At 58.1% G+C, this 70174-nt stretch overlaps 1 protein-coding gene across 5 annotated transcripts; it reads right to left on the reverse strand.

The window, feature by feature from the left end:
- Positions 1-831: 831 nt before the first annotated feature.
- LOC142363556 (uncharacterized) lies at positions 832-33798 on the reverse strand. 5 transcript variants are annotated; one of them, XM_075438793.1, is made up of 15 exons: positions 33677-33798; positions 32247-32361; positions 31001-31081; positions 25054-25163; positions 24192-24382; positions 21839-21948; positions 16460-16569; positions 15597-15787; positions 13238-13347; positions 10513-10622; positions 9650-9840; positions 7194-7303; positions 4462-4573; positions 1752-1861; positions 832-1081 (listed from the first exon to the last, which is right to left on the reverse strand). In XM_075438793.1, the coding sequence occupies exons 2-15, from the start codon at positions 32263-32265 to the stop codon at positions 879-881; spliced, it is 1758 nt and encodes a 585-aa protein (XP_075294908.1). In that variant the 5' UTR covers positions 32266-32361; positions 33677-33798; the 3' UTR covers positions 832-878. The 5 variants fall into 5 exon arrangements, with proteins under 5 accessions (XP_075294908.1, XP_075294910.1, XP_075294912.1 ...); XM_075438795.1 differs by lacking the exon at positions 33677-33798 and adding an exon at positions 33328-33469; XM_075438797.1 differs by lacking the exon at positions 4462-4573.
- Between the last annotated feature and the right edge of the window lie 36376 nt (positions 33799-70174).

The following is a 70174-nucleotide window of genomic DNA, read 5'->3' on the forward strand; positions in this document are numbered from 1 at the left end:
TCGGCTCCGAGCAGACCCCGACTCGCGGCTCCGACACGGCGCCGCACCCCCGTCGCTCCTTGCCCCCGACACGGACCCCGCCCTCCCGGGGGCTTTTCCCCGGGACCCGCCGCTCCATCCAACCCCCCCCCCCATACCCCGCGCTCACCTTCTCCCTCGCTGCAGCCGCAACCCGGCTATGGCTCCGCTCCTCCTTCGGCTCGCATCGGGCCCGGCACGGCAGCACCGGGTCCTCTACCGGCAGAGGGAGGGGCCGTCGCCATCAGCCCCGCTGCCCGCACCTGGGGCTCTTCCGGCCCCGGCCCACGGCTGGAGCCCACGATGCCGTCATTGGGCAAACACAAAGACTCTCTGAAGCCCTTTGGGCACTTCAGCAAGCAGGCAGGCGTTCCTTATTGCAGCGCCGGACACACAGGGCACGGCTCCTCCCAGCGCGCAAAGCACCTGCGCCACTCGAGCGGCAGTACCGAACTTTGCTCACCGGGTGGCAGCAGCGAGCTCTTGGACACGGCGCCACCGCGCATTGGCGCCGCCCGAGCCGCAGTACCGAACTTTGCTCACCGGGTGGCAGCAGCGATCGTACCGGCCCCTCCACGGCCACCCGCGCCACGGCAGCACCGGCCCCTCCACGGCCACCCGCGCCACGGCAGCACCGGGCCCTCCACCGGCACAGGAAGGGGCCGTCGCCATCAGCCCCGCTGCCCGCACCTGGGGCTCCCCCGGCCCCGGCCCACGGATGGACCCCGGCAGGAACAGGGGGCCGTCGCCCCAGCCCCACAGCCCGTCCCCTCCTCCCCTGGCCTCTGGCGCAGCCCCTCGTCCCGTGCAAACCAAGCACAAACGCAGCCGCCAGGGCAAAAGGGACCGCAGGTCTTTACTCAGTCACGCACCCAGCCAGTCCCGGGAGCCGCTCTGCTCCGGGGCTCGGGGCCCCCGACGCTCCCTCTGCCCCTCCGACACCTCGGCACTCCTTCCCGCAGCTGCGCCCGTTGCTCCAGCGGCGAACAGTCCGTCCGTCGCCTCCCGGAGCGATGCGCTGCTCGGCAGAGGCTGCCAAAAATGAGGAGCAGGGTGCAGGCCACTACAAGAGAGGAGAAAAGTGACAGGTGGCTGGACAGCGGCGGTGGAACGAGAAAGCACCAAGCAGGGAAAGGGACGGCGAGAGAAGGACGGGGACAGGCAGTCCCACAGAGACGGAGAAAGAAGCAGCAGCAAGAGAGCAAGAGCGGCAGCAGAAAGAAGAAGAGGGAGCAGGACACAGACCGAAAATGAAGAACGGGGAGCAGGAAGGAGATGCAAAAAAAGCCCTGCAGCATGACAGAGGAAAAAAGAATAGCGGCAGGGACCTGGACAAAGAGAGATGAGGAAATAGAATAGAATAGACATGGAGAAAGCAGTAGATCTGTGACGTGCTACGGAGCCGAGAGGGAAGGCCTCGAATCAAGGGACGAGGAGGCAGACAGAGAGCACCAAAGACAGCAAAAGTATTGACAGGCTACAGAGTAGGAGGAAAGCAAAACTAGTAACCGGGAGCTGAACAGAAAGAGGGGAAGAAGGAAAAAAATGCCACGGGCTGCAGGGCAGAAAGAGGGAGGACCTAAAAGATGGGGACAAGTCAGAGACAGATGGAGAAAGAAGGTACACAAGAGCAGAAAAAAAAAATAATCGTAGCAGTGGGGGAAAGAGAGGGAGCCGGGGAGGGCCCAGGATGCAGAAGAGGGGTGACAGGGCCCCGAGGGCCCACGACTCACCACAGCTCTCACTCTCGGTGCTGCCGGGAGACTTTGACACTTCAGATGTTTCTCTCCCCTTCTCTCTTCCCCTCTTCTTCCGCAACTCCAATCGTTTGGCTCTCCTGCACCTGAGAGAAAATGCATGTGGCTGTCTTAGAGCTCATACGAGACTGAAGCCCTCAGGAACAGGACAGAGAAAAAAGAGAGAATATGATGAGTGGGAAGCAGAACACACGGATCGAGAGAGAACTTGAATCAGAGGAGTAAACAAGGCAGGAAAGAGAGATAAAGACAGGGAAGAAGCCACAAAAAAGGGCCTTTCTGGCCTCTACTCGCACCCCCCGGCCTCCTTTTTTTTCTGGCCTCTACTCTCGCCCCCAGCCTCCCACCCCTCTGCAGCCTCCCACCCCTTTCCGGCCTCCCTTTTTTTCTGGCCTCTACTCTCGCCCCCAGCCTCCCACCCCTCTGCAGCCTCCCACCCCTTTCCGGCCTCCTTTTTTTTCCCTGGCCTCTACTCTCGCCCCCGGCCTCCCCACCCCTCTGCAGCCTCCCACCCCTTTCCGGCCTCCTTTTTTTTTCCTGGCCTCTGCCCCCCCCCCCCCCCCCGCCTCCCACCCCTCGATAGCCTCCTAACTCCCTTTTTGCTGGCCTCTACTTAATTCAGCTTCCCACCCCTCTGCAACCTCCTACCTCTTTCCAGCCTCCACTCCGCCCCCCCCAGCTTCCCACCCTTTTTCAGCCTCCCACCACCGTCCCACGCAGTGCAGGACACACTGACAGAGAGAGAAAAAGGACAGGCAACAGGAAGAAACGTACTAAGAAACAAAGAAAGGGTCAGACGAAGAAGGGGGTGGGTGGTCAGGGTTGGAATCCCAACACAAACCAGCAAGGGGATAGAGGACAGACAGAGAGGAAGACAAGAACGGGCCGGGAAGCAGGAAGAGAAGGAGAGAAAGGCAAAAAGGGAGAGCCGGCTGCACAGGCAGGTACAGCAAGAAACGACCGGACAGGCAGCAGGATCGAGAAAGAGAGACAGAAAAACTGGGGACAGGAAGCAGGACAGAGGGACGGCGAGAGGAAACAAGGGCCAGGGAGCAGGACAGCGGTGGAAAAAGAGGCACTGGGGCAGCAGGACAGAAAGAGAAGGAAGAAAGGCCAGAACAAGGACGGGGAATAACAGCAAAGGGAAAGAGAAGGACAAGGAGCGGGACAGATTGTCAGAGAAAGACAGGGACAGGGAGCGGGACAAGGTGATACTGAGAGAGAAAAAGGGGACAAGGAGGCAGGACAAAGTGAAAGACAGGCACAAGTAAGAGACGGGGGAGCAGGACAGAGACGGAGGGGGAAAAGCCTCAGCTGGGCAGCAGGAGACAGAGGCGGAGAAGGGAAAAAACAGCACCGGGCTGAGGGACCCTGAGGGAGGAATTAAAAAACAAACACAGGGAGCAGGACAAAACGACAGAGAGAGAGAAAAGGGACAGAGCAGGACAGCGTTGGGGGGAGAAATGCGACCGTGACGGGCAGCGGGAGAGAGGTATGGAGAAAGAAAAAAAATACCGAGGAAGAGAGAAAGGAAACAAGGGACAGCGAGCTGCACAGGGGGATCGAGAAAGAAAGGATGGGAGAGGGAATGGCGCAGAGAGAGAAAGGCAGAAAAAACAGCAAGAGGAAGCAGGGCAAAAGGACAGCAAGAGGAAAAAGGAAAGGGACAGGGAGCTGGACAGAGATGGGAAAAAAAGCAGCGGGGACACACGAAAAGAGACAGAAAGAGAAGGGCACAAAAGGATAGATGAGGACAGCGGCAGGATGGAGACGCAGAACAAAACCTGGGACGGTCAACCTGGGTGGGCGGGGAGCGGGTCAGAGAGCCGGAGAAAGGAAAAACTCTGCTGTGGAGCAGCCGAGGGGGACGGAGAAAGAAAGACAGGGACGGGGAGCAGGGCAGAGAAACGGAGAGAGAAAATAAGCGATGGGGAGCAGGGCAGAGCACTAGGAAGAGGAAAATAAGACAAGGGAGAAGACCGAGAAGCTCAGAGAGAAAGAAGGGTCGAAAGGAAACGCCAGAGAGGTAGAGAAATCAAGAAATACAGGGACGAGGAGCCTTGCAGAGACGGGAGCACGAAAATGTAGGGCCGGTGAGCGCGAAAGAGGGAGAGAGAGACGGGGGCAGGGGGAGGAGATGAAGAAGAAAGGAGAGATAAAGATGGCAACGGAGCGCAGGGGACACAGACAGAGAGAGAAAAAGGACAGTGAACAGGAAAAAAGGGACCGAGAAACAAAGAAAGGGTCAGATCTAGACAAAGAGACCAAGAAAGGGGCGGGGGGCGTGTGTGCAGGGAAACCCCAAAACAAACCAGCAAGGGGCTAGAGAACAGAGAGGGAGAGAAAGAGAAGAAAGGGCCATGAAGCAGGACAGAGAAGGAGAGAAAGGCAAAAAGGGAGAGCAAAAAGAGAGCCGGCTGGACAGGGAGGTACAGCAAGAAACGACCGGACAGCCAGCAGGACAGAGAAATAGAGACAGGGAGCCGGCTAGAGAAATTCTGAAGGGAGAAAAAGAGGGAGAGGGAGCAGAACACACACACAGACAGAAGACGGGAGGTACAGGGAAAGGAAAACAAAAGGAAAAAGAAAAAAAAAAAAATCACAGCAGCGTGGGAGAGAGAAGGATCCAGGGGACAGCTCGGGACGCAGAAGAGGGGCGACAGGGCCCCGAGGGCCCGCCACTCACCGCAGCTCTCGCTCTCCGCGCGCTCCCGGGAGACTCTGCCGCTTCAGACGCTTCTCCGTCCTGCTCTCCTCCATTCCTCTTCCGTAACTCCGGTCGCTTGGCTGTCCCCCACCTAAGAGAAAACGTCCATGTCTCGCAGCTCTTACGAGACAAGGATCCCCAGGCACGTAGCCTCGCTTGCTCGCGCGCTACGCGCAGGAACAGCACAGAGGGAAAGAGAGAGAGACAGAGAACGACGAGCGGGCAGCAGAACTGACGGATCAAGAGAGAAACTGAATCGGAGGAATAAAGAACACTGGAGGGAGACACAAGTAGAGCGAACAAGCCAGATGGACGGGGGGCAGGAGACACACAGATCAGGCCAAAGAGGTGGAGAAAGTAAAATCGGTGACGGGCTGCAGGATGATAGAAAAGGCCACGGTTCAGCACAGAGGAGAACAACGGGACAGCAAGCTGGACAGGGGCATATAGCGAGAAACAAAGGGACAGGCAGCAGTATGGAGATACACAGACAAAGAGTTACGGGGAGGATGGAGGACAGAGAGAACAAGAGAAAAGGGACAGGGAGGGGGGCACAGATGGAGAAAGAAACATTGCAGAGAGAGAGAGGAAGAAAGCGACAGGGCAGAGGCAGAGAGGTAGAGAAAGGAAGAAAAAAGTAGCGACGAGTAAGAGGCCAGAGGGACAAGGAAAAGCCAGGAGGAAGGACAGAGTGAGAGAGAAAACAGGTGAGGGACACGACGCCAGACTGTGAAACAGAGAGCGCGACAGGGAGCAGGATGCTGGGACAGACAGCAAACGAGAGCAACAGAGAGAACGGCAGCGAGGCGGAGCACGAGAGAAAACAGGGACTGAGAGCAAGACCCAGGGGTGAAGCAATAAATAACGGGGCTGGGGAGCAGGACAGCAGAAGAGAGAGACAGAGAGGGGGACACATAGGACAAACCGCAAACTGAGAGGGAGAAGGAGAAGAGCACAGAGGGTCACAGACAAAAAGAGAGGGACGGCAGAAAGAGAAAAACAAGACGAGGCAGAAGGACTGAGGAGCAGAGAGAAAAAGGGTACAGGGAAAAGGACAGAGATGCAGAAAACAAGGAAAGCCTGGAGCACAGGGCAAAACTGACAAGGACAGGGAGCGGGACAAAGGGATGGAGGAGTTAAAAACAGCGATGGGCCGCAGCACAGAGGAAGAGAGAGAAAAAGAGCAAGAGCAGCAAGGGAAGAAGAGTGACAGAAGGGTGTTGACAGGGACACGTACAAAGCGGGCTTGGGGGACACAGACATCGGAAGGGTAGAAAGGAAAGGGAGGGATGGGGAGCAAGACAGCGTGACAGAGGGAGTGGAGTGCAAGGATACACAAAAGCAGAGGGACTGGGAAGAGGAAAGAACGTCAGGGAGAGAAAGGCGAGGCTGGCGAGCAGGAGAGAGAGAGGTGGAGAATGAAAAAACAGCCATGGTCAGAAGAACAGAAATGCAGAGAAGAAAAAATTACTTCCAGGCAGCAGGACAGAGGGACAGAGCAAGAGCAAAAATATCAAGAGGGAGAAGGACAGGTAACACACAGCAGGACGCTGCAGGAGTGAGAGGGAGGGAACACAGAGCAAAGCAGAAGAATGAAGAGAGAAAAAAAAAAACAACCCAGCAAACAGAAAGGGAACCGGACAGAACTAGGCAGCAGGGCAGAGAGACGGAGAAAGAAAAAACAGGGACAAAGGGATAGAGAGGCAAAGAGAGGGATGGGGACCAGGGACAGTGGGATACAAACAGGGAGTAGGACTCGAGATTGCAGAGAGAGAGGTCCAGGGAAGCAGGAAGAATAACAGAGAGAAAAAGGGGGGGAGGGGGGGTGGGGAGCAGGTCAGAGCGCTGGAGAAAGGAAAAACACTGCTGTGGAGCAGCAGAGGGGGACGGAGAAAGAGAGAGAGGGACGGGGAGCAGGGCAGAGAAAACGGAGAGAGAAAATAAGCGATGGGGAGCAGGGCAGAGCACTAGGAAGAGGAAAATAAGACAAGGGAGAAGAGCGAGAAGCTCAGAGAGAAAGAAGGGTCGAAAGGAAACGCCAGAGAGGTAGAGAAATCAAGAAATACAGGGACGAGGAGCCTTGCAGAGACGGAGCACGAAAATGTAGGGCCGGTGAGCGCGAAAGAGGGAGAGAGAGACGGGGGCAGGGGGAGGAGATGAAGAAGAAAGGAGAGATAAAGATGGCAACGGAGCGCAGGGGACACAGACAGAGAGAGAAACAGGACAGTGAACAGGAAAAAAGGGGACCGAGAAACAAAGAAAGGGTCAGATCTAGACAAAGAGACCAAGAAAGGGGCGGGGGGGCGTGTGTGCAGGGAAACCCCAAAACAAACCAGCAAGGGGCTAGAGAACAGAGAGGGAGAGAAAGAGAAGAAAGGGCCATGAAGCAGGACAGAGAAGGAGAGAAAGGCAAAAAGGGAGAGCAAAAAGAGAGCCGGCTGGACAGGGAGGTACAGCAAGAAACGACCGGACAGCCAGCAGGACAGAGAAATAGAGACAGGGAGCCGGCTAGAGAAATTCTGAAGGGAGAAAAAGAGGGAGAGGGAGCAGAACACACACACAGACAGAAGACGGGAGGTACAGGGAAAGGAAAACAAAAGGAAAAAGAAAAAAAAAAAAAAAAATCACAGCAGCGTGGGAGAGAGAAGGATCCAGGGGACAGCTCGGGACACAGAAGAGGGGCGACAGGGCCCCGAGGGCCCGCCACTCACCGCAGCTCTCGCTCTCCGCGCTCCCGGGAGACTCTGCCGCTTCAGACGCTTCTCCGTCCTGCTCTCCTCCATTCCTCTTCCGTAACTCCGGTCGCTTGGCTGTCCCCCACCTAAGAGAAAACGTCCATGTCTCGCAGCTCTTACGAGACAAGGCTCCCTACGCACGCAGCCACGCTCGCGCGCTCCACAACCGGACCATGCTGCTGCTGGTGACACATACAGACCCTGCGGGGCACGCTGGCGGCCTGGCCTGCTGCGGGCTACCAAGACGGAGCCTTCCTCACCCGCAGCGCCAGGCAGCTGCCAGCCAGGTGGCCTTCCATTTCTTCTTCTTCTTCAGCCTTCTCGGGACTCTCCAGCTTCAGCCGCGCCACCTCCTGTCCGCAGCCACTCAGCGCTCCGCCTCTCCCTTTTCGCCCCCACGCCGCCAGCACAGCGAGGCCCGGCACACGCAGCCCACACAAGCCCTGAGCGGGCGCAGCCAACGGCATCCCCAGGGCACGAACGGAAAAACGCGAACTCAGCGCGGCCCCTGCCACACATAAACAAGCAGCGGCGACCGCGTTCAGGGAGGCCGAGGCACGCTCCAGGGCCAGCGTGCCGCCCGCACCACGGGCCTTGGGGCAGGCCGGGCGCTCCGGGACAGGCTTCAGGGGACGTGCTGCAGCTGGGGGCGGCTGCGCGGGGCTTCGGGGCCGGGGGGAGCGCTGCCAACTTGGGGGGGGGGGTGCCCGCGCCCTTCTCCCCTTCCCTTCCGTCACCTCCCGCCTCTGGCCCCGGGGCTGCCCGCACCCGGCTCGCCTCCTGCAGCCTGCCGCAGCGGCCGGCTCCAAGCTTCCCGTCCCACCACCCTCGGGCAGCCACCACGCACCCCCGCACCCGCTGGAGGGGAGCCCGCGCCTCACCGCTGGCCTCTCTGCTCCCCCGCCGCCCCGGCACCGAACACCAGCCCGCCGCCATGCTGCTCCGCCGCACCGCGCATGCGCCACGAGCCGACGGCGCGCCGGAGGGGCCACACTCTGAGCCGAACGCCGGGCTGCAGTACCGCGTTGCGGCCAGGGGGCGGCGAGGGCGAGGGCGGCGCCAGCGGGGCCGGGGGCGGCGCCAGCGGGGGCGGGGGGCGGCGCCAGCGGGGGCGGGGGCGGCGCCAGCGGGGACGGGGGGCGGCGCCAGCGGGGCCGGGGGCGGCGCCAGCGGGGGCGGGGGCGGCGCCAGCGGGGGCGGGGGCGGCGCCAGCGGGGGCGGGGGCGGCGCCAGCGGGGGCGGGGGCGGCGCCAGCGGGGGCGGGGGCGGCGCCAGCGGGGGCGGGGGCGGCGCCAGCGGGGGCGGGGGCGGCGCCAGCGGGGGCGGGGGAGGCGCCTGCGGGGGCGGGGGAGGCGCCTGCGGGGGCGGGGGAGGCGCCTGCGGGTCGGGGGCGGCGCCCAGCGCCGGCTCCGGCTCCGAGCCGACCCCGACTCGCGGCTCCGACACGGCGCCGCACCCCCCGTCGCTCCTTGCCCCCGACACGGACCCCGCCCTCCCGGGGGCTTTTCCCCCGGGACCCGCCGCTCCATCCAACCCCCCCCCCCCCATACCCCGCGCTCACCTTCTCCCTCGCTGCAGCCGCAACCCGGCTATGGCTCCGCTCCTCCTTCGGCTCGCATCGGGCCCGGCACGGCAGCACCGGGCCCTCTACCGGCAGAGGGAGGGGCCGTCGCCATCAGCCCCGCTGCCCGCACCTGGGGCTCTTCCGGCCCCGGCCCACGGCTGGAGCCCACGATGCCGTCATTGGGCAAACACAAAGACTCTCTGAAGCCCTTTGGGCACTTCAGCAAGCAGGCAGGCGTTCCTTATTGCAGCGCCGGACACACAGGGCACGGCTCCTCCCAGCGCGCAAAGCACCTGCGCCACTCGAGCGGCAGTACCGAACTTTGCTCACCGGGTGGCAGCAGCGAGCTCTTGGACACGGCGCCACCGCGCATTGGCGCCGCCCGAGCCGCAGTACCGAACTTTGCTCACCGGGTGGCAGCAGCGAGCCCTTGGACACGGCGCCACCCGAGCCGCAGTACCGAACTTTGCTCACCGGGTGGCAGCAGCGAGCCCTTGGACACGGCGCCGCCCGAGCCGCAGTACCGAACTTTGCTCACCGGGTGGCAGCAGCGATCGTACCGGCCCCTCCACGGCCACCCGCGCCACGGCAGCACCGGCCCCTCCACGGCCACCCGCGCCACGGCAGCACCGGGCCCTCCACCGGCACAGGAAGGGGGCCGTCGCCATCAGCCCCGCTGCCCGCACCTGGGGCTCCCCCGGCCCCGGCCCACGGATGGACCCCGGCAGGAACAGGGGGCCGTCGCCCCAGCCCCACAGCCCGTCCCCTCCTCCCCTGGCCTCTGGCGCAGCCCCTCGTCCCGTGCAAACCAAGCACAAACGCAGCCGCCAGGGCAAAAGGGACCGCAGGTCTTTACTCAGTCACGCACCCAGCCAGTCCCGGGAGCCGCTCTGCTCCGGGGCTCGGGGCCCCCGACGCTCCCTCTGCCCCTCCGACACCTCGGCACTCCTTCCCGCAGCTGCGCCCGTTGATCCAGCGGCGAACAGTCCGTCCGTCGCCTCCCGGAGCGATGCGCTGCTCGGCAGAGGCTGCCAAAAATGAGGAGCAGGGTGCAGGCCACTACAAGAGAGGAGAAAAGTGACAGGTGGCTGGACAGCGGCGGTGGAACGAGAAAGCACCAAGCAGGGAAAGGGACGGCGAGAGAAGGACGGGGACAGGCAGTCCCACAGAGACGGAGAAAGAAGCAGCAGCAAGAGAGCAAGAGCGGCAGCAGAAAGAAGAAGAGGGAGCAGGACACAGACCGAAAATGAAGAACGGGGAGCAGGAAGGAGATGCAAAAAAAAAACCCTGCAGCATGACAGAGGAAAAAAGAATAGCGGCAGGGACCTGGACAAAGAGAGATGAGGAAATAGAATAGAATAGACATGGAGAAAGCAGTAGATCTGTGACGTGCTAGGGAGCCGAGAAGGAAGGCCTCGAATCAAGGGACGAGGAGGCAGACAGAGAGCACCAAAGACAGCAAAAGTATTGACAGGCTACAGAGTAGGAGGAAAGCAAAACTAGTAACCGGGAGCTGAACAGAAAGAGGGGAAGAAGGAAAAAAATGCCACGGGCTGCAGGGCAGAAAGAGGGAGGACCTAAAAGATGGGGACAAGTCAGAGACAGATGGAGAAAGAAGGTACACAAGAGCAGAAAAAAAAAATAATCGTAGCAGTGGGGGAAAGAGAGGGAGCCGGGGAGGGCCCAGGATGCAGAAGAGGGGTGACAGGGCCCCGAGGGCCCACGACTCACCGCAGCTCTCACTCTCGGTGCTGCCGGGAGACTTTGACACTTCAGATGTTTCTCTCCCCTTCTCTCTTCCCCTCTTCTTCCGCAACTCCAATCGTTTGGCTCTCCTGCACCTGAGAGAAAATGCATGTGGCTGTCTTAGAGCTCATACGAGACGTGGCTTCCTAGACAAGAAGCCTCAGGAACAGGACAGAGAAAAAGAGAGAATATGATGAGTGGGAAGCAGAACACACGGATCGAGAGAGAACTTGAATCAGAGGAGTAAACAAGGCAGGAAAGAGAGATAAAGACAGGGAAGAAGCCACAAAAAAGGGCCTTTCTGGCCTCTACTCGCACCCCCCGGCCTCCTTTTTTTTCTGGCCTCTACTCTCGCCCCCAGCCTCCCACCCCTCTGCAGCCTCCCACCCCTTTCCGGCCTCCCTTTTTTTCTGGCCTCTACTCTCGCCCCCGGCCTCCCACCCCTCTGCAGCCTCCCACCCCTTTCCGGCCTCCTTTTTTTTCCTGGCCTCTACTCTCGCCCCCGGCCTCCCACCCCTCTGCAGCCTCCCACCCCTTTCCGGCCTCCTTTTTTTTCCTGGCCTCTGCCCCCCCCCCCCCCCCCCCCGCCTCCCACCCCTCGATAGCCTCCTAACTCCCTTTTTGCTGGCCTCTACTTAATTCAGCTTCCCACCCCTCTGCAACCTCCTACCTCTTTCCAGCCTCCACTCCGCCCCCCCAGCTTCCCACCCTTTTTCAGCCTCCCACCACCGTCCCACGCAGTGCAGGACACACTGACAGAGAGAGAAAAAGGACAGGCAACAGGAAGAAACGTACTAAGAAACAAAGAAAGGGTCAGACGAAGAAGGGGGTGGGTGGTCAGGGTTGGAACCCCAACACAAACCAGCAAGGGGATAGAGGACAGACAGAGAGGAAGACAAGAACGGGCCGGGAAGCAGGAAGAGAAGGAGAGAAAGGCAAAAAGGGAGAGCCGGCTGCACAGGCAGGTACAGCAAGAAACGACCGGACAGGCAGCAGCATCGAGAAAGAGAGACAGAAAAACTGGGGACAGGAAGCAGGACAGAGGGACGGCGAGAGGAAACAAGGGCCAGGGAGCAGGACAGCGGTGGAAAAAGAGGCACTGGGGCAGTAGGACAGAAAGAGAAGGAAGAAAGGCCAGAACAAGGACGGGGAATAACAGCAAAGGGAAAGAGAAGGACAAGGAGCGGGACAGATTGTCAGAGAAAGACAGGGACAGGGAGCGGGACAAGGTGATACTGAGAGAGAAAAAGGGGACAAGGAGGCAGGACAAAGTGAAAGACAGGCACAAGTAAGAGACGGGGGAGCAGGACAGAGACGGAGGGGGAAAAGCCTCAGCTGGGCAGCAGGAGACAGAGGCGGAGAAGGGAAAAAACAGCACCGGGCTGAGGGACCCTGAGGGAGGAATTAAAAAACAAACACAGGGAGCAGGACAAAACGACAGAGAGAGAGAAAAGGGACAGAGCAGGACAGCATTGGGGGGAGAAATGCGACCGTGACGGGCAGCGGGAGAGAGGTATGGAGAAAGAAAAAAAATACCGAGGAAGAGAGAAAGGAAACAAGGGACAGCGAGCTGCACAGGGGGATCGAGAAAGAAAGGATGGGAGAGGGAATGGCGCAGAGAGAGAAAGGCAGAAAAAACAGCAAGAGGAAGCAGGGCAAAAGGACAGCAAGACGAAAAAAGGAAAGGGACAGGGAGCTGGACAGAGATGGGAAAAAAAGCAGCGGGGACACACGAAAAGAGACAGAAAGAGAAGGGCACAAAAGGATAGATGAGGACAGCGGCAGGATGGAGACGCAGAACAAAACCTGGGAAGGTCAACCTGGGTGGGCGGGGAGCGGGTCAGAGAGCCGGAGAAAGGAAAAACTCTGCTGTGGAGCAGCCGAGGGGGACGGAGAAAGAAAGACAGGGACGGGGAGCAGGGCAGAGAAACGGAGAGAGAAAATAAGCGATGGGGAGCAGGGCAGAGCACTAGGAAGAGGAAAATAAGACAAGGGACAAGACCGAGAAGCTCAGAGAGAAAGAAGGGTCGAAAGGAAACGCCAGAGAGGTAGAGAAATCAAGAAATACAGGGACGAGGAGCCTTGCAGAGACGGAGCACGAAAATGTAGGGCCGGTGAGCGCGAAAGAGGGAGAGAGAGACGGGGGCAGGGGGAGGAGATGAAGAAGAAAGGAGAGATAAAGATGGCAACGGAGCGCAGGGGACACAGACAGAGAGAGAAAAAGGACAGTGAACAGGAAAAAAGGGACCGAGAAACAAAGAAAGGGTCAGATCTAGACAAAGAGACCAAGAAAGGGGCGGGGGGCGTGTGTGCAGGGAAACCCCAAAACAAACCAGCAAGGGGCTAGAGAACAGAGAGGGAGAGAAAGAGAAGAAAGGGCCATGAAGCAGGACAGAGAAGGAGAGAAAGGCAAAAAGGGAGAGCAAAAAGAGAGCCGGCTGGACAGGGAGGTACAGTAAGAAACGACCGGACAGCCAGCAGGACAGAGAAATAGAGACAGGGAGCCGGCTAGAGAAATTCTGAAGGGAGAAAAAGAGGGAGAGGGAGCAGAACACACACACAGACAGAAGACGGGAGGTACAGGGAAAGGAAAACAAAAGGAAAAAGAAAAAAAAAAAAAAAATCACAGCAGCGTGGGAGAGAGAAGGATCCAGGGGACAGCTCGGGACGCAGAAGAGGGGCGACAGGGCCCCGAGGGCCCGCCACTCACCGCAGCTCTCGCTCTCCGCGCTCCCGGGAGACTCTGCCGCTTCAGACGCTTCTCCGTCCTGCTCTCCTCCATTCCTCTTCCGTAACTCCGGTCGCTTGGCTGTCCCCCACCTAAGAGAAAACGTCCATGTCTCGCAGCTCTTACGAGACAAGGCTCCCTACGCACGCAGCCGCACTCGCGCGCTCCACAACCGGACCATGCTGCTGGTGACACATACAGACCCTGCGGGGCACGCTGGCGGCCTGGCCTGCTGCGGGCTACCAAGACGGAGCCTTCCTCACCCGCAGCGCCAGGCAGCTGCCAGCCAGGTGGCCTTCCATTTCTTCTTCTTCTTCAGCCTTCTCGGGACTCTCCAGCTTCAGCCGCGCCACCTCCTGCCCGCAGCCACTCAGCGCTCCGCCTCTCCCTTTTCGCCCCCCACGCCGCCAGCACAGCGAGGCCCGGCACACGCAGCCCACACAAGCCTGGAGCGGGCGCAGCCAACGGCATCCCCAGGGCACGAACGGACAAACGCGTCCTCAGCGCGGCCCCTGCCACACATAAACAAGCAGCGGCGACCGCGTTCAGGGAGGCCGAGGCAGCCCGCACCACGGGCCTTGGGGGAGGCCGGGCGCTCCGGGACACAGGCTTCCGGGGACGTGAGGCAGCTGGGGGCGGCTGCGCGGGGCGAGCGGGGCCGGGGGAGCACTGCCGATTTGGGGGGGGGGGGGGGGGGGGTGCCCGCCTCCTTCTCCCCTTCCCTTCCGTCACCTCCCGCCTCTGGCCCCGGGGCTGCCCGCACCCGGCTCGCCTCCTGCAGCCTGCCGCAGCGGCCGGCTCCAAGCTTCCCGTCCCACCACCCTCGGGCAGCCACCACGCACCCCCCGCACCCGCTGGAGGGGAGCCCGCGCCTCACCGCTGGCCTCTCTGCTCCCCCGCCGCCCCGGCACCGAACACCAGCCCGCCGCCATGCTGCTCCGCCGCACCGCGCATGCGCCACGAGCCGACGGCGCGCCGGAGGGGCCACACTCTGAGCCGAACGCCGGGCTGCAGTACCGCGTTGCGGCCAGGGGGCGGCGGGGGCGGTGCCAGCGGGGGCGGGGGCGGCGCCAGCGGGGCCGGGGGCGGTGCCAGCGGGGGCGGGGGCGGCGCCAGCGGGGGCGGGGGCGGCGCCAGCGGGGGCGGGGGCGGCGCCAGCGGGGGCGGGGGCGGCGCCAGCGGGGGCGGGGGCGGCGCCAGCGGGGGCGGGGGCGGCGCCAGCGGGGGCGGCGCCCAGCGGGGGCGGGGGCGGCGCCAGCGGGGGCGGGGGCGGCGCCAGCGGGGGCGGGGGCGGCGCCAGCGGGGGCGGGGGCGGCGCCAGCGGGGGCGGGGGCGGCGCCTGCGGGGGCGGGGGCGGCGCCTGCGGGGGCGGGGCCCAGCGCCGGCTCCGGCTCCGAGCGGACCCCGACTCGCGGCTCCGACACGGCGCCGCACCCCCATCGCTCCTTGCCCCCGACACGGACCCCGCTCTCCCGGGGCTTTTCCCCGGGACCCGCCGCTCCATCCAACCCCCCCCCCCCATACCCCGCGCTCACCTTCTCCCTCGCTGCAGCCGCAACCCGGCTATGGCTCCGCTCCTCCTTCGGCTCGCATCGGGCCCGGCACGGCAGCACCGGGCCCTCTACCGGCAGAAGGAGGGGCCGTCGCCATCAGCCCCGCTGCCCGCACCTGGGGCTCTTCCGGCCCCGGCCCACGGCTGGAGCCCACGATGCCGTCATTGGGCAAACACAAAGACTCTCTGAAGCCCTTTGGGCACTTCAGCAAGCAGGCAGGCGTTCCTTATTGCAGCGCCGGACACACAGGGCACGGCTCCTCCCAGCGCGCAAAGCACCTGCGCCACTCGAGCGGCAGTACCGAACTTTGTTCACCGGGTGGCAGCAGCGAGCTCTTGGACACGGCGCCACCGCGCATTGGCGCCGCCCGAGCCGCAGTACCGAACTTTGCTCACCGGGTGGCAGCAGCGAGCCCTTGGACACGGCGCCGCCCGAGCCGCAGTACCGAACTTTGCTCACCGGGTGGCAGCAGCGATCGTACCGGCCCCTCCACGGCCACCCGCGCCACGGCAGCACCGGCCCCTCCACGGCCACCCGCGCCACGGCAGCACCGGCCCCTCCACCGGCACAGGGAGGGGCCGTCGCCATCAGCCCCGCTGCCCGCACCTGGGGCTCCCCCGGCCCCGGCCCACGGATGGACCCCGGCAGGAACAGGGGGCCGTCGCCCCAGCCCCACAGCCCGTCCCCTTCTCCCCTGGCCTCTGGCGCAGCCCCTCGTCCCGTGCAAACCAAGCACAAACGCAGCCGCCAGGGCAAAAGGGACCGCAGGTCTTTACTCAGTCACGCACCCAGCCAGTCCCGGGAGCCGCTCTGCTCCGGGGCTCGGGGCCCCCGACGCTCCCTCTGCCCCTCCGACACCTCGGCACTCCTTCCCGCAGCTGCGCCCGTTGATCCAGCGGCGAACAGTCCGTCCGTCGCCTCCCGGAGCGACGCGCTGCTCGGCAGAGGCTGCCAAAAATGAGGAGCAGGGTGCAGGCCACTACAAGAGAGGAGAAAAGTGACAGGTGGCTGGACAGCGGCGGTGGAACGAGAAAGCACCAAGCAGGGAAAGGGACGGCGAGAGAAGGACGGGGACAGGCAGTCCCACAGAGACGGAGAAAGAAGCAGCAGCAAGAGAGCAAGAGCGGCAGCAGAAAGAAGAAGAGGGAGCAGGACACAGACCGAAAATGAAGAACGGGGAGCAGGAAGGAGATGCAAAAAAAAAACCCTGCAGCATGACAGAGGAAAAAAGAATAGCGGCAGGGACCTGGACAAAGAGAGATGAGGAAATAGAATAGAATAGACATGGAGAAAGCAGTAGATCTGTGACGTGCTACGGAGCCGAGAAGGAAGGCCTCGAATCAAGGGACGAGGAGGCAGACAGAGAGCACCAAAGACAGCAAAAGTACTGACAGGCTACAGAGTAGGAGGAAAGCAAAACTAGTAACCGGGAGCTGAACAGAAAGAGGGGAAGAAGGAAAAAAATGCCACGGGCTGCAGGGCAGAAAGAGGGAGGACCTAAAAGATGGGGACAAGTCAGAGACAGATGGAGAAAGAAGGTACACAAGAGCAGAAAAAAAAAATAATCGTAGCAGTGGGGGAAAGAGAGGGAGCCGGGGAGGGCCCAGGATGCAGAAGAGGGGTGACAGGGCCCCGAGGGCCCACGACTCACCTCAGCTCTCACTCTCGGTGCTGCCGGGAGACTTTGACACTTCAGATGTTTCTCTCCCCTTCTCTCTTCCCCTCTTCTTCCGCAACTCCAATCGTTTGGCTCTCCTGCACCTGAGAGAAAATGCATGTGGCTGTCTTAGAGCTCATACGAGACGTGGCTTCCTAGACAAGAAGCCTCAGGAACAGGACAGAGAAAAAGAGAGAATATGATGAGTGGGAAGCAGAACACACGGATCGAGAGAGAACTTGAATCAGAGGAGTAAACAAGGCAGGAAAGAGAGATAAAGACAGGGAAGAAGCCACAAAAAAGGGCCTTTCTGGCCTCTACTCGCACCCCCCGGCCTCCTTTTTTTTCTGGCCTCTACTCTCGCCCCCAGCCTCCCACCCCTCTGCAGCCTCCCACCCCTTTCCGGCCTCCCTTTTTTTCTGGCCTCTACTCTCGCCCCCGGCCTCCCACCCCTCTGCAGCCTCCCACCCCTTTCCGGCCTCCTTTTTTTTCCTGGCCTCTACTCCCCCCTCCTCGCCCCCCCCCCCCCGCCTCCCACCCCTCGATAGCCTCCTAACTCCCTTTTTGCTGGCCTCTACTTAATTCAGCTTCCCACCCCTCTGCAACCTCCTACCTCTTTCCAGCCTCCACTCCGCCCCCCCAGCTTCCCACCCTTTTTCAGCCTCCCACCACCGTCCCACGCAGTGCAGGACACACTGACAGAGAGAGAAAAAGGACAGGCAACAGGAAGAAACGTACTAAGAAACAAAGAAAGGGTCAGACGAAGAAGGGGGTGGGTGGTCAGGGTTGGAACCCCAACACAAACCAGCAAGGGGATAGAGGACAGACAGAGAGGAAGACAAGAACGGGCCGGGAAGCAGGAAGAGAAGGAGAGAAAGGCAAAAAGGGAGAGCCGGCTGCACAGGCAGGTACAGCAAGAAACGACCGGACAGGCAGCAGGATCGAGAAAGAGAGACAGAAAAACTGGGGACAGGAAGCAGGACAGAGGGACGGCGAGAGGAAACAAGGGCCAGGGAGCAGGACAGCGGTGGAAAAAGAGGCACTGGGGCAGCAGGACAGAAAGAGAAGGAAGAAAGGCCAGAACAAGGACGGGGAATAACAGCAAAGGGAAAGAGAAGGACAAGGAGCGGGACAGATTGTCAGAGAAAGACAGGGACAGGGAGCGGGACAAGGTGATACTGAGAGAGAAAAAGGGGACAAGGAGGCAGGACAAAGTGAAAGACAGGCACAAGTAAGAGACGGGGGAGCAGGACAGAGACGGAGGGGGAAAAGCCTCAGCTGGGCAGCAGGAGACAGAGGCGGAGAAGGGAAAAAACAGCACCGGGCTGAGGGACCCTGAGGGAGGAATTAAAAAACAAACACAGGGAGCAGGACAAAACGACAGAGAGAGAGAAAAGGGACAGAGCAGGACAGCGTTGGGGGGAGAAATGCGACCGTGACGGGCAGCGGGAGAGAGGTATGGAGAAAGAAAAAAAATACCGAGGAAGAGAGAAAGGAAACAAGGGACAGCGAGCTGCACAGGGGGATCGAGAAAGAAAGGATGGGAGAGGGAATGGCGCAGAGAGAGAAAGGCAGAAAAAACAGCAAGAGGAAGCAGGGCAAAAGGACAGCAAGAGGAAAAAGGAAAGGGACAGGGAGCTGGACAGAGATGGGAAAAAAAGCAGCGGGGACACACGAAAAGAGACAGAAAGAGAAGGGCACAAAAGGATAGATGAGGACAGCGGCAGGATGGAGACGCAGAACAAAACCTGGGACGGTCAACCTGGGTGGGCGGGGAGCGGGTCAGAGAGCCGGAGAAAGGAAAAACTCTGCTGTGGAGCAGCCGAGGGGGACGGAGAAAGAGAGAGAGGGACGGGGAGCAGGGCAGAGAAACGGAGAGAGAAAATAAGCGATGGGGAGCAGGGCAGAGCACTAGGAAGAGGAAAATAAGACAAGGGACAAGACCGAGAAGCTCAGAGAGAAAGAAGGGTCGAAAGGAAACGCCAGAGAGGTAGAGAAATCAAGAAATACAGGGACGAGGAGCCTTGCAGAGACGGAGCACGAAAATGTAGGGCCGGTGAGCGCGAAAGAGGGAGAGAGAGACGGGGGCAGGGGGAGGAGATGAAGAAGAAAGGAGAGATAAAGATGGCAACGGAGCGCAGGGGACACAGACAGAGAGAGAAAAAGGACAGTGAACAGGAAAAAAGGGACCGAGAAACAAAGAAAGGGTCAGATCTAGACAAAGAGACCAAGAAAGGGGCGGGGGGCGTGTGTGCAGGGAAACCCCAAAACAAACCAGCAAGGGGCTAGAGAACAGAGAGGGAGAGAAAGAGAAGAAAGGGCCATGAAGCAGGACAGAGAAGGAGAGAAAGGCAAAAAGGGAGAGCAAAAAGAGAGCCGGCTGGACAGGGAGGTACAGTAAGAAACGACCGGACAGCCAGCAGGACAGAGAAATAGAGACAGGGAGCCGGCTAGAGAAATTCTGAAGGGAGAAAAAGAGGGAGAGGGAGCAGAACACACACACAGACAGAAGACGGGAGGTACAGGGAAAGGAAAACAAAAGGAAAAAGAAAAAAAAAAAAAAATCACAGCAGCGTGGGAGAGAGAAGGATCCAGGGGAGGGCCCGGGACGCAGAAGAGGGGCGACAGGGCCCCGAGGGCCCGCCACTCACCGCGGCTCTCGCTCTCCGCGCTCCCGGGAGACTCTGCCGCTTCAGACGCTTCTCTGTCCTGCTCTCTTCCATTCCTCTTCCGTAACTCCGGTCACTTGGCTGTCCCCCACCTAAGACAAAACGTCCATGTCTCGCAGCTCTTACGAGACAAGGATCCCCAGGCACGTAGCCTCGCTTGCTCGCGCGCTACGCGCAGGAACAGCACAGAGGGAAAGAGAGAGAGACAGAGAACGACGAGCGGGCAGCAGAACTGATGGATCAAGAGAGAAACTGAATCGGAGGAATAAAGAACACTGGAGGGAGACACAAGTAGAGCGAACAAGCCAGATGGACGGGGGCAGGAGACACACAGATCAGGCCAAAGAGGTGGAGAAAGTAAAATCGGTGACGGGCTGCAGGATGATAGAAAAGGCCACGGTTCAGCACAGAGGAGAACAACGGGACAGCAAGCTGGACAGGGGCATATAGCGAGAAACAAAGGGACAGGCAGCAGTATGGAGATACACAGACAAAGAGTTACGGGGAGGATGGAGGACAGAGAGAACAAGAGAAAAGGGACAGGGAGGGGGGCACAGATGGAGAAAGAAACATTGCAGAGAGAGAGAGGAAGAAAGCGACAGGGCAGAGGCAGAGAGGTAGAGAAAGGAAGAAAAAAGTAGCGACGAGTAAGAGGCCAGAGGGACAAGGAAAAGCCAGGAGGAAGGACAGAGTGAGAGAGAAAACAGGTGAGGGACACGACGCCAGACTGTGAAACAGAGAGCGCGACAGGGAGCAGGATGCTGGGACAGACAGCAAACGAGAGCAACAGAGAGAACGGCAGCGAGGCGGAGCACGAGAGAAAACAGGGACTGAGAGCAAGACCCAGGGGTGAAGCAATAAATAACGGGGCTGGGGAGCAGGACAGCAGAAGAGAGAGACAGAGAGGGGGACACATAGGACAACCGCAAACTGAGAGGGAGAAGGAGAAGAGCACAGAGGGTCACAGACAAAAAGAGAGGGACGGCAGAAAGAGAAAAACAAGACGAGGCAGAAGGACTGAGGAGCAGAGAGAAAAAGGGTACAGGGAAAAGGACAGAGATGCAGAAAACAAGGAAAGCCTGGAGCACAGGGCAAAACTGACAAGGACAGGGAGCGGGACAAAGGGATGGAGGAGTTAAAAACAGCGATGGGCCGCAGCACAGAGGAAGAGAGAGAAAAAGAGCAAGAGCAGCAAGGGAAGAAGAGTGACAGAAGGGTGTTGACAGGGACACGTACAAAGCGGGCTTGGGGGACACAGACATCGGAAGGGTAGAAAGGAAAGGGAGGGATGGGGAGCAAGACAGCGTGACAGAGGGAGTGGAGTGCAAGGATACACAAAAGCAGAGGGACTGGGAAGAGGAAAGAACGTCAGGGAGAGAAAGGCGAGGCTGGCGAGCAGGAGAGAGAGAGGTGGAGAATGAAAAAACAGCCATGGTCACAAGAACAGAAATGCAGAGAAGAAAAAATTACTTCCAGGCAGCAGGACAGAGGGACAGAGCAAGAGCAAAAATATCAAGAGGGAGAAGGACAGGTAACACACAGCAGGACGCTGCAGGAGTGAGAGGGAGGGAACACAGAGCAAAGCAGAAGAATGAAGAGAGAAAAAAAAAAACAACCCAGCAAACAGAAAGGGAACCGGACAGAACTAGGCAGCAGGGCAGAGAGACGGAGAAAGAAAAAACAGGGACAAAGGGATAGAGAGGCAAAGAGAGGGATGGGGACCAGGACAGTGGGATACAAACAGGGAGTAGGACTCGAGATTGCAGAGAGAGGTGTCCAGGGAAGCAGGAAGAATGACAGAGAGAAAAAGGGGGGAGGGGGGTGGGGAGCAGGTCAGAGCGCTGGAGAAAGGAAAAACACTGCTGTGGAGCAGCAGAGGGGGACGGAGAAAGAGAGAGAGGGACGGGGAGCAGGGCAGAGAAACGGAGAGAGAAAATAAGTGATGGGGAGCAGGGCAGAGCACTAGGAAGAGGAAAATAAGACAAGGGAGAAGACCGAGAAGCTCAGAGAGAAAGAAGGGTCGAAAGGAAACGCCAGAGAGGTAGAGAAATCAAGAAATACAGGGACGAGGAGCCTTGCAGAGACGGAGCACGAAAATGTAGGGCCGGTGAGCGTGAAAGAGGGAGAGAGAGACGGGGGCAGGGGGAGGAGATGAAGAAGAAAGGAGAGATAAAGATGGCAACGGAGCGCAGGGGACACAGACAGAGAGAGAAAAAGGACAGTGAACAGGAAAAAAGGGACCGAGAAACAAAGAAAGGGTCAGATCTAGACAAAGAGACCAAGAAAGGGGCGGGGGGCGTGTGTGCAGGGAAACCCCAAAACAAACCAGCAAGGGGCTAGAGAACAGAGAGGGAGAGAAAGAGAAGAAAGGGCCATGAAGCAGGACAGAGAAGGAGAGAAAGGCAAAAAGGGAGAGCAAAAAGAGAGCCGGCTGGACAGGGAGGTACAGCAAGAAACGACCGGACAGCCAGCAGGACAGACAAATAGAGACAGGGAGCCGGCTAGAGAAATTCTGAAGGGAGAAAAAGAGGGAGAGGGAGCAGAACACACACACAGACAGAAGACGGGAGGTACAGGGAAAGGAAAACAAAAGGAAAAAGAAAAAAAAAAAAAAAAATCACAGCAGCGTGGGAGAGAGAAGGATCCAGGGGACAGCTCGGGACGCAGAAGAGGGGCGACAGGGCCCCGAGGGCCCGCCACTCACCGCAGCTCTCGCTCTCCGCGCTCCCGGGAGACTCTGCCGCTTCAGACGCTTCTCTGTCCTGCTCTGCTCCATTCCTCTTCCGTAACTCCGGTCGCTTGGCTGTCCCCCACCTAAGAGAAAACGTCCATGTCTCGCAGCTCTTACGAGACAAGGCTCCCTACGCACGCAGCCACGCTCGCGCGCTCCACAACCGGACCATGCTGCTGCTGGTGACACATACAGACCCTGCGGGGCACGCTGGCGGCCTGGCCTGCTGCGGGCTACCAAGACGGAGCCTTCCTCACCCGCAGCGCCAGGCAGCTACCAGCCAGGTGGCCTTCCATTTCTTCTTCTTCTTCAGCCTTCTCGGGACTCTCCAGCTTCAGCCGCGCCACCTCCTGTCCGCAGCCACTCAGCGCTCCGCCTCTCCCTTTTCGCCCCCACGCCGCCAGCACAGCGAGGCCCGGCACACGCAGCCCACACAAGCCCTGAGCGGGCGCAGCCAACGGCATCCCCAGGGCACGAACGGAAAAACGCGAACTCAGCGCGGCCCCTGCCACACATAAACAAGCAGCGACGACCGCGTTCAGGGAGGCCGAGGCACGCTCCAGGGCCAGCGTGCCGCCCGCACCACGGGCCTTGGGGCAGGCCGGGCGCTCCGGGACAGGCTTCAGGGGACGTGCTGCAGCTGGGGGCGGCTGCGCGGGGCGAGCGGGGCCGGGGGAGCGCTGCCAACTTGGGGGGGGGGGTGCCCGCGCCCTTCTCCCCTTCCCTTCCGTCACCTCCCGCCTCTGGCCCCGGGGCTGCCCGCACCCGGCTCGCCTCCTGCAGCCTGCCGCAGCGGCCGGCTCCAAGCTTCCCGTCCCACCACCCTCGGGCAGCCACCACGCACCCCCGCACCCGCTGGAGGGGAGCCCGCGCCTCACCGCTGGCCTCTCTGCTCCCCCGCCGCCCCGGCACCGAACACCAGCCCGCCGCCATGCTGCTCCGCCGCACCGCGCATGCGCCACGAGCCGACGGCGCGCCGGAGGGGCCACACTCTGAGCCGAACGCCGGGCTGCAGTACCGCGTTGCGGCCAGGGGGAGGCGAGGGCGAGGGCGGCGCCAGCGGGGGCGGGGGCGGCGCCAGCGGGGGCGGGGGCGGCGCCAGCGGGGCCGGGGGCGGCGCCAGCGGGGGCGGGGGCGGCGCCAGCGGGGCCGGGGGCGGCGCCAGCGGGGCCGGGGGCGGCGCCAGCGGGGGCGGCGCCAGCGGGGGCGGGGGCGGTGCCAGCGGAGGCGGGGGAGGCGCCTGCGGGGGCGGGGGCGGTGCCTGCGGGTCGGGGGCGGCGCCCAGCGCCGGCTCCGGCTCCGAGCAGACCCCGACTCGCGGCTCCGACACGGCGCCGCACCCCCGTCGCTCCTTGCCCCCGACACGGACCCCGCCCTCCCGGGGGCTTTTCCCCGGGACCCGCCGCTCCATCCAACCCCCCCCCCATACCCCGCGCTCACCTTCTCCCTCGCTGCAGCCGCAACCCGGCTATGGCTCCGCTCCTCCTTCGGCTCGCATCGGGCCCGGCACGGCAGCACCGGGCCCTCTACCGGCAGAGGGAGGGGCCGTCGCCATCAGCCCCGCTGCCCGCACCTGGGGCTCTTCCGGCCCCGGCCCACGGCTGGAGCCCACGATGCCGTCATTGGGCAAACACAAAGACTCTCTGAAGCCCTTTGGGCACTTCAGCAAGCAGGCAGGCGTTCCTTATTGCAGCGCCGGACACACAGGGCACGGCTCCTCCCAGCGCGCAAAGCACCTGCGCCACTCGAGCGGCAGTACCGAACTTTGCTCACCGGGTGGCAGCAGCGAGCTCTTGGACACGGCGCCACCGCGCATTGGCGCCGCCCGAGCCGCAGTACCGAACTTTGCTCACCGGGTGGCAGCAGCGAGCCCTTGGACACGGCGCCACCCGAGCCGCAGTACCGAACTTTGCTCACCGGGTGGCAGCAGCGAGCCCTTGGACACGGCGCCACCGCGCATTGGCGCCGCCCGAGCCGCAGTACCGAACTTTGCTCACCGGGTGGCAGCAGCGATCGTACCGGCCCCTCCACGGCCACCCGCGCCACGGCAGCACCGGCCCCTCCACGGCCACCCGCGCCACGGCAGCACCGGGCCCTCCACCGGCACAGGAAGGGGCCGTCGCCATCAGCCCCGCTGCCCGCACCTGGGGCTCCCCCGGCCCCGGCCCACGGATGGAGCCCGGCAGGAACAGGGGGCCGTCGCCCCAGCCCCACAGCCCGTCCCCTCCTCCCCTGGCCTCTGGCGCAGCCCCTCGTCCCGTGCAAACCAAGCACAAACGCAGCCGCCAGGGCAAAAGGGACCGCAGGTCTTTACTCAGTCACGCACCCAGCCAGTCCCGGGAGCCGCTCTGCTCCGGGGCTCGGGGCCCCCGACGCTCCCTCTGCCCCTCCGACACCTCGGCACTCCTTCCCGCAGCTGCGCCCGTTGATCCAGCGGCGAACAGTCCGTCCGTCGCCTCCCGGAGCGACGCGCTGCTCGGCAGAGGCTGCCAAAAATGAGGAGCAGGGTGCAGGCCACTACAAGAGAGGAGAAAAGTGACAGGTGGCTGGACAGCGGCGGTGGAACGAGAAAGCACGAAGCAGGGAAAGGGACGGCGAGAGAAGGACGGGGACAGGCAGTCCCACAGAGACGGAGAAAGAAGCAGCAGCAAGAGAGCAAGAGCGGCAGCAGAAAGAAGAAGAGGGAGCAGGACACAGACCGAAAATGAAGAACGGGGAGCAGGAAGGAGATGCAAAAAAAAACCCTGCAGCATGACAGAGGAAAAAAGAATAGCGGCAGGGACCTGGACAAAGAGAGATGAGGAAATAGAATAGAATAGACATGGAGAAAGCAGTAGATCTGTGACGTGCTACGGAGCCGAGAAGGAAGGCCTCGAATCAAGGGACGAGGAGGCAGACAGAGAGCACCAAAGACAGCAAAAGTATTGACAGGCTACAGAGTAGGAGGAAAGCAAAACTAGTAACCGGGAGCTGAACAGAAAGAGGGGAAGAAGGAAAAAAATGCCACGGGCTGCAGGGCAGAAAGAGGGAGGACCTAAAAGATGGGGACAAGTCAGAGACAGATGGAGAAAGAAGGTACACAAGAGCAGAAAAAAAAAATAATCGTAGCAGTGGGGGAAAGAGAGGGAGCCGGGGAGGGCCCAGGATGCAGAAGAGGGGTGACAGGGCCCCGAGGGCCCACGACTCACCGCAGCTCTCACTCTCGGTGCTGCCGGGAGACTTTGACACTTCAGATGTTTCTCTCCCCTTCTCTCTTCCCCTCTTCTTCCGCAACTCCAATCGTTTGGCTCTCCTGCACCTGAGAGAAAATGCATGTGGCTGTCTTAGAGCTCATACGAGACGTGGCTTCCTAGACAAGAAGCCTCAGGAACAGGACAGAGAAAAAGAGAGAATATGATGAGTGGGAAGCAGAACACACGGATCGAGAGAGAACTTGAATCAGAGGAGTAAACAAGGCAGGAAAGAGAGATAAAGACAGGGAAGAAGCCACAAAAAAGGGCCTTTCTGGCCTCTACTCGCACCCCCCGGCCTCCTGTTTTTTCTGGCCTCTACTCTCGCCCCCAGCCTCCCACCCCTCTGCAGCCTCCCACCCCTTTCCGGCCTCCTTTTTTTTCCTGGCCTCTACTCTCGCCCCCAGCCTCCCACCCCTCTGCAGCCTCCCACCCCTTTCCGGCCTCCTTTTTTTTCCTGGCCTCTGCCCCCCCGCCCCCCCTCCTCCCACCCCTCGATAGCCTCCTAACTCCCTTTTTGCTGGCCTCTACTTAATTCAGCTTCCCACCCCTCTGCAACCTCCTACCTCTTTCCAGCCTCCACTCCGCCCCCCCAGCTTCCCACCCTTTTTCAGCCTCCCACCACCGTCCCACGCAGTGCAGGACACACTGACAGAGAGAGAAAAAGGACAGGCAACAGGAAGAAACGTACTAAGAAACAAAGAAAGGGTCAGACGAAGAAGGGGGTGGGTGGTCAGGGTTGGAATCCCAACACAAACCAGCAAGGGGATAGAGGACAGACAGAGAGGAAGACAAGAACGGGCCGGGAAGCAGGAAGAGAAGGAGAGAAAGGCAAAAAGGGAGAGCCGGCTGCACAGGCAGGTACAGCAAGAAACGACCAGACAGGCAGCAGGATCGAGAAAGAGAGACAGAAAAACTGGGGACAGGAAGCAGGACAGAGGGACGGCGAGAGGAAACAAGGGCCAGGGAGCAGGACAGCGGTGGAAAAAGAGGCACTGGGGCAGCAGGACAGAAAGAGAAGGAAGAAAGGCCAGAACAAGGACGGGGAATAACAGCAAAGGGAAAGAGAAGGACAAGGAGCGGGACAGATTGTCAGAGAAAGACAGGGACAGGGAGCGGGACAAGGTGATACTGAGAGAGAAAAAGGGGACAAGGAGGCAGGACAAAGTGAAAGACAGGCACAAGTAAGAGACGGGGGAGCAGGACAGAGACGGAGGGGGAAAAGCCTCAGCTGGGCAGCAGGAGACAGAGGCGGAGAAGGGAAAAAACAGCACCGGGCTGAGGGACCCTGAGGGAGGAATTAAAAAACAAACACAGGGAGCAGGACAAAACGACAGAGAGAGAGAAAAGGGACAGAGCAGGACAGCGTTGGGGGGAGAAATGCGACCGTGACGGGCAGCGGGAGAGAGGTATGGAGAAAGAAAAAAATGTGTATATTTTTGACTTATATAGACTGCATGGAAGCAGTATGAGGTATGCACTTTCGGTGGAATTACCCCCCGTGCATCCAGCGCTACAATAAAGCACGCCTGCCTGTTAACACTACAGTGGTGTTACAAGGTTTTATGCCCGGATTTTCGGTGGCAGTTTCTGGCGACCCAGGTGGGACCCTGCTTGTGAATACCGACGGATCCGCGGGATCACGGGACCTCCAGCCGGCATCGAGGGATTCTCGAGGAGAACCTCTGATGCCCGGACCGAAGGATTCCAAGTAAGTCCCCTGGAATTTAATTAAGGCATTCTTTTAACAAGTAATGGAGCTCCTGGTAGGAGGTGGGTTAGAGTCCCGCTGAAGCCTGCTCCTAAGGCGCAGCGAAAGCCACGCAGGGTTGGGCTAAAAAAGGTACCTCGGCTGGAAAGTCTCTGCTCGGTGAAAGCCGGTGGAGCGGGGTCCAAGGGGGGAGTCTTCAGCAGGGGGGGGTTGAAGTCTCCAAGGTTGGGATCTCCGGCACAGGGCTGGGATCCCAGAGGGAGCTCCCGCAAGGGTTGGGGTCCCTCTGACCAGTGCCTGTGAGAGTGCACAACCAGAACCACTGGTCGTTTGGGAGATGGGCACATTTCCGAGCAAAAAGCCCATCCCACGGGGTACGCCTTTGGGATGTATTCTGAAACACTGGAAGGATCTGGGGGGTGATCCTTTGACTCGGAAGCAATTAATTGAGTACTGCAATCATCGGTGGCCGATGCATACTCTGGATGGTGGAGAGAGATGGCCAGAGAATGGGACACTGCGTTATAACACCATCTTGCAATTAATGTTGTTTTGTAAAAGGGAAGGTAGATGGGAAGAGATGACATATGTAGATCTGTTTTCCTCGTTGAGAAATCATTCGGAATGGCAAAGGCAGTGTGGGAATACATCCACACCATTCTATGGTGATGGCTTTACAGAAGGGAAAATGTGAAAAGGGATGTTGTGCTGCTTGTAGTGTTGGCAAGAAATGTTTGAAACATGGGTCCGAGGAGGATGATGTTGAATTGATGGTCGTACCTCGCCAGAGATGGGCAGGTGATCAGGAGGATCGAGAGTTGGAGGCTGACAGTCCTTCTGCTTCTCCTGTGGCGGGGGGGGCAGGAGGATTCAGCCCAGTTTCAGGAAGGACACGGGGAAGGATGAGGGGGGGGTGACTGAACCGGCTCCCCTCCAAGCCCCTCTCCGAGAAGCAGTAGGGAATAGTGGTCCAGTAATAGTGAAAGTTCCGTTTCCAATAACTGATTTAAGGTCATGGAAAGAAATTGCAGGCACATATCGGGAGGACCCTGAAAGGGTAGCGAAGGTTATTGAATCAATAATTAGAACCCAAGACCCTGACTGGAAAGATTTGCAAGTGATATTGGACAATTTGCTCGATGATACTGAAAAGAAAATGGTATTGAATGCTGCTAGAAAACAGGTAGAGGGAGCGTGTGCTCACGGGGATTTACAGGGAACAGTGGATCAGAATTTTCCATCCTCAGATCCTGAATGGGACCCAGGGGAATGTTAACTAGGTATCAAAGGTGGATTTTATTTGGTGTTAAGCACACGATGCCAAAAGCAATAAATTGGTCAAAAATCGATGAGGTGAGACAAGAGCTAAATGAGTCCCCTTCAGCCCTTATGGAGAGACTGAAGGAGACTGCCCGAAAATATACTAATCTGGACCCAGAAAAGCCAGAAGAAGCAACACAATTGGCCTCCATATTTACGGGTTAATCGGCCCCCGATATTAGAGAGAAGCTCCAGAAATCAGAAGGACCCGAATCTAGAGATTTGGGTAAGATGCTTGAAATAGCCTGGACTGGGTATAATAACAGAGAAAAAGAAAAACAAGTGAGACAAGTGCGGAGGGATGGAAAATTATTAGCAGCCTTAACTGAAAGTAACAGGATAGGTAGGGGAAGAGGACAGGGAACAAATATTGGAGAAAGAGGGAAGGTGAATCTCCGACTGGCACGAGATCAGTGTGCTATTTGTAAGGAACGCGGGCACTGGAAAAGGGAATGCCCTAAAGCTGGAGAATTAGATCCGACTCTCCGTGCAATCAACCTGATGACTCTGGATGAGGAATCATGAAGAGGACCGGAGGAGCCAACCCTAGCTGAACCCCTGGTTACACTGAAGCTAGGGAATGAGGAAACAGAAATTTTAGGAGATACAGGGGCCACTTATTCGGTATTGAACACATGTAAAGGGAAATGCAGTCGTAAATCACTAGATGTCGTTGGTGCGACAGGGCAAGAATAAAATTGGCCTTTTTAGAGCCATTGAAATTTAGGTTGGGAAAACAGTGGGTAACTCAACAGTTTCTATATATATATGCCTGAATGTCCGTTGCCTTTGTTAGGACGAGATTTATTAAGTAAATTAGAGGCACAAATAACCTTTAAAAATGGGGAAATTGAATTATTGATACCAGAATCAAAAGCTGTAGAGGCGAGAGTGTTTATGTTACAGGAATCTTTTAAGGAGGAGCAAATTCCAGAAGAGGTGGAAAACGCAGCAATCCCCGTGGTTTGGGCAAATGAAGTGCCGGGACGGTCCAAATTGGCGGAACCGGTAAAAGTGACCTTGAAACCTGGATCCAAGCTGGTAAGACAAAAACAATATCCTATGAAGTGGGAGGCTCGAAAAGGACTGGAGGGGTTAATCATGAAATTTTTGGAATATGGACTTTTGGTAGAATGCGAGTCAGAATAGAACACTCCTAGATCACCAGTAAGGAAATCTGGAGGAAAAGAATATCGACTAGTCGAGGATTTAAGAGCTATAAATCAGATAGTTCAAGATATACACCCAGTAGCAGCCAATCCCTATACTTTACTGACATCTCTGAAAGAGGAACATAACTGGTTTACTGTACTAGATTTAAAGGATGCCTTCTTTGCTTTTGAATGGGAGAGCCCTGCTACAGGACGAAAGATGCAACGAAAGATGACACGGACTGTACTTCCACAAGGATTCAAAAATAGCCCCACAATATTTGGGAATCAGTTGGCAAAAGAATTAGAAATATGGAAGAAACAGAACCAGGAAAAGGGAACACTGTTGCAATACTTGGATGATATTCTGATAGCAGCAGAAAGCAAGGAAAAATGTTTTGAAATTACTGTCAGTTTATTGAATTTTCTGGGCCAAGGGGGGTACAGAGTTTCCAGAAATAAGGCCCAGATAGGAAAAGAAGCAGTGATTTATTTGGGATTTGAAATATCCCAAGGGCAAAGACAATTAGGCAGTGAGAGAAAAGAAGCCATTTGTCGCAATCAAGTGGGAAAATTGAAAGAATGAACCAAACAGTAAAAAGACAAATAAGTAAGATTTGTCAAGAAGTATCTTTAAAATGGCCACAAGCCCTACCATTAGCACTCCTGAGAATCAGAATCCAGCCAAGGTCTAAAGGTGGTGTAAGTCCATACAAAATCTTGTATGTCAGACCTGATCAAACTCCTCGAATCCCGGGGAATATGGGAACAGCAGGGGAAACAGATTTAAAAATGTATTTGATTTCTTTAGGAAGAACCCTCGAAGCACTCCGAAAATACGTTGTGCTGACCAGATCGCTTGCTTTGGATACGCCTGTGCATCAATATCCACCAGGTGATTTCGTGTGCATAAGGACTTGGAGCTCTGAACCACTGCAGGAGAAGTGGAAGGGACCTTCCCAGGGACTGTTAACAACTTACACTGTGGTCAAAGTAGGAGTGGAACCGTGGATACACTACACTCGACAGAAGAAGGCACCTTCATGGAGAATCATCAATAGAGATCCAGAGACTGCAAAACTGATCCTAAAATATGTCTAAAAAGAGTGGTTGTCACTGTCGAATATGGGGGAAATGGATCTTGATTTGGAAACTGATGATGATGGGAACATTGTCTAAAATATCAGCAGTGAAAACAAGGAGTGCTGATCCGCTGTCAACAGAAGCGGAGCAATTGATACAGCTCCCAAGGGGAACTCCTGATGATCGGATTGATAAAAGAGTTCGCTCATTTGCAGAACGTAACCCGAATAACTGCATGCCTTCCAGTCCCCAGAGCAGTAGGGGAATCGGTTCCATGGGGAATTCTGACAACAAATCTGAGCAGCGAAACGTCCAACAATAACGGTACTCATTGTGAGCAACTTCCCGTTGTTGAGTGGCAGGAACAAACAGATTACGTTAGAAAGCAATGGAAAGCCCCTGGGAGTAGAGCAAATTGTGAGAAGTTACTGAATTATGTTTTTGTCCAAATAGTCTTCCCCAATGTAGGTTGGTGTGCTTATGATGAGCCGGTTAAGAAAAATGTTAGTCGAATAATCATGGAATGGAAATGCAGGAAGTCTAACCAAACTAAACAAGAGATGGCTCTGTGGGATTCAGTATGGTCAACGGCCATCTCACCTCAATTTCAGTACATGGCCAATGCCCCCTGGTGTTTTACCTGGGACGGGATGATTTTTGCAGCTTTCCCATCGGTCAACGACAAAGGAAGCACTTCCCAAGAAAAGGAAATTATCGTGCCCTGGTGGAATTGTAAAAAGATACATAGTTGTAGTACAGTTAGTGAAGCAGTCCAAAGCGTTCCACCTCTGGCAGCTGCATTAAAATAGGGATGCTGGTGTAGAGGACTTAAAAATAATTTACAATTGACTGATACATATAAGCCAAAAAGAGGAACAATATTCAGTTGTAGAAAATCTACAATTCCAAGTCCGGGACATTTAGTTTGGGCAATGAGTGACAGAACCTGGTCCACTCATCTACCGGTGGATGGGAAGGTAAAACAAATTACTTTGGGAATGCCGACATCATGTCCCATTTGGAAAAAGACTCCCTTTAACGGAAACTCTGAGAATCTGAAATTATTACGAGTAAAGAGATCAGAAGTTAAGAAAGACAAAAATTGCAATGAACCATCAACAGGGGTAAGAATTGGATGGTATTTGGAATCCTTATTGACTCCCTTATCAATTTATAGCAATAGGCCCTGGGTATACAAACTAATTGGTCAGGCAGAAAAATTAGCAAACGTGACAAGGAAAGGATTCAAACAGTTAAACCTGCAGTTACAAGCAACTTCAAGAATGACCTTGCAAAACAGAATGGCCTTAGACATGCTCCTGTTAAAGGACCATGGGGTATGCGGATAGCTAAAAGATAGGGTAGACCACTGCTGTATACATATCCCCAGTGTTACTCAGGATGTTGAACACGACTTAAATTTATTAGAACAGATAGAAAAAGAAACTCAGGAGATCCAACCATAAACACGAACAGTGCTGCTGTGTTCCTGGTACAGCCCGACCCACCTGGGCAGTAGGACGGAGGGTCTGTTCTCTAGGTCACCATTAATGCAAACCATAGTAAGTCACTGTGTTTTTGTCAAGGGAACTGATGGAGTGGGACACAGCTGCAGCAGGCACGTGAGGAATCCACTCACACAGCAACTCCCTGCAACACATGCAAGATGCCACCACAAGCACCAGACAGGACGCTGTCTTTACCACGACAGCAAGGGGAAACCCTCCACCCTCGCAAGTGAATTCACCTTGGGAAGGCAGAGAGCAAGGAACCAAGGAGACTGCCCTTCAGGAACGCAATAAGCCTTGGACGGAACAGGCTGATCTAAGAACAGAGACGAATTTTTGCCTTCAGAATACTCTTTCCTTGCAACTTGAGTCTCTTACCATCAAGCCTGAAAGTCATCCAAGAACGGGACCCTGCGGCGTATCGCTGAGAAGCTGACTTGGTGACCAGTCTGCTCTCGTCTCCTCATCTCAGCTGCAAGCTCGTCAGAAGATGCTGCAAGAGACAAGCAGCACCATGACGTTACGATACAGAAGAAAACCCAAGCAGCGAGACTCATTTCCCGGCTGCCAGACACCAGAGCGCAGCGAGTTCTGCGAACGGGTACTCAGCAGTACGCAAGCCAACGCACTTTAGATGAGACCCTACAAGACTTCCACGAGCATCAGGGCAGGGCGGCTCTCCGAAAGCCAGTCCCCTCCTCCTCCCACCAGCAGCCGGTGTGCAACAGCAACAGGCACCCACACCACCAGCACAGGCGCATTTGTGACGCTGCTGCCAGAAGCACACTCCACACCGCCTTTCCAGTCCAGCTCTGCACAGCGGGGCAGTGCCAGAACGAAGTCTGCTCGGGCAGCCGCTGCTTGGCCCGGGTGCGATGGCCACGGCCACGGCCATTGCCCAAGCCAGGACCCTGCTCCCCACGCCCACCACCGCTCGGCTGCAGCTCCCCAACCACAGAGCCCTCGGCTGGGTTCTGCCCCCCAGACCCCTCAGCTCTCGGTTAGGAACCTTCTGACCTGCCCCTGCGTCAGCACCAAGGCCATGCCCAGCTCTGCGTTTCCTCACCCGAGGGCCTGGGGCAGACACGGACGGCCACGACACGACTGTCACGATCGCTGCTGGGTGCAAACAGGCGGCACCTCGGGCTGACCAGACTCTGGCTCCCGCGCTCAGCCGCGGAACCGCGGGCACCCCGGGCTCCAAGCGCCCGGCCAGACGCCCCGGCTCCCCGGCCCGCAGCGCGCCCGCAGCCGGGGCAGGGCCGGGCTGCCCGCCGCCCGCTCCCCGCACGGAAGCGGCTTCCCCTCCCCCTCGCCGGCGCCTCGGCCCCCGCCGCCCCCCCGACACCGCTAGCTCCTTCGCCGGGCACCGCCGCTCCGCCACGCGACCGCCCCGCATCGCCCACAGCTCCGCCCGCAGCGCCCCGCGCCGGCTGTTGCCTCCCACGCGCCCGCTCACCCCACGCCGGCCATTGCCCCCGAAGCTTCCCGAAGCCGCGCACCCGGCCCCGGGGAGAGCGGAGCGGGAGGAGGGGGGGGGGAGCGGAGGGAGCCCCGGGGGAGGGGGGCGCCGACAGCCCCGGCCAGAGGCGAGAGCGGCCCGGCAGAGCTTCCCGCCAGGCAGCGCCCGCCCACAGCTCCGGCAGGAGCGGGCACCGCGGGCAGAGAGCGGCGCCCGGGGCAGAGCCCGGCCCCGGGACCGGCCCGGGGGCAAAGCCGGGTCCCGCCTGGCCCCAGCGGCCCCTCGGCCCGGCCCCGGCTCCACCCGAAGCCCCGCCGGGGCCAAGCCCCAGCCCCGCGCTGCTGACCTGCTCCGCCCTCCCGCAGCCCCGGGCACGGCCTCCAGGCCGGCTCTCCCGGGCCGGGCCGGGCAGGCTCGCCGCTGCGCGGGCAGCTTCCGCCGAGGGGCTCCGCCGCGTCCCCGTCGCCTTGGCGACCGCCCCAGCCTCTCTCTCCTGCGGCACCGCGCCGCCCCATTGGCCGGCAGCCTCGATGCCTCTGGGCGCGGCCAATGGCGAGCGCCCTGACACCGTTGCTAGGCGACAGGGCCCACAGGCCCAGCTGGGCCCTGGCCCTCCTGCCCGGCCCGGCCCCTCGCCAGCCCCGGGCCAGGCCCGGCCCAGCCGCCCGGCGCTGCCTCGCCCGACACAGCCCCGACGCGGGGGGAGAGGGAGGTTGCTCAGGACGTGTACTTGCCAGGTTAAATTTTCTAAGACAAACTGACGTCCTTTAAGGGTTACATATGGGGTAAATATTTTTTCTAACATCAACGTTTTTCTCATCAATGGGACAAGAAGGTTTGACATGTCCGTCATAGGCCAGGCCCATTCATATCTGGTTTTCTTTTATCCTGTCTTTGGCCTGGGCGATCAGGAATTTGTATGCACCATAGTGGAGACCATTGAACCGTACAGGGGTGTTACAGGAGGTGGAGACCGAAGGGGGATTTCGGTGCATGATCACGGGCTAGGATTATTACAGTGCGAATCTTCCAGACAGGGGGATACTGGTGATTCAAATGGAGTTTCCAGGAGGGGAGTTGCCAGGTGACTCACGTTCCATCTGCACCAAAGCTTGGCCAAATCTGCTGGGGGAATGTGGTAAAATGAATCCTGCGCGAGCGTGACACCAAATCGACTCTCAAGTGGAGCGTTCACTCTGCCCCAAGTACAGACGGCAGTACAGTTTTAGTGAGTGTAACTTGGAGAAATTCAGATTAATGATAGAAAAGCTGAGAGCTTCTCCTGAAGATGTGGGAATTTGAACACAAACTCCTTGGTCAGTGTGGTTCCAGATGCGCACCAAGCCTTGAATTAGTTCGGGCATTCATTTCCTCTCCCCCTGAAGGAGAGCAAAGGGTTTTCCAAAGCATTGTGCCCTGCTGTAACACACAAAAACAATAAAGAAAACCGGACACACGATGCAAACAATTACTAAGGGTAGTAATACAAAAATAGGGTTCACAAAGGTTTCTGCAAGGACCTGCAAATACACAGAACAAGAAACAAAACAAGTTTAGAAGGATGGCACAGTCCATCTGGTGTTGATCCGGTAATCTTTTCTGTGAGCATCAGTGACTATCCAGGTATATAGGTTAAGTGGAGCGGTTTTTTTTCCCTTTCCCTTTCCCTTTCCCTTTCCCTTTCCCTTTCCCTTTCCCTTTCCCTTTCCCTTTCCCTTTCCTTTTCCCTTTCCCTTTCCCTTTCCCTTTCCCTTTCCCTTCCCCCTTCCCCACTGTTGGTAGGTCCATTAGAACAGGTTGACCTGGATAGTGGGGGGGGTTTACAGGATCCTTTATTTCCCTTTTCCCTGGCAGAAGGGAGGGGGTTTGGGGTAAAAAGCAGTGAGCCTAGGACATCCATTTACCCACCAGCGGCTGTTAACTTTCATTACAGCATCCAAGAGCCACACTGGCCTTTCAGTATTGTGAGGTTTGATAACACATTCCAGCAACCTGATTGTGTGAAATATCTGTTGTGTGCTCTCTCGCCTTTTGCCCATTCCTGAACCACCCCGGCAACAAAGCGGCTACCGTTATCTGACTGAATTACAATGGTGGGTGAATGGCAGTGTCCCTGGGGGAGACCTGTAAAATAAGCTGCACGCCTTCCCAGGTAAAAGCAAAGTGGTCTCTGCTTCCTGCAAGGGAACCATAAAACCCGTATCTTTCATGTTAATAGTTGCTAAAAACTGGAGGGCTTGTTCCTATGTGGTCGCAATCAGTACGGCTACGTTAGGCATGGCAGTGGCGAAGGGAAGGGGGTAAGGTTTAATATTTACAATTCCTGAAGGGGTAATCTGAAGGGAAATCGAATGCTCACTCGCCCCCTCCAGTCCACCCAGGCATGCCCTTGAAGCAAAACAAGCCCCAGAATATCATAATAGCCTTTGCTGCCAAAAACATCTGTGACCTGAACCTGGTTCCCATCGGCAACTATGCCGTTGGGGTTCTCATGTGCCACCTCCTCCCGTGTCCTCTCTGGAGGACCTCCCAGACCTCCATCTACAGTCTCGGTCTTAATTAGAGGTCACATGCTGGCTTCCTTCTTTCCAGGAGCATGTATTTCTTTTACATGTTCTATGTCTTTAAGAGGCTATTGCAGTCCTGACTCATTTTCTCGGTCGAAATTTATATCTCTATTGTCTACCCCGATTTAGGATGGGCTTCATCTAATTGTTCCCTGAATATCTTTTCCCACTCCAAAGCCTCTGTTAAGGCAGTGTTTAGCCTTTGTTTTGTTTTTAGCCTTTGGTTAGTTGTCTGCTCAGCAGCAAGCTGATCAGAGACGCTTTTTGCTCCATTCTCTAAGTGCTTCTGCAAAGCCCCCACCCAATCTTGGAGGGACTTTATTGTTTTCCCTCCTGTTTGTTGGGTCATGTTCTTATCCCTTCGTGCTGCCACCAAGGCAGCTCCCAAAACTGCACAAACCAATGCTTTCCCTTTTCCAAGCTTCAACCTCCATTCTTTAGCTAAGGTGGAGATTCTGTCAGCTACAGCTTGCGGATCGTACCCATTATTATGGGGCCAAGTTTCAGCAGGTCGGGCATTACAGCCCTGTAACCTTTCCAGGAGAGGGACACAATCTACAATTTGACCTCCCTGCTGCTATGGCCAGAATGCTGTTTGGGGTTTTAAAGGCAGCAATCTGAATGGGGTTTGGAAAATTGGAGAGAACTGAAAGAGCTGTAATATGGGGTCCTTCTGCTTCCTGCCGAGGGGCACCTTTATTGCTGGCAGTAAAAAGAGGTTTTAACTGGTATGCACTTCTGTTGCCTTCTCTCCAGTACCCGTGCACAAACTAGAAGAGAAGAAAATGCAAGCAAATCCATTTTGCCAACAGTACCAAGAAACAGGAGAGACACTGAGGTACCATTGATAAGTGCAGAACTAGGGACTGTAACAGCAGCTTATCGTTGGAAAAGGTGAAAAACAGTGTGGAACAGGAGGAAGACCCTGAGGAAGTCAGGATCAGTAATAGCCACTAGCTGTCCTCACTGCAAGAACAGGAAAACAGTCTGGAACATAAAAATTGGTCTGAGAGGAAACATCATTCCCTGTTGGCTGTTCTAGGTGAAACACAGCAGTTACCAGTGTCTATCGGCCAGCGGTGCTGTCCTGCGCCCTCGTAGGTCTCTGTGGTATGAAAAGGACTTACTTTCCACCCACAGTAAGATAAGACATAAGACTTATTACATATGCTGTTACTGATTGTTGTGCTAGCTTGAGATATCTATATATTCACATTTGCTTCTTCATCTCGGGCATGCTTGCCAGGGGAGATTTTGTGGTGGCAGTGGCAATCTGCAACACAGCAGAGGCGCAGTGGGTGAAGCCCCCATGCCTGTGTGTTTCCAGGGACGCAAGACACCCCCGGTCGCTGTCTGACCCCACCGCTGGCTGGGGAGCCCCTGGGGCCTGGTCCTGGCTGAGAAGGAGAGCAGAAGGGTGCTGGGTTTCCTCTACCTTCCATGCCGTCCCCCAGCGCCTGGAGGGGGCTGATCCTAGGGCACCACCCAGGGCTGCGCGTGTGAGGCCGCTGTCACCGGCGAGGAGGTCACAAGCGGAACTGTGTCTGGCAGGGCAAGCAGAGCAGAGACGACGTAAGCAGCAGTCACTGCACATGGCTGAGCCGAGACAAAATAAAGAGCAGAGGAGAAAAGACACCAGGAGACGATTGGGATAGTCACATGTGGGTCCCAGAGGAGACTGTGACCATAGAAAGAGAAAAATCATCTCGCTAAGCCTCCTTGGAGGAGTCTGCGGCTGCCACCTGGGATAATCTATCTCTACAACAGAGGGCATAAAATTCTGCAAAACACCTGAGAGGAGTCTCAGGTGGATCCCAGAGGAAACTGTCCTCAAAAAAAGAAAAAAATTATCTCGGGTAGCTGCCTTGGAGGGGTCTGGGGCTGCTACCTGGGATGTCAGGTTGCGAAAGCAGTGGAAGGACTCTGGGAGATTTCTCAGTGGAGTCTAAGGCTGATTACAGAGCACACAGATTCCTCGAGAAGGGAAAAATCAACTCAAGCCCTGGAGGAGTCTGGGGTTGCTACCTGGTACATTCTGTCTCTAAAACAGGAGGCAAAAGAACCTGGGAGATACCTGGGAGGAGTCTCGGATGGATCCCTGGGGAGACAGTGTCCTCCAAAAGAGAAAAATCATCTCGGGTAGCTGCCTTGGAGGAGTCTGAAGCTGTTATGCGGGACATTCTCTAAAACAGAAGGCACAAGACTCTGGGAGATACCTGGGAGGAGTCACGGGTGGATCCTGGAGGAGATAGTGTCCTCCAAAAGAGTAAAATCACCTCGGGTAGCTGCCTTGCAGGAGTCTGGGGCTGCTACCTGGGAAGTCAGTTTGAGGAAGCAGAGCTGGAAAGACTCTGGGCGATTTCTCAGCAGACTCTCGGGCTCATTAAGAAGCACACAGATTCCTCGACAAGGGAAAAATCATCTCGGGTAGCTGCCCAGGAGGAGTCTGGGATTGCTACCCAGGATATTCTGTCTGAAAAACAGAGGGCAAAAGACTCCAGGAGATATCTGGGAGGAGTCTCGGGTGGATTCCGCAGGAGGCAGTGTCCTCCAAAACAGAAAAATTACCTCAGGTAGGTCTGGGCTCAGGAAGGAATTTTCCCCCAGCGCACACTGGCACTGCTCCCCACAGGTTTTTCGCCTTCCTCTGCAGCATTCAGAACCACCACTTGCCCCAGCTCCTCCAGCCCCTTTGGCCTACCTTCCTGACTGCTGCTCTTGCACCACCAAGATGGCCTCTCGTGCCCTGCACCCGCTGGGAGGAAGGCTTTTTTCCCCCCACCGTGGTCTAGCAACGCTCTCCAGGGTTTTTTTGCCTTCCTCTGCAGCACTCGGCGCAGCCCCTTGCCAGAGCTCCTCTCGGCCTTTTCGCCTTGCTCCTTGGCTGCTGCTCTTGCACCTCCAAGGCACCACTCGTGCCCCGGCTCTCTCAGGCTCTCTCGCCCACCCCTCGCTGGCCCAGCTCCACAGCGCAGCACTGCTTGCAGGGCAAAAGCAGGACTGGCAGCAACAAGTGGAAGACTTTGGAAAAGACCACGCATGTCCTTCTCCTCCTCCTCGTTTGTGTGGGATGGGTCCTGCGCCTCAGCCTTCAACTTCTCGCACTTGAGGAAACACGCACTGCTCATCCTCCATTCCTGCTGCCAGCTTGTCAGAGTTTTTTCTCCTCGGTGCTAGGTGACACTGCTGACAGTTGTTTCTTCTCAAAGGCTGAAAGGAAAGAAGAATTTAGAAGGAGAAAGGAATTCTAATCTAGGTGGGGCAATGTTTTCAGGGATTTTTTGAATGCCACAATGAAAACTGATGTGAAAAAAGATTCATTACAAAAAAAGAAAAAACAGAGAGAAACCACATTCCTGAAAGTTTTCCTTTTCTTCTTCAGAGCACAGCCTTTGTGCATCAGTCATTCACCAGCTCTCCTCTTCCTGGCAAAGGTTCCTATTTTCTCTAACCAGACGAGGCACGCGTCCGCCTCGCCACTCGACGCAGGGTACTGACGACTCTCTGGGGCTCTCCTTTTCCTTTGCCACGCTCCAAGGGATTTTTTTTTTGTAAGCTAAACTGAGGACTGCATCAGCCTGCTCCTGGCTAGACGTGCACACCGTGTCAATGTCTGTGAGCATCTGCTCTGAAAGAGATGCAGAACAATACAATGAATCCTGTTCACACTGGTAACCTTTGTGAGATGTGTCCTTGGGAGTACTTTGGAGCTCAAAAAACCCCCTGGCATTTCCTGCAAATAACAGCCTCCTCCTTATTTGACTCATCGGGAGGGAAGGGGAAAGGAAGGGTGGAGAGTGGAAGGGAAATCACAAGATTCTTTGAGCAATTCTGGTGTTAGCGAAACGGAGGGGAGGGGAAGGAAGGGAAGGAAAAGGTGAAAAGGGGAAGGGACAAGGGGGAAGGAGACAGAGAAGAAGAGAAAAGAAGAGAGAAAAGGAATTGTTAAAGCAAGGAGACAGTCAAGTACCACCCGTACTTCCAAAAAAATGATCCATCTCCACTGGCTAAAAAGAAAGGAGATGGCCTAGTGGGTGTCTACTACTGATCGCCCAGCTGCAATGGAAGCACCCACGAGTTCTTCCTTAGGCCATCAGGAGAAATTTCCAGACCTCGTCCTTATGGGAGATTTCAACCTCCCACACATCAGCTGGCAACATCCCACTGCTCTGACGCCAGCAGCGCTGCTCCTCAGGGCTCAGCTCCAGGGCCAGTTCCGTCATGTTTAGTTACCAGCCATCTGGAAGCAGGGGTTCAACGCACCAGGAGCCACTTTGCTGATGGTACCAAACTGGGAGGTGCTCTTGTCTCTCTGGGGGGACAAGAGGCCTTGCTGAGGGATCGAGATAGATGGCAGCGCTGGGCTAGGATTAATGGGATGGCACTGAGCAACTCCAAATGCCGCATTCTGCGCCTCGGACGGAGCCCTGCCAGGCACAAGTCTGAACTGGGAGACGAGTGGCTGGAGAGAAGCCCTGCAGAAAGGCATCTGCAGCTGCTGCTCAACACCAGGCTCAGCGTCACTCAGCAGTGTGCCCTGGCCGCAGAGAGGGCAAACCGCACCCGGGCTGCATCCAGCACAGCATCACCAGCCGCTCAAAAGCGGTGATCATCCCGCGGGATGCAGCGCTCCTGCAGCCTCAGCAGGTCCAGTCAAGAAACAAACGACAACTGGCGTGAAGCAGCCATCGTCAGGGGTTTCTCTGCTTCCTACGTACTGGCTGACTTGTCACGGGAACCCTCTGCAGTGCGTCATCAAGTACCACATGGCCTGAAATGGGCAGCAGAGCTCGGGGGTACTAGTCACTCGATCGTGACCTTCATTCATCTGAAACAAATGACAAAAACTTCAGCAGTATTCCCAATAAAACTGCTTTTCTGGATACTTCTTTGCTACTGAGAATGTAACCAGGGTGATGGAATCAGTTGACCATAAACACGAACAGTGCTGCTGTGTTCCTGGTACAGCCCGACCCACCTGGGCATTAGGTCTGGGAACGGAGGGTCTGTTCTCTAAGTAACCATTAACGCCAACCACAGTGGGTAATTGTGTTTCTGTCAAGAGAAATGATGGAGTGTGGTTCTGTGAAACGGACTGAAAAAACCGACCAGGTTTGCCAAGATTGAGCGCCTAGTGGGCAAAAGGTAATTCCGGCAGGGGGAGATCGCGACCACCGACTCACTGACCCCCTAATCCAGTGACACCACCTACCCAAAAAGGAACAACGGAAGAGGGTGACTGACTCTGCGCAACAATCTACGTAAGAAGCGAGAGAAGTTTACAACAATCGCCAAGGAGAATAATACTGAATATGCATGAATAAAACAAATATGTATATTTTCGATCTATATAAACTGCATGGAAAAGGTATGAGGTATGCACGTTCGGTGGAATTATCCCTTGTGCATCCAGCGCTGCAATAAAGCATGCCTGCCTGTTAACACCACATTGCTGTTACGAGGTGTTATTCCCGGATTTTCGGTGACAAGAAGAGGGGTGGCCGAAGCAGAAAGGGACAACAAACACAGCTCTCCATCATATGTACTTGCTCATGCTCTTGTCCATTCACGGCCAACACCGGGTTTCCTTGCACCAGGTGTTTCTACACGCTCCTCAGGTTCTACACGACACCAGGGAATTCAGACCTGTCAGGGAAATTCCCTTCCCCAACTCTGCTCTCGGTCAGGCTGTGCAGCAGGAAAGTCTCTTACCTTGGTTAACACCTCTCAGGTCCCATCACACCCTGCAAAGTAACGAGCTCGTGGAACTTCCCTGGCGACTCTGCTGTCGAGAGGCAGCGAGGTGGAAGCAGGCCGTCCTGAACACACCCGGGCAGGAGCAGGGCTGCTCTTCCCACCCAGTCCCTCTGCAGACAAGGGCAGCCCCACCTCAAAACTGCCCTTCTCAAGGCTTGGAGGAGAAAAAGGGGATCCATTTGCTCTCCCTCATCACGCAATGCGCATCACTCAGCACTGTATTCTTCCCACTGACTACAGCCTTTGGTGCCTTTGCATTGACTGAAAAGGCCCTAAAAGCTGCTCTGACCAATTCCCCATCTCACCGGAGGTTCCGAGGGTGCCTCTGTATCACCTGCAAATTTGGCCTAAATCCTGCTCCCTTCAGACACAATCAGCAGCACCTGACACAACTTTCATCCCAGTCGGGCAGTCTGGAGCAGGTCTGCAGACACCCAGGGCCTGACTCCTTCCAGATGTGCCTTCAGCAAGCACTGCAATTCACAGCTGCAGTCTCCATCCAGCACAGCAGACTGGGGACATGTTCACAGGAGCCACTGGAGCATGTGACTCACCAGGGAGGAGCCTCCAGCTCTGGCCTCCAGCTCGGACAGCCACACCGCTGGGGCAATGCAGGGACTGCAGAAAGGCAGACCCCATGCACAAAGGGACGGTCCTGAGCACGAGCAGCTCTGCGGTTGGTGACATTGGCCTGAAAGACACAGCAAACACAAAGACACTGCAAACTGCTTCAAGTCTGGCTCACTTTCTTCTTCTCAGTAACGTAAATGAGGGCTGTCAGAAAACCAGAACAGAGAGTTCTCGCGTTAACATGGAAGTCGCGTGGCAGAATAAAATACAAGGGTAAGGAATAACAACTGCTCCATCCAGCTAGGAACTGTCACCCCGACGCATCTCTTCACCACCACTTCACCATCAGCTGGCCACCTCTGACACTCAGCGCTCAGCCTGCCTCCAAAACCTGCTTGCTGGTTTGTGTCTCGCTGCTCACACACCTCTCCCTTCTCAGAAATATGCCAGGTTTCTGCTGCCTCTTTTCCACCTTTCCTACAGCACAGTTTGGCAGGGAAGATGGCTTTTTCTTTAGCGTACAGCTTAACAACAACAAAAATCCATTGCTCTGCAAAGATAGAGAGCTACCACCTGTCCTCGTTTAAGCCATTGGCCAGCAACCAAGCACCAGGCAGCCGCTCGCTCACCCCTCTCCTTCCCTCATAGGGCGATGGGCAGGAGAAACAGACACAAGGGAAAGCTCCCGGGTTGAGACAAAGACACGTTAATACGAGAACACTGGAAACACTCGTACCAATACTACTGCTGCTAACAACCAACATGCCAAACAAACGCTACACAAGACCGTTTTCTCACTGCCCGATGACTGATTCGCAGCCAGTTCCTGAGCAGCGACAGCGGAACCCGCGGGCTTCCCCGAGCTCACGAATTTCACCAATTTCCCCAAACTCACAAAGTCCATAGAGCTTGCCAAACTCCGGGAAAAAGACCAACCTCCCGGAAATGTTCAAACCCCCACAAGAGAGAGACAAGAAAATTTTTAATAAAAAAAGGGTTCCTGCCCATCACAAAACCTGCCTTTACCACCCAAGCATGACATCCATGGTACAGACTCTTTCCATTGGCCACCTTGGCCTCGCTGCCTGGCTCTGCTCCCTCCCAGCTCCAGCACACCCGCTCAGCAGCCAGCACGGGAGGCTGCAGAAAGCCCTGCATTTCTCAGCAACAACTAGAACCACCACTCTGATCAACACTCTTCTCATACGCAACCCAAAACACAGCAGCTGCGGGGAGGAAAACTAGCTCTAGCCCAGCCGAAACCAGGACACCATCTTTGGGGTCCTGGCCACACAGCGCAGACGCATTTCCCATGCTCTTTGGTAGCAGAAACACGAGGAAGCACTTCTTTACTTTGAGGGTGGCGCAGCACCCCAACAGCCTGCCTAGACGCGTTGTGGAGTCTCCTTCTCCGGAGATCTTCACAACCCGCCTGGACGCCGTCCTCTGCAGCCTGCTCTGGGGGAACCTGCTTTGCCAGGGGGGTTGGAGCAGATGATCCCCAGAGGGCCCTTCCAACCCCTGCCACTCGCTCATTCTGCAACAAGGAACCTCTGCTCTTTGGCACTACAGCAACAAGTCGTTTCTCCAGTGCCCTGGGCTCACTGTTGTTGACCACATTGGTGTGGAGAATGCCCACATGTTTGCTCAACAAACTTTTGGTCCTAAAGCCGCAACACGCGTTGGGGAGGGGGAACTTGTGAAATACACAGATACAGAAATGCAAAGCACAAGAGCAGCTCCACCGCTGCTCACAGCGTGGAACTGGTATCCCCCAGCACAGCTGACGTGGACCAGCTACTGCAGGCTGTTCCTCCAGCCAGGCCTTACTCTTGCCCAAAGCAGGCAGGTGCCCAGCACAGCACATCAGGAGCGAAGCTCAAATCACTGCTGCTAGAGCAAGAAGCGCAGGCTTTCTTCCCCACGGGCCAGAGCCCTGACAGCAGGGGAACTCCCAGGCCACTCCAAACGGCACAGTGCCCATGCTTAGCTCTCACTGGCACTTGCTGGCATCCTTCCTCTTCCTCCTCGGAAGGAAAGGACAATTCCCAGCAGCACTGCTGAGAAGCAAAGGTGCCAGGTACTGCGTGACGCCATCACGGCCATGGGCAGGCATTTCAACTGCTTTGTTCTGGACACCAGAAAACTCAAGTTTACTCGCACTGCCTGGGCTGAACCGTGCTCCTGCTCCAGGGAGAGACAGTCTGCCTGCGAGGCTTTTCCTGCAGACGGCAGAGGCAGAAAACAACGTGAACCAGAAGCCGTCGGTGACCGCACTACGTCCATACTCATCCCTCGGCAATGAGGTCGGTTCGGAAGCCAGTTGTCCTCGGAAGGCTTTCTCGCAATGTATTTTCCTGAACACACGATCACCTCTACTCCCAGCCCCTTGTACCAAGCTTCTGCAGACCTCTGCAGTGTTCTAACTCTCGGCCGTGACCCCAGCCCTCGCAGACCACACTTACTGGCCCCCCGGCTTCCCTTCCAGAAAGGTCTCCCGGGAGGCTCTGCTGCTCCTCACACAGCTTCAGCCACAGCCCAGCACTCAGGGGCCACAGCTGCCCCAGCCGCCCTCCCTGCCTGGACACCGGCTGCAGCACGCTCGGGGCACGGGGCAGAGCCCAGCTCTGCACCTCCAGCGCTGTGCCGGGACGCGGCCGAGCACACACAGCCCCAGCACCTCCTCAGCCGACGCTGCGCACAACCCACTCCGGTGCTGGGAGCACGCAGCGGCGGGTGCCGTCTCCTCCCGGCTGCCGCGCACACGGGGAAAGCGCAGCCCCTCCAAGGGCGACCCAAAGCTGTTTGCCCACCAGGAGACCAAAAGACCCGGCAGCAGCACTCGACGGAGCGCTGGGGAAGAGCAGGCCACCTTCCCTCGCGCCCTCGAGGCCCTTGTTCCTGCCTCTGCCTCGCTCCACGCAGCGCAGCACGCAGCAGCACACGCAGCCGTCACAAATGCATCTGCCGGGTGGCACAAGGGGGCTGCGGATGCAGCTTGGGCCGCACGCGGCTCGGCTGAATCCACTTCTTCCCCCGCAAAAATCCTCTTTAAACACAAAAGCACGTGCACCCACCACCCCCGAGAGCCGCCTGGAGGGGCCAGGGACACCCCAGCCCCCTTCACCCTCTCCTCCCCACCACGCCCTGGGGAGCCTGCTGGGGCGGGACGGAACACGGGAGCCCCCACGTTCCTTCCTGGAGACGCCACAGAGTCCCCAGCACCCAACAGCCACCACAGAACATGGCACGGCCACCACTGCGGCTCCCACCCCGTGGCCCCCGCGCCCCGGACCCTGCACACTTTTCTGCTCCCCGAAACCTTCTGCCCCCCAGGTAAGCACCCACCCCGATCCCTGCAGCCCGCAGACACCCTCGGGGACAAGAGCAGAGGTGACCGCTGGCCATCGCTCCCCTCTCTCCTGCAGCCTCAGCCAACCTCTGCCAACCACCCGCGCAGCAGCAGCCCTTCCCCGCAGCCTGGGCACCCCCGCTCTGGGGGGCTCCCCCGGCACAGGGGGCTCCCTCGGCCCCCCAGCCACCACCACCAGCAGCTACGGCAGCCCTGCCTGCTCTGCCACCCCGACACCTTTGCCACCCCCACCAGCCCCAGACCCCGGGCACCCTCAGCACCCCCAGACCCCGGGCACTCCCACCACCCCACCACCCCCGTCCCCACCGCACTTTTCGCACGGGGCTGCAGCAAGACCGGCCGAGCGGCCCTGCCCTCGCCTGCCTGATGCGCGCCCAGGAAATCCCATTCCCAGACCATTCCCCAAGCACTTGGGGCCATCTCTCCCGGTTCACCTCCCAACAGCGACTCTCCTCCCCGATTCCCAGCCCCGTCCCACCAGCACAGAAGCTCATCCCGCAGGGACCACCCTGGCCACCACCTCCCCATGCGCCTGGCGCAGAGCCGGGGGACGTCGGCGATGGGGGACGGCTCGGCGGGTGCCTCTCGAGGGTCCCCCCGGCCCACCGCCGCTCCCTCTCGCTGACCCAGGGCTGCAGATGGCTCCGTGCAGCTGCTGCTTCGACCCCCGCCTCTTCCACATCCTGTGGACCAGCTCCCACCTGCCTCCACCGGCCCACACTGCGCTGGACCCCAGCACCGTTCCTCTGCCGGCTGCTGCCCTGGGGGGCCCCGGGGTTCCTCCGTCCTGGGCAGCCCCTGGGACCCCTCAGGGCTGCCCACACCACCGGGCACCTGGCAGAAATCAGAGCGCAGTGGTGGCCCCAGCCCCCCTGCTGCAGCCAATGTCCGTCCCTGGTGACCAGGACATCGTGGGGCAGCCGGCACAGAACACCATTGCCGGCACGGCCACCACCGTGGGGGCACAGCCGGGCAGGGACATCCCCCCAGACAGCGACGTCACCCCCAGCCCCTCTGCTTGACCCCCAAAGCCTTGGCGACCTGGCAGATGACGTGGAGGTGTCCGAGGAGGAACTTCTTCGAGAGGCCCTAAGGCTCTTCAGTTCCTCCTCGGACACCCTGGGGGTCAGCCAGGAGGGGCCCGGCAGCGTCCCCCTGCCTGGGGACCCTGCGGGCACTGGCAGGGAGGGGGGAGCAGTGGCCCCGGCACCACTGGAGAAGCCAGCGTTCATCCCTGGCTACCTGGACGTCGAGGGGCAACCGGCAGACACCACCACTGCCGGCACAGCCACCCCCGCAGGGGCATCCCCGCGCAGCGATGTCCCCCCCAGCCCCTCTCTTGCGCCCCAGAACCAACACCTTGGGGACCCGGCTGACCACCTTGAGGTGTCCAAGAAGGAACTTCTTCAAGAGGCCCTAAGGCTCTTCCGTTCCTCCTTGGACTCCCTCGGGCTCAGCCGGGACGGTGCCAGCAGCGTCTCCGTGCCTGGGGACCCTGCGGGCACCGGCACAGCCATCCCCCCCGCGCCTTCCCCTCGCTGTCGCTGCCCCAGGACCTGCTCAGCCCCAGCTCCCGCGCCCTCGGCTCTGGCAGGCAGCACGGGGGTCCCAGGGGGGGATTAGACCCAGAGAAGGGATGAGAGGGAGGGGGGAGGAGTGGGGGGGAAGCAGGGGAAGACGGGAGGTGTATTTTTGGGGGGGAGGGCGGTTAGGGAAGCTTTAGAGGGGGGTGTATTTTGGGAGGGAGGGGGGTTACAATAGCCTTATGGGGCCTTTTCCCTTGATTTCTCGTTTTTCCATTAAAAGTTGTTTCTCCAGAACGGCTCCGTGATTGTGTGGGAGGGGAGGGAGCGCAGGGGGCACCGGGAAACAGCACCCAGGAGGTGCAAAAGCCTCGCTGAGCCCCAAATCGCAGCCGCCGAGCCCCAAAGGGCAGCCGGCCGGCCCCAGGCCCCAGCACCCCCAGCGGGGCAGGCAGTGCCGGGGGGCACTCCCCTGTCCCCCTCCCCAGGGGAAGCAGCCCTGCGGCGGGGCAGCCAGCACGCACGCGTCCTCGCGGGACTCACCGACACGGCCCCACGCACCAAGCAGCACGCGGCCCTGGGACAAGGACAGACCCTGGGGGCGGTGGGGGGACGGGCACACGACAACAAGGGCTCCAGCGCCTTCGTCTGCAGCACAACCAGTGTCCCCTCCGGCTGGGACCGGGCTCGCTGCAAAGCCCTGCAAAGTGATACCCGTAAATGTAAAATCTCCAATTCCCAGAGTGATTGGTATTAAACTAAACGAGATCCTTGCTGTTTTGAGAAGACAGGAAAGCTCTAAGACAGAGAGGCTCCTCAATAATTCTACCCCAGACTGCTCAGCCTTGGGAGGGCAGATGCACCAAGCTACAGAGAGAAAGAGGCACCAAGAGGGCAACAAGACCGGAGCAAAACAACCTGGAAGGACACGGGATACGTGATCTTAGAACGGAGTCTGCGCAGAAACAAAGGTCGGCCAGCGGACCCTGTAACAGACTAGAAGATGATTCCTGTCGAGTGCACATATTGTGCACCTGTGGAAACCAGCATCCTGTGAAATAACAAAACCACCTAAGGCATGGAACAACAGACAGCACAGCTGTCGGTTTGAGACCGGGCTAACTATATCGCTTGTGCAAGGAAAAAAACAAGTGCGCATGCGCTTACAGGAAAAGGGCATTTAGAGGACACCGAGGAAGAAGAGACTCTTCATCCCGAAGACCGCCAGAAGAACTATAAAGACCACCAACATCATAAGACGCATGCGTCAATAAACGATGCCACGTAAGCACAGAGAATCAAAAGAAGGAGGAGACTTCGTGGAAACGAACAGCTCGGAGAGAATATAAAGACCGCAGGTGCCATGAGCAGGTGTGCGCGTTGGTGGAGCAGTGACTGCCCGCGCACCCAGCGCTGTTTGCTTGCTTTTTATTGCCTTAAATATTAATAAAGAAAAAGATAATGCAAATGGCGTATTGTCATCTATAACAACACTGTGATGAGGAGTATGAGCCTTCATCTTGAGACCTCCAAAGACCACCCAGGACTCTAACAGACACGCCTGAAAGATATTAACATATGCTAATTCGTTCTTGGAAAAGCCATGAATATGCTAAGCATTTCTCGGAAATATAATGAAGATGTGTATTGTGATTGTATTTAACCTGAAATGACGGGGTGTTTGGGGTGCACGTTTGGAGGAGAGATCCCCCGTGTGCCCGGCGCCGCAATAAAGAATCCCTGCTTCATAGCCCTCTGACTATGGAGTCTGCAGCTCCGGCTTTTCACGGCGTCACTGCTGGCCCCCCAGATGGGACCCGCTCTGCTCGGCCACAGGACCTGCTGGGAACAGGACACCCTGGGCTACCCCGGGATTCCCGAGGGACTCCTCGCCTCGCTCGGGTCACTGCGGGAGCAGACAAGGACCCGCTCAAGGAGTATTCTTTTTTTTTCCTTTCTTTCTCTGTTTTGCAGTGTGGGACCAGTCATTTGGGGAGTTCTCCTCAGTCGCAGGAGACGCCCTACGCTGAGCTCTGTGCCCAGGCTCCTGGTGCCGCAGGGTGTGCGGCTCGGTGCGGCGGTGCGGGCACGGGCTGTGCCCTGCACTGCTGTAAGAACGCACTGCTGGTGTCGGTGCGCTTAGGGAACCCGCGGGAGTTGTACTGCTGGCGATGAGGATTTGTTGGCACTGAACTCCGATATCGGAGATCTTGGACATGGCTCGTGAACATCCCGTCCGGCATCGTAAAACTGGCAACTGAGTGTGAATGAGCGTGAATGCGAGTTAGCTGGTGAGAGAATGCGTGACCGAAAGGCGGTACGGCTGGAAAGTGGGGGTGGGAAAAACAAACAAAGAAAACAACACCAAGCTCGAAAATCTGTGCATTTCGCCGTGAACCTCGTTTTCTTATAAATTGGGTTTTTTTCTGCAACTAGAATATTAATTGTGACATTTGTGGAACGCGGTCAGAGCTGCACAGAAGGGGATGACAGGTTGAAGTTGTTAAAATAATCTGTGGAAAGACAACAGAAGTACAGAATCAGTAAAGTGGGGGGACAGCAAAGCAGCGGTATTTTAAAGAAAACCCCTTAGGATGTATCCTAGCACATTGGAAAGATTGTAGGACTGTGTGTGAAACCTCTGTGTGAATGACAAAGAACTCAAATTAGTACAAATAAGGACGAAGCGAGTGTGCAGTTCTGCTCTCCGGTGACAGAAGCAGCCAGAGACCAATGAAGCAGGACAAAAAAAAACAAAAAAGGAAAAAAAAAGAAAACACACAGAAAAAAATAAAAGAGAAAAAAAAACAGAACAAGAAAACCCACGTACGTTTGGTATGTTCTGCAGGTATTGTTTTGACTTAGGACTGTTGTATTTAGACTCTGATTTATTGGGGCTGCAGTTTATAATTTCTTCAGTATCAGTGGAGGGTCTTCCCATGGGGGGAATTTTGAGAAAGTCTCTCCTAGGATGGTTATTGAAACACTGGGAAAAACAGGGAGAATACAGCTTCATAATGTGTGGGGTTTAGTTTGTTTAAAGAGAAACTGGCATGAATTAGGAATCGAATTGGGAACTTGGGAATTGGTTTTAAAATACTTACAAGTTGGTATATATTGTGGGGTTACAAGATCTCTAGTGATTTGCATTGATCGATCACTTTGGGACTCTGGTTTTGGTGTATGTATGAAATATACTGTATATATTGTTTTAAATGAGCTCTATGTGTATATACATATAAACATATTAGCTGAAGTAATTTACCTGTATATATTGTTGTACTTGGGGATACACAATTTGTAAACAGAAGGATTTTACAAGATCCCTTTTGGGGGCGGGGGGGTGTGCATGTGTTGTGTTAACCGATCGGTGAAGAAATTAAGAAGTTCTTTTTTTGTAACGTGAGCTTCGGGAGGAGGTGATCCCCTCACAAAGAAACAATTAATTGAATTATAATACGCTGTGACAACTTTATAGACAATTAAGAGGTACAGAAGACAAAAAGTTTAATGTGGTATTGGAAAAAAAAAATAAAGTAAAATCCCTCTGGATTTTACGAAGGGTTGTGTAAAGTGATTAAGACAAAACGGTATCAGGGTACCAGGTTCTTTAGCTGCTGCTCTGAATAGAAAAAAAAAAAAAAGAGCAGAGGAGAACTTTAAAGTCGAGAGACAGAAATATGGAATGAAAAAGGAGGGGGGCTGAAACAGGGTAGTCTTCCCCAGCAAAAAGGGGCAAAACCTCTACGACAAAAGCAACATCCCTTGAAACTACAGGACCCAAAAGGAATAAAAGGACCAATTAATAACTTTTTAGAGCATGGACTACTAGTGGAATGTGAGTCAGAATACAATACACCTATATTACAGGTGAAAAAAAAGCAGACGGAAGTTATCAGGCAGTACAGGATTTAAGAGAAGTGAATAAAACTGTTACAGACATACACCCTGTGGTGGCTAATTCCTATATTTTACTTACTAAATTACGAGATAATCAAGTATGGTTTACAGTATTGGATTTAAAGGATGCATTCTTCTGTCTGCCTTTAGCCAAAGAGAGTCAGAATTTATTTGCATTTGAATGGGAAAATCCTACTACGGGTAGAAAAACCCGGCTTGCCTGGACAGTGTTACCCCAAGGTTTTAAGAACAGCCCAACGACCTTTGGAAATCAACTAGCACAAGAACTTGAAGCATGGAACCCCCCCATCCAGAGGTGGAACTCTTTTACAGTATGTAGACGATTTATTAATAGCAACTGAAACAAAACCTGACTGTATACAGTGGACGATCAGTTTGTTAAACATTTTGGGACTAAATGGGTATTGAGTCTCTCAACAGAAAGCTCAGATGGTGCGCCAGCGGGTAACCTACTTTGGATACGAGCTGTCTGGAGGACAGAGAGAACCAGCAACAGAACAGAAAGCAGCCACCTGCAGGACTCCCCTCCCTCAGACGGTAAAAGAGCTCAGGATCTTTCTGGGAATGACAGGTTGGTGCCGGTTATGGATTTATAATGATGGAATAATAGTGAGACCTTTATATGAACTGTTGAAAAACAACCCCACCCAATTGATCTGGTCCAAAGAAGCTCAAAACGCATTTAGTTGCTTGCTGTGTAGGAAAATGGTACTTTAATTTAATCTTCTGTGTATAGGCAGGTCCTTGCTAATGTTGCTGTGTAGGCACCGAGTATGTGGATGCCAGGTTTTCTGCCTATTTTTGACTGATCTTTCTTGTTTCTTTTCATAAGGAAAAGCTCCCGAGGAAAGAAAGAAATGCAAAGAACTGATGAAGAACACGGTGCCAATCAAGGTTTCAGCGCAGGTTAGTTCTGGTTTTAAATTTTCTTGACTGTGTGCTAGCCAAAAGCCTTGTCTTAAACGACTGAAACGAGCTGAACTACTGGGTGTTTTTCATTCCTGCATGGTCATCCTGGATGGTCTCTTGGGTATGAGGCATTTGTCAAGCTACAGTATCTGTAGTAAAATACTTGCCTCTGCCAAAAGCATTTATGTCAACTGCAATTTCACAGCTTGGAAATGGTGTCTCCTGCAAGGCAGAGAAAGTTCATCAACCAGAATGGTCATAGCCTGGATAGTGCTTGCACCAAGCATCCCTACGGGGCAGTGCAGCATGCTGGAGTTAGAGCCCAAGAGAACTTCTCCTTCGTGGGCCAAGAAGCCACCCATGGCAACAGAGGGATGGGGAGAGGCTAGCAGGGGAGCGGCTCTGCATTTTCCAGTGATTAATGGCTGGCCTTTCCCTTTGGAACCTGCAAAAGGTCTGTCCTTTCTGTGTGCCACTGGGCCTTAATGGCTTTCAAACCCAGGAAACAGAGGAAAAGTAACCACTGTTTGTCATCCATTTTTCTTAGTACATGAGCAAACATTGCACTTGGCTTTGAAAGAGGGGAAAAAAAGGACTACCCTGGCTCTGTTCACAGCAAGGGGACTGAACAGTCTTACCGGTGGGGCTCTCGTGGTCATGGTCCCTTTCTCACCTCCACCTCCCCAAGGAAATATTCTGCTTATGATGGCCCAATAGAGCAAGTGACACCAGAAGACAAGCACGGCCAAAGGGAGGGATGGTCAGCATAAGCCGACATAAGATTGCCCTGCCACTCTCTGGAGCTACCTCACCTTCCTCACCATCTTCCCACCCCTTCCTGTATTGGGTGAGCGAGACCAACACCCACTGAAGACCAGTCCTACAGAAAGGGCTCCTTTTCAGCCAAGAAAAGAAATACAGGGGCAGATGGTTTGAACTGCCCGTTACAAGCAGCCCACTATTAGCTTGGCTCAACCCTGCCACAAAATGACAGGGTGAGATATGAAAGGAGGCATCTAAAAGCAGACCAGGTGGGTAGCTGGACGTTCCAGGATACGCTAACAGAAATGAAAATGCATACCACCACTTTCTGGTCTGAGATCCTTCCTGCCAAGGCAGGAAGCTTGGTAAAAGCTGGGTTGTGAACCCAAAAGGAAAGCCTAGGATTTTATACAATCAGACCTCAGCTGAGAAAGGACTGCTGCTTTATTCGCCTGGCCATGCTTTCAGTTTGTCTAGGTCATTCTCTCCTCTTCCCCCATCCTGCCTTGTAGAGAGTATTTGCGCGTGTGGCTCACACAAGCAGCTCGTTCCTTGCCAGCTGGCGCTGCCATCAGCACTGCCACGGCTTGCACGACAAGCCACAACAGCCTCTAAGGGACAAGCAAAGGACTCGGACTCCCACAGCCTGCACAGGATCAGATTACAGAGCTGGAGAGCGTTGGGAATAAAGCAAACATAAAGCTGACTGACCGGTTAGGATCGCAAACCAAACCCCAAGTATGTCAAAGGCCACAAGTACCTCTCCATTCCCTGGAGAATATCCGGTAGGAGCTGTATGTCTTTTGTGATCTTGAACTTCTTCCCAAACGGATCATCCAAAATCACAGCGTCAAAGCTTTCTGAAGGCAATGGCAACGCTGCAGAATAAAGGCAAGTCTTCACAGCCGACTGTGGGGAAAAACGAACAGCAGCTACGCTTCCACTCACCTTACAAAACTGCCTGCCAGCTCTTTCACAGGTTATGCACCCAGATTCATGGCTCCTTCTGCACCTATCCTCACCAAAAGCACGAGGAAGCCACCAACCCGATGCAGACTGGGAAGAAACAAATGCATGAGAGCACGGTTTAGCTTGCAGATTCCCTGTTACTGGTGATCTGTTTGCCCCAACAGCGCAATTCTCCGAACAGGGGACTGCATGGGTCCAAGCTAACTGCCTCTTCTCAACACGCAGCACATCTTTACAAGCAAAAGGCAAAAGAAGAGCTAAGCTTGCAAGCAACTTACTCCAGATGTTCACGTGCACCCATACGAATGGCAAGGAAACACATGTTAAATTCCTCTCTGCCCGCCTTTTTTCCCCCCAAGAATCTGGTTACAGCCAGAATCCCTTGGATTCTCTCCGAGCTTGCGTCTCTGAAGCATCTCCCCAGAGTTTGTGCACCCTGGGAACAGTTAGTTCTCTTGACCGTGAGGCAGCACTGCATCCTTGTGGTGATGAAGGCCGGTCACACACCACGCTGTGCTGGCCAGAGTGTAGCCAGCACGTGAAAGGACAAGACTATGGGTTCTCCATCCCTCAGCATGCTCAAAACTCGACAGGACAAGGCCCTGAGCAACCTGACCCAGCTTTGGGGTTAGTCCTGCTTCGAGCAGCTGACAGGACTAAAGACCTTCAGCGGTCCCTTCCCACCTAAACTCTGCTGTGATTCTGCGCCAGCCTTTCTAGGTCTGGATGGAGATGCTTCTTGGACCATCCTTGGAGTACCACTTGCAGCATAACAATTCTGTAACAATTTTACCTACAAATGGAAGGGCAAGTTACCTACAGTCCTTCTCAAAATAAGCAGAAATAATAACAGCTTCTGACCAGTGACAAAGACACCAATTACTTGTTCAGTATTGGAAAAGCCTGACATCAAAGTACCTTCCGTTATCCTAGAAGCCTAGGCCAACTGCAGCTTTTCAGTACAGAAAGAAAGCACTACATATTTTCTTATCAATAAGAAATAATATTTCTTACCATTCTGGTAAGAATAAATATTGCAAGGTGAAAAAAAATGTATACTTCCATCACTCACGCACAGGGAAAAACACCCAGCTTTTGTCTGTCAGAAATTTCATACAGGACTAATTTATATTCAGGCTTTGAGGTCCCAAGTAAAGTCATAAAATTACTACCTTCTCCCCAGACTAGCTCAGGAACTGAGAGTAAGCACACTCCCTCACATCCAGGAAAAAGGCATCGTCATTTAAAATACTCCTACTGCAAAACATTAACAATTTAACACTGAGCTTAAGGAGTCCCTGCTATTCTGCTCTGGTAAATTTAAGTTACAAGCCACATTTGATCTGGATTTGTCCTTGCTGTGTTCCCCTAAGACACAAAAAACTCTCACGTGGTAGGTACTCGTAGTGGTATTCCCACATTTACCATCAAGACAGACAACTACTGCCCACGTCCAACAATTATTTTCATTGTCTTCTGCTGAGTTTATTCTTGCCAAAGTTCAGAGGGGGAGAGAACAAATAATTACCTGTTTGCTAGCGCTACAGCGTCACTGCTCAGCTACTGGCTGAGAGCTAGCTCTACCACACATCGCCTCAAGAGAACCTACATCACCTGTATAATCCCCAAACCACAAAAAACTTCCAGCCTATCTTGCTTGGAAAGCCTACAGGCGTACCTTTCACAGAAGCTTTAAATAACTCCATCTTCTCCATCAGGCCTGCAGTCCTTCCATTCACATCTGCGCCCTCTAAGTGTGAATCGCTTATATCAGCACCCCAGTAACAGGCTTCCTGTTCAGAGAAATAACAGAAAAGTCATCTAGTTGCCAAGCAGGTGTATTTATTTTATAAAGCCTTCTCAGAACTGCCCTGTTGCACAGCCCTTCCACCACAAAATCCTTGCTGGGAGATCCAGTACCTTTACACAGAGCAATACACAGACCCAGCGGACAGAAGAATGGGTGAAGCCTCTGCTATCTTCACTCCTTCCATGCTCTGCTCTGCTCAAGACACTTGTAACTTACAGAAATATTGAGGCTACGTCCTACCAGCAAGACCCCAGCTAGCTACAGACAGCCACACTGCCTCTAATACCGACCGCGCTGTCCCGCTGGCACCTCCGCTCCCAGGATGAGCCCAGGCAGTTTTCAAAGTCCACGGCTGCCTCACGCAGACCCTGCGGTATAAATCCAGGGCTGCCAGCACCTGCCTGCACAGCTACGCAGGACCTTGGTTTATGTTCCCACGGAGCAACATTTGTACTACGACACTTCTGCTCACGGGCCACTCTTTGGCAGCTTCCAGCAGTACGGTCCCCAGCCCACACACGGGGTCCAGCACAAAGGCACCCACCTGCACAAACAAAGGGGTTACGGCGTCCCACGCCAGACAGACTCCTCTCCCGGGACACAGCCTCCTCAGGGACGCACAGGTCACCTACCAACTCCCACTGAATCCAGTCTAGGTAACAACCACCACTGGTTTACCGGGCCAAACCTGCCCATAAGAGAGCAGAGCAGAAAGCATCGACAGTTTCGCTAAAGCCGGTGCATCAGTGCCTCTAGCCTTGAGGTGACGTTTAGGGAAACAAATTACGAGCAGACTGCAGACAGGTATTGGCACCAAATTAATCTGTGGAAAACATCACACTTGCTTCTGTTCTCTTTTAGGAGAACAACCCCAAACAAGGTTTGAAGCCCGCACAGTGAAAAAATCTTGCCATTTAGACATATATATCCATACAAGGATATATGGATCCTGAGGAGGACCCGGGAATACAGCAGATATCTGGCTGAACAGCAGGTGACAGCGCACTCTGACCACAGGTAAGGCAAACCCTGCCCACAGCCATTAGAGCGCAGGGCATTAAAATCACCACACTTCTCCCAAGCTTCCAGCACCAGCCCTGACAAGCAGCAACCCCCTCCTTCATTCAGGACTCCACATCTTTGCCACGAGCACCCACTGACGCTGATTTCAGCCGGAGATGCCATGGCCCACGCAGCTGTGGACCGCAGCCCTGCCGGTTTGATATACTCTGTGTTTGCCAGCGGAAGCCTGCAGACAGCAAAAAATCAAGGGAAGATAACGGTACAACCACCCAGAAAAGCCCCTGTAATAAGAACGACCAAATGAACTGGACAGGTCTGCAGACAGACAGATAGAAACCACAGTCTGCTTTTATCCATAACTCCCTGCAAAGTCTGGCCTACGTGCTCAGCTCAGCTCCAGACAGACCACAAGACCAGTGTGACAGTCCAGGGAATATTAAACCAGAAGACAAATACTCACAGCAAGAGCATTTAGAAATTATGCCCGTTCTGACACTGCCTAGACAAATCCGGTGAGGAGAATGCCTACCTGAAAAGAGGAATCCCCACCACAGAGTGAATGTCATTAAGATGTACAAAAATCGGAAAGAGGAAAAAAATTACATTAGAAACTCTCAACCTGAAACAGCAACAGCTTTAACTCATTTAAACCAGACACAGAAGATGTTTCTACAAACTTCTGATTCTACTTTTTAAGAACAAAAATGCACACTTTCAACAATTATGCTTAGTTGGAAGAAATCACACTAGGTAACCTGAAGGCCACTTTAAAGAGGATTTAATATCCAAGCAAGCAGGGAGGGGAATTTTGTCAGCCAGGAATCCATCAGCAAGCACTTGAATCTAAGGGAGCCGAGTTTGTAACACTGAATGGGTATTTTTAATTATAAAACCACTCATTCTAAGCAGGAGAAGATTCTTCACAGTATGCTAGCTACTAGCACTGAGCTGTTCACACATACACACCCTTTTCAAAAAAACACACAAAACCCCAAAACAAACCCCCATCAAAAAATGAGTGCCATCAAGCCATATTTCAGATGGAAGGCAGGTGTGGGTCATCCTTCCAGAAGTACAGGCACCTCAAAGAAATTGTCCTCCTGTGCCGTTCAGAGCATCCCAAAAGCAGACTGAGCTCCCCAACATGTCTTGCATGACCGCAGTCCCTCCCCGGGAAGCCCACAGAGAAACACGACGCTTTTGAAATATCCCAGTCCTCAGCACCTGAACGTTTTCAGAGCAAAAACGTGGACAAGACCAAAAGCCCCACTTGAGGCTCAACAAAGTCGTATTTGATGCAGAGCCTGGGAAAACCGGAGCCAGTGGATGAACTCGGAGCTTTCACAGGCGGCCTCAGCATCAGTGCTGAGAGCAGCTTCCACACGCCAAGCACAGGCATGGAGAAACAGCTTGTCACAAGCAGCCAGTCCTCTCCGAGGTCTCCAGACAGCTTGGCACCAGGGAGGGTTCCTTAAGCAAGCTCCTTGTCGGGGAGAGGGTCTAGGAGGAGGCTCTCCCACCATGGGCATTCTCAAGTCCAGTTCCTCGAGAACATGGCCTTGCTGCCCGCTCTCTTCCCCTACAGAGGCTGAACCAGCTGCCCAGTGGCTCGGGCCATCTCCGTTTCCAGCGGAGCCCAGCAGTCCGTAAGCATCCCAAGACAGCGCCTGTGTGGATCCTGCCCCTCTCGTACAGGCCCACGCTGGCCGGGCTGATGTTTGAGGGCTCTGCACGGCACGCACACAGCGCCTACCAAAAAGCTCTGCTCAGCGCTACCAGATCATTTCTAGCTCAACTCAGTGGCAGAAAGACGAACAGGGAGAGGCCACGGCCCCACGTGCAAAGGGAGCAGAACACACAGCAAAAGATGTCAGGGACAACCCTGGAAGCAGCCACAGGCCGTCCACCACGACCTCCAGATCGGGGTCCCGCAGCTCAGCCCGCCACCCACACTGCTTCGAGAGCGCTGCGCCCGCGGCTCTTCCCATCTCCTGCGAGGGGAGAGAACAGGCACAGGCAGCAGAAATAACGGGGTCAAGAAAACTACAGATCACAGCCTTGCCTGCACCATCCTCACAAACACCTGGGGAGAGAAAGGGTCTCTTTTATCCCTACAAGAACATTGGTACAAAGACCAGAAGAGGCACCCCAGGGCACAGCGGGCGAGCCAGGGGCAGAGCAGAGGCACGGCAGGACAAAACGACGGTCACTCAGCTCCAGCGCAGGAAGCTGAAGTTCAAGTCCTGCCCAAGCCACAACAAAAGCTGTCATCGTTTTAGAATTGTGTATCGCGCACAAAATATTTCTGGCGGCTGTAAACCAGAGAACCTAAGAGCAAACTTGTGAAGGCACCACTGCAACTCACGATTTTAATGCTGTTAGGGCATCCAGAAAGCTCTGAACACCTTCAGAGCAGGAGAGCTCACACACACAGCACAAATTGAAGCAAACATTCATGCTGGCAGGCTGATGCGTCCCACCTTCCCAAGGCACCAGCTTTAGCAGCAAAGAAAGATCTCGCTAAGTGACTGTTATCTTCCAGTAAGAGAAATCTGCATAAATTGCAGCTACACAGGGTTTCTTTTCGATTTTTTTTTTATTTTCCTCACAGTAGAAAGATACCGTAGATGGGTAAAGTGCTGCATGGAAAGGGCCCCTGGAGGTGTCTGTGCCACCACCCTCTCCCAGCGACTAATGCCATCTGCCCCCCAGGACACCTCCCAGGGCTGCACCACCCTCCTGGGGAACAAGTTCTCCCCAACACCCACCCAGAGCACAGCGAAGCTGCACATTCTGCCTTTTGCCCCATCTTCTCCACTGTCTGCCACAACTGAGAGGAATCCGGCTCCATTGTCCTCGCAATGGCCCTTTAAGCAGCTGCAAACCACCATCAGATCACTCCTCAGGCTCCACAAGCCCGGCCACCCCAACCTCTTGCCTTTACTTGTCCACAATAACAGGCATTGATTGGAAAAAAATTCAGGGTAACAGTGCCCACAAATTAACAACCGCCCTTGGATTTCTACTTGTTTAAGGTAAGTGCAGGTTAAGGGCTTTTCTGAGAAAATACAGAAAAAGCTTCAATCCGCTTGCTGTTCTAAAACAGACAACACACAACTGAAATGACAAATGAACTACACATCTCTCTTCACCTTTGCTAACTTCTTCTAACACACAGAGACTTTAGCATAGAGCGTACCTGTGAAGGAAGTATTCTGGCAATCGCTCCAGTACAACGAAGAGAAACTCTGAAACTGCAGCCAAGCTGCTCATTCGCAGCAGGTTTCTCCCCCCTGCTTCTGGGAGGGTCTCCTAAGGAAGCCTGGCTTGCAGCCCGGCAGCCCTGAGGGCTCTTTCTCTCCGGTCCCACACACCTCTCTCCAGCTTCCACTCGACCCTCCTCAGGCACGGGCTCTCTCACCTGTTCCGTTTGCTGCCTTTTCGCTGCAGGATTTGTCTCTTCTTCCGATTTCCTCTTCAGAGGCAATCGGTCCTCTTGAGAGACGCTGTCTTTCTTCCCCTCACGCCCATGAAGGTTTCTCCAGGTGGAGAGAACATCCAGCCAATACCTTGGCTCCTCAGTGACAAGGCTTTGAACCTCATGCAGCATTTTCCCTGGAAGAAAAAGCAGCTTCAGGTTCAGTAGTTCAGGCTCAGCATTTGGTTTTCCTGCAGACCGAGAACAGCTGTTAGCAGAGACCGTGTTCAGATTTCATTGCTGTGTGAGCCCAGGAACCGCAGCAGCAGCCATCACAGGCACAGCTGAGCTCTCAGCGCCCACCTACCCCCCAGCAGAGACCCAGGCCTCCCTCTGGTTACGAGCTCTGCAGAACCAAGAGTAAATCGTGCAGGGGTCGAATTCTGCACAAGAATTCAGCAGCCCTATAAAACCAGACCAGCCCTGAGAGTCACTCCCAGGGACGGAGGACCAGCCTAACGCACCATCCTCCCCGAAAGCCCTTGGTCCAGGATGAGAGATGTGGGGCACTTTCCAGGGCTGAAACACAGACACGAACGTGAATCACACTGATCCAGCCCAGAACAAAGGCCACAAGTTTACAAAGGAAATCTCTCCTTGCTCTTCATCAGCCTGCCTTCAGCCCCGCAAGGTCTGCAACACGTGCCTAAACGAACACCCGTGAGTAGTCCTCTTGACCCAGCTGTGACAAGAGAGGCACGAGGAGCGCACGGGAGAGGCACGGGGAGCGCACGGGAGAGGCACGGGGAGCGCACGGGAGAGGCACGAGGAGCGCGCGGGAGAGGCACGGGGAGCGCACGGGAGAGGCACGAGGAGCGCACGGGAGAGGCACGAGGAGCGCACGGGAGAGGCACGGGGAGCACACGGGAGAGGCACGGGGAGCACACGGGAGAGGCACGAGGAGCGCACAAGGAGAGGCACGGGGAGCGCGCGGGAGAGGCACGAGGAGCGCACGGGAGAGGCACGGGGAGCGCACGGGAGAGGCACGGGGAGCACACGGGAGAGGCACGAGGAGCGCACAAGGAGAGGCACGGGGAGCGCGCGGGAGAGGCACGGGGAGCGCACGGGAGAGGCACGAGGAGCACACGGGAGAGGCACGAGGAGCGCACGGGAGAGGCACGAGGAGCGCACGGGAGAGGCACAAGGAGCGCACAAGGAGAGGCACGGGGAGCGCACAGGAGAGGCACGGGGAGCGCACGGGAGAGGCACGAGGAGCGCACGGGAGAGGCACGAGGAGCGCACGGGAGAGGCACGGGGAGCGCACAGGAGAGGCACGAGGAGCGCACGGGAGAGGCACGAGGAGCACACGGGAGAGGCACGGGGAGCGCACGGGAGAGGCACGGGGAGCACACGGGAGAGGCACGAGGAGCGCACGGGAGAGGCACGAGGAGCGCACGGGAGAGGCACGAGGAGCGCACAAGGAGAGGCACGGGGAGCGCACAGGAGAGGCACGAGGAGCACACGGGAGAGGCACGGGGAGCGCACGGGAGAGGCACGAGGAGCACACGGGAGAGGCACGGGGAGCGCACGGGAGAGGCACGAGGAGCGCACGGGAGAGGCACGGGGAGCGCACGGGAGAGGCACGAGGAGCGCACAAGGAGAGGCACGGGGAGCGCACAGGAGAGGCACGGGGAGCGCACGGGAGAGGCACGAGGAGCACACGGGAGAGGCACGGGGAGCGCACGGGAGAGGCACGGGGAGCGCACGGGAGAGGCACGAGGAGCGCACGGGAGAGGCACGGGGAGCGCACGGGAGAGGCACGAGGAGCACACGGGAGAGGCACGGGGAGCGCACGGGAGAGGCACGAGGAGCGCACGGGAGAGGCACGGGGAGCGCACGGGAGAGGCACGAGGAGCGCACGGGAGAGGCACGAGGAGCGCACGGGAGAGGCACGGGGAGCGCACGGGAGAGGCACGAGGAGCACACAGGAGAGGCACGAGGAGCGCACAAGGAGAGGCACGGGGAGCGCACGGGAGAGGCACGGGGAGCGCACGGGAGAGGCACGAGGAGCGCACGGGAGAGGCACGAGGAGCGCACGGGAGAGGCACGGGGAGCGCACGGGAGAGGCACGAGGAGCACACAGGAGAGGCACGAGGAGCGCACAAGGAGAGGCACGGGGAGCGCACGGGAGAGGCACGGGGAGCGCACGGGAGAGGCACGAGGAGCACACGGGAGAGGCACGGGGAGCGCACGGGAGAGGCACGAGGAGCACACAGGAGAGGCACGAGGAGCGCACAAGGAGAGGCACGGGGAGCGCACGGGAGAGGCACGGGGAGCGCACGGGAGAGGCACGAGGAGCACACGGGAGAGGCACGGGGAGCGCACGGGAGAGGCACGAGGAGCACACGGGAGAGGCACGGGGAGCGCACGGGAGAGGCACGAGGAGCGCACGGGAGAGGCACGGGGAGCGCACGGGAGAGGCACGGGGAGCACACGGGAGAGGCACGAGGAGCGCACGGGAGAGGCACGAGGAGCGCACGGGAGAGGCACGAGGAGCGCACAAGGAGAGGCACGGGGAGCGCACGGGAGAGGCACGGGGAGCGCACGGGAGAGGCACGAGGAGCACACGGGAGAGGCACGGGGAGCGCACGGGAGAGGCACGAGGAGCACACGGGAGAGGCACGGGGAGCGCACGGGAGAGGCACGAGGAGCGCACGGGAGAGGCACGGGGAGCGCACGGGAGAGGCACGGGGAGCACACGGGAGAGGCACGGGGAGCGCACGGGAGAGGCACGGGGAGCACACGGGAGAGGCACGAGGAGCGCACGGGAGAGGCACGAGGAGCGCACGGGAGAGGCACGAGGAGCGCACAAGGAGAGGCACGGGGAGCGCACGGGAGAGGCACGGGGAGCGCACAAGGAGAGGCACGGGGAGCGCACAGGAGAGGCACGGGGAGCGCACGGGAGAGGCACGAGGAGCACACGGGAGAGGCACGGGGAGCGCACGGGAGAGGCACGAGGAGCACACGGGAGAGGCACGGGGAGCGCACGGGAGAGGCACGAGGAGCGCACGGGAGAGGCACGAGGAGCGCACGGGAGAGGCACGGGGAGCGCACGGGAGAGGCACGAGGAGCGCACGGGAGAGGCACGGGGAGCGCACGGGAGAGGCACGGGGAGCGCACGGGAGAGGCACGAGGAGCGCACGGGAGAGGCACGAGGAGCGCACGGGAGAGACACGGGGAGCGCACGGGAGAGGCACGGGGAGCGCACGGGAGAGGCACGAGGAGCACACGGGAGAGGCACGAGGAGCGCACGGGAGAGGCACGGGGAGCACACGGGAGAGGCACGGGGAGCGCACGGGAGAGGCACGAGGAGCACACGGGAGAGGCACGGGGAGCGCACGGGAGAGGCACGAGGAGCACACGGGAGAGGCACGGGGAGCGCACGGGAGAGGCACGAGGAGCGCACGGGAGAGGCACGAGGAGCGCACGGGAGAGGCACGGGGAGCGCACGGGAGAGGCACGAGGAGCGCACGGGAGAGGCACGAGGAGCGCACGGGAGAGGCACGAGGAGCGCACGGGAGAGGCACGGGGAGCACACGGGAGAGGCACGAGGAGCGCACAGGAGAGGCACGAGGAGCGCACGGGAGAGGCACGAGGAGCGCACAAGGAGAGGCACGGGGAGCGCACGGGAGAGGCACGGGGAGCGCACGGGAGAGGCACGAGGAGCACACGGGAGAGGCACGGGGAGCGCACGGGAGAGGCACGAGGAGCACACGGGAGAGGCACGGGGAGCGCACGGGAGAGGCACGAGGAGCGCACGGGAGAGGCACGGGGAGCGCACGGGAGAGGCACGAGGAGCGCACGGGAGAGGCACGAGGAGCGCACAGGAGAGGCACGGGGAGCGCACGGGAGAGGCACGAGGAGCGCACGGGAGAGGCACGAGGAGCGCACGGGAGAGGCACGAGGAGCGCACAGGAGAGGCACGGGGAGCACACGGGAGAGGCACGAGGAGCGCACGGGAGAGGCACGAGGAGCGCACGGGAGAGGCACGAGGAGCGCACGGGAGAGGCACGAGGAGCGCACGGGAGAGGCACGGGGAGCGCACGGGAGAGGCACGAGGAGCGCACGGGAGAGGCACGAGGAGCGCACAGGAGAGGCACGGGGAGCGCACAAGGAGAGGCACGGGGAGCGCGCGGGAGAGGCACGGGGAGCGCACAGGAGAGGCACGAGGAGCACACGGGAGAGGCACGGGGAGCACACGGGAGAGGCACGAGGAGCGCACAAGGAGAGGCACGGGGAGCGCGCGGGAGAGGCACGGGGAGCGCACAAGGAGAGGCACGGGGAGCGCGCGGGAGAGGCACGGGGAGCGCACAGGAGAGGCACGAGGAGCACACGGGAGAGGCACGGGGAGCACACGGGAGAGGCACGAGGAGCGCACAAGGAGAGGCACGGGGAGCGCGCGGGAGAGGCACGGGGAGCGCACGGGAGAGGCACGAGGAGCGCACAGGAGAGGCACGGGGAGCGCACAAGGAGAGGCACGGGGAGCGCGCGGGAGAGGCACGGGGAGCGCACAGGAGAGGCACGAGGAGCACACGGGAGAGGCACGGGGAGCACACGGGAGAGGCACGAGGAGCGCACAAGGAGAGGCACGGGGAGCGCGCGGGAGAGGCACGGGGAGCGCACGGGAGAGGCACGAGGAGCGCACGGGAGAGGCACGAGGAGCGCACGGGAGAGGCACGAGGAGCGCACAAGGAGAGGCACGAGGAGCACACAGGAGAGGCACGGGGAGCACACAGGAGAGGCACGAGGAGCACACAGGAGAGGCACGAGGAGCGCACAAGGAGAGGCACGGGGAGCGCGCGGGAGAGGCACGGGGAGCGCACGGGAGAGGCACGGGGAGCGCACGGGAGAGGCACGAGGAGCACACAGGAGAGGCACGAGGAGCACACAGGAGAGGCACGAGGAGCGCACGGGAGAGGCACGAGGAGCGCACAGGAGAGGCACGGGGAGCGCACGGGAGAGGCACGGGGAGCGCACGGGAGAGGCACGGGGAGCGCACGGGAGAGGCACGAGGAGCGCACAGGAGAGGCACGGGGAGCGTGCGGGAGAGGCACGGGGAGCGCACGGGAGAGGCACGAGGAGCACACGGGAGAGGCACGAGGAGCGCACAGGAGAGGCACGGGGAGCGCACGGGAGAGGCACGGGGAGCGCACGGGAGAGGCACGAGGAGCACACGGGAGAGGCACGAGGAGCGCACGGGAGAGGCACGAGGAGCGCACGGGAGAGGCACGAGGAGCGCACGGGAGAGGCACGGGGAGCGCACAGGAGAGGCACGGGGAGCGCACGGGAGAGGCACGAGGAGCGCACGGGAGAGGCACGGGGAGCGCACAGGAGAGGCACGGGGAGCGCACAGGAGAGGCACGAGGAGCGCACAGGAGAGGCACGGGGAGCGCACGGGAGAGGCACGAGGAGCGCACGGGAGAGGCACGAGGAGCGCACGGGAGAGGCACGGGGAGCGCACGGGAGAGGCACGGGGAGCGCACGGGAGAGGCACGAGGAGCGCACGGGAGAGGCACGAGGAGCGCACGGGAGAGGCACGAGGAGCGCACAAGGAGAGGCACGGGGAGCACACAGGAGAGGCACGGGGAGCGCACGGGAGAGGCACGAGGAGCGCACGGGAGAGGCACGGGGAGCGCACAGGAGAGGCACGAGGAGCGCACAGGAGAGGCACGGGGAGCGCACGGGAGAGGCACGAGGAGCGCACGGGAGAGGCACGGGGAGCGCACGGGAGAGGCACGGGGAGCGCACGGGAGAGGCACGGGGAGCGCACGGGAGAGGCACGAGGAGCGCACGGGAGAGGCACGGGGAGCGCACGGGAGAGGCACGAGGAGCGCACGGGAGAGGCACGGGGAGCGCACAGGAGAGGCACGGGGAGCGCACGGGAGAGGCACGGGGAGCGCACGGGAGAGGCACGAGGAGCGCACGGGAGAGGCACGGGGAGCGCACGGGAGAGGCACGAGGAGCGCACAAGGAGAGGCACGGGGAGCGCACAGGAGAGGCACGGGGAGCGCACGGGAGAGGCACGAGGAGCACACGGGAGAGGCACGAGGAGCGCACGGGAGAGGCACGAGGAGCACACGGGAGAGGCACGGGGAGCGCACGGGAGAGGCACGGGGAGCGCACGGGAGAGGCACGGGGAGCACACGGGAGAGGCACGAGGAGCGCACAAGGAGAGGCACGGGGAGCGCGCGGGAGAGGCACGAGGAGCGCACGGGAGAGGCACGGGGAGCGCACAGGAGAGGCACGAGGAGCACACGGGAGAGGCACGAGGAGCGCACGGGAGAGGCACGGGGAGCACACGGGAGAGGCACGAGGAGCGCACAAGGAGAGGCACGGGGAGCGCGCGGGAGAGGCACGGGGAGCGCACAGGAGAGGCACGAGGAGCACACGGGAGAGGCACGAGGAGCGCACGGGAGAGGCACGAGGAGCGCACGGGAGAGGCACGAGGAGCGCACAAGGAGAGGCACGAGGAGCACACAGGAGAGGCACGAGGAGCGCACGGGAGAGGCACGAGGAGCGCACGGGAGAGGCACGAGGAGCGCACAGGAGAGGCACGGGGAGCGCACGGGAGAGGCACGGGGAGCGCACGGGAGAGGCACGGGGAGCGCACAGGAGAGGCACGAGGAGCGCACAGGAGAGGCACGAGGAGCGCACGGGAGAGGCACGAGGAGCGCACGGGAGAGGCACGGGGAGCGCACAGGAGAGGCACGAGGAGCGCACGGGAGAGGCACGAGGAGCGCACGGGAGAGGCACGAGGAGCGCACGGGAGAGGCACGGGGAGCGCACGGGAGAGGCACGAGGAGCGCACGGGAGAGGCACGAGGAGCGCACGGGAGAGGCACGGGGAGCGCACGGGAGAGGCACGAGGAGCGCACGGGAGAGGCACGGGGAGCGCACGGGAGAGGCACGGGGAGCACACGGGAGAGGCACGGGGAGCGCACGGGAGAGGCACGAGGAGCGCACGGGAGAGGCACGAGGAGCGCACGGGAGAGGCACGGGGAGCGCACGGGAGAGGCACGAGGAGCACACGGGAGAGGCACGGGGAGCGCACGGGAGAGGCACGAGGAGCGCACGGGAGAGGCACGGGGAGCGCACGGGAGAGGCACGAGGAGCGCACGGGAGAGGCACGAGGAGCGCACGGGAGAGGCACGGGGAGCGCACGGGAGAGGCACGAGGAGCACACAGGAGAGGCACGAGGAGCGCACAAGGAGAGGCACGGGGAGCGCACGGGAGAGGCACGGGGAGCGCACGGGAGAGGCACGAGGAGCGCACGGGAGAGGCACGAGGAGCGCACGGGAGAGGCACGGGGAGCGCACGGGAGAGGCACGAGGAGCACACAGGAGAGGCACGAGGAGCGCACAAGGAGAGGCACGGGGAGCGCACGGGAGAGGCACGGGGAGCGCACGGGAGAGGCACGAGGAGCACACGGGAGAGGCACGGGGAGCGCACGGGAGAGGCACGAGGAGCACACAGGAGAGGCACGAGGAGCGCACAAGGAGAGGCACGGGGAGCGCACGGGAGAGGCACGGGGAGCGCACGGGAGAGGCACGAGGAGCACACGGGAGAGGCACGGGGAGCGCACGGGAGAGGCACGAGGAGCACACGGGAGAGGCACGGGGAGCGCACGGGAGAGGCACGAGGAGCGCACGGGAGAGGCACGGGGAGCGCACGGGAGAGGCACGGGGAGCACACGGGAGAGGCACGAGGAGCGCACGGGAGAGGCACGAGGAGCGCACGGGAGAGGCACGAGGAGCGCACAAGGAGAGGCACGGGGAGCGCACGGGAGAGGCACGGGGAGCGCACGGGAGAGGCACGAGGAGCACACGGGAGAGGCACGGGGAGCGCACGGGAGAGGCACGAGGAGCACACGGGAGAGGCACGGGGAGCGCACGGGAGAGGCACGAGGAGCGCACGGGAGAGGCACGGGGAGCGCACGGGAGAGGCACGGGGAGCACACGGGAGAGGCACGGGGAGCGCACGGGAGAGGCACGGGGAGCACACGGGAGAGGCACGAGGAGCGCACGGGAGAGGCACGAGGAGCGCACGGGAGAGGCACGAGGAGCGCACAAGGAGAGGCACGGGGAGCGCACGGGAGAGGCACGGGGAGCGCACAAGGAGAGGCACGGGGAGCGCACAGGAGAGGCACGGGGAGCGCACGGGAGAGGCACGAGGAGCACACGGGAGAGGCACGGGGAGCGCACGGGAGAGGCACGAGGAGCACACGGGAGAGGCACGGGGAGCGCACGGGAGAGGCACGAGGAGCGCACGGGAGAGGCACGAGGAGCGCACGGGAGAGGCACGGGGAGCGCACGGGAGAGGCACGAGGAGCGCACGGGAGAGGCACGGGGAGCGCACGGGAGAGGCACGGGGAGCGCACGGGAGAGGCACGAGGAGCGCACGGGAGAGGCACGAGGAGCGCACGGGAGAGACACGGGGAGCGCACGGGAGAGGCACGGGGAGCGCACGGGAGAGGCACGAGGAGCACACGGGAGAGGCACGAGGAGCGCACGGGAGAGGCACGGGGAGCACACGGGAGAGGCACGGGGAGCGCACGGGAGAGGCACGAGGAGCACACGGGAGAGGCACGGGGAGCGCACGGGAGAGGCACGAGGAGCGCACGGGAGAGGCACGGGGAGCGCACGGGAGAGGCACGAGGAGCGCACGGGAGAGGCACGGGGAGCGCACGGGAGAGGCACGAGGAGCGCACAAGGAGAGGCACGGGGAGCGCACAGGAGAGGCACGGGGAGCGCACGGGAGAGGCACGAGGAGCACACGGGAGAGGCACGGGGAGCGCACGGGAGAGGCACGAGGAGCACACGGGAGAGGCACGGGGAGCGCACGGGAGAGGCACGAGGAGCGCACGGGAGAGGCACGAGGAGCGCACGGGAGAGGCACGGGGAGCGCACGGGAGAGGCACGAGGAGCGCACGGGAGAGGCACGAGGAGCGCACGGGAGAGGCACGAGGAGCGCACGGGAGAGGCACGGGGAGCACACGGGAGAGGCACGAGGAGCGCACAGGAGAGGCACGAGGAGCGCACGGGAGAGGCACGAGGAGCGCACAAGGAGAGGCACGGGGAGCGCACGGGAGAGGCACGGGGAGCGCACGGGAGAGGCACGAGGAGCACACGGGAGAGGCACGGGGAGCGCACGGGAGAGGCACGAGGAGCACACGGGAGAGGCACGGGGAGCGCACGGGAGAGGCACGAGGAGCGCACGGGAGAGGCACGGGGAGCGCACGGGAGAGGCACGAGGAGCGCACGGGAGAGGCACGAGGAGCGCACAGGAGAGGCACGGGGAGCGCACGGGAGAGGCACGAGGAGCGCACGGGAGAGGCACGAGGAGCGCACGGGAGAGGCACGAGGAGCGCACAGGAGAGGCACGGGGAGCGCACGGGAGAGGCACGAGGAGCGCACGGGAGAGGCACGAGGAGCGCACGGGAGAGGCACGAGGAGCGCACGGGAGAGGCACGAGGAGCGCACGGGAGAGGCACGGGGAGCGCACGGGAGAGGCACGAGGAGCGCACGGGAGAGGCACGAGGAGCGCACAGGAGAGGCACGGGGAGCGCACAAGGAGAGGCACGGGGAGCGCGCGGGAGAGGCACGGGGAGCGCACAGGAGAGGCACGAGGAGCACACGGGAGAGGCACGGGGAGCACACGGGAGAGGCACGAGGAGCGCACAAGGAGAGGCACGGGGAGCGCGCGGGAGAGGCACGGGGAGCGCACAAGGAGAGGCACGGGGAGCGCGCGGGAGAGGCACGGGGAGCGCACAGGAGAGGCACGAGGAGCACACGGGAGAGGCACGGGGAGCACACGGGAGAGGCACGAGGAGCGCACAAGGAGAGGCACGGGGAGCGCGCGGGAGAGGCACGGGGAGCGCACGGGAGAGGCACGAGGAGCGCACAGGAGAGGCACGGGGAGCGCACAAGGAGAGGCACGGGGAGCGCGCGGGAGAGGCACGGGGAGCGCACAGGAGAGGCACGAGGAGCACACGGGAGAGGCACGGGGAGCACACGGGAGAGGCACGAGGAGCGCACAAGGAGAGGCACGGGGAGCGCGCGGGAGAGGCACGGGGAGCGCACGGGAGAGGCACGAGGAGCGCACGGGAGAGGCACGAGGAGCGCACGGGAGAGGCACGAGGAGCGCACAAGGAGAGGCACGAGGAGCACACAGGAGAGGCACGGGG

The sequence above is a fragment of the Opisthocomus hoazin genome, chromosome 18, assembly GCF_030867145.1.
Source record: "Opisthocomus hoazin isolate bOpiHoa1 chromosome 18, bOpiHoa1.hap1, whole genome shotgun sequence".
NCBI classification, from domain to species: domain Eukaryota; kingdom Metazoa; phylum Chordata; class Aves; order Opisthocomiformes; family Opisthocomidae; genus Opisthocomus; species Opisthocomus hoazin.

Excerpts from the sequence above, each read along its gene's own strand:
- LOC142363556 (XM_075438793.1), bottom strand. Across the intron at positions 16,570-21,838 it reads CGCGGAGAGCGAGAGCTGCG|GTGCAGGAGAGCCAAACGAT; the intron begins GTGAGTGGCGGG and ends ATTTTCTCTCAG. Across the intron at positions 10,623-13,237 it reads CGCGGAGAGCGAGAGCTGCG|GTGCAGGAGAGCCAAACGAT; the intron begins GTGAGTGGCGGG and ends ATTTTCTCTCAG.